The sequence below is a fragment of the Hevea brasiliensis genome, chromosome 15, assembly GCF_030052815.1.
Source record: "Hevea brasiliensis isolate MT/VB/25A 57/8 chromosome 15, ASM3005281v1, whole genome shotgun sequence".
NCBI lineage: Eukaryota > Viridiplantae > Streptophyta > Magnoliopsida > Malpighiales > Euphorbiaceae > Hevea > Hevea brasiliensis.
The window spans coordinates 49610790-49682878 of NC_079507.1; the positions used below are offsets into that span (position 1 = coordinate 49610790).

At 33.6% G+C, this 72089-nt stretch overlaps 2 protein-coding genes, 1 long non-coding RNA gene and 7 other non-coding genes across 15 annotated transcripts; 2 read left to right on the top strand and 8 right to left on the bottom strand.

Annotated features, from left to right (window-relative positions):
* The first annotated feature begins 7133 nt into the window (after positions 1–7133).
* Positions 7134–19801, top strand: LOC110669388 (type I inositol polyphosphate 5-phosphatase 2). 6 transcript variants are annotated; one of them, XM_058136207.1, is made up of 13 exons: positions 7134–7217; positions 7319–7384; positions 8055–8178; positions 8276–8378; positions 8462–8554; positions 9062–9149; positions 9240–9344; positions 16104–16956; positions 17394–17578; positions 18196–18304; positions 18750–18898; positions 19046–19260; positions 19379–19801. In XM_058136207.1, the coding sequence occupies exons 3-12, from the start codon at positions 8149–8151 to the stop codon at positions 19248–19250; spliced, it is 1920 nt and encodes a 639-aa protein (XP_057992190.1). In that variant the 5' UTR covers positions 7134–7217; positions 7319–7384; positions 8055–8148; the 3' UTR covers positions 19251–19260; positions 19379–19801. The 6 variants fall into 6 exon arrangements, with proteins under 6 accessions (XP_057992190.1, XP_021686734.2, XP_021686733.2 ...); XM_021831042.2 differs by having other exon boundaries at positions 8060–8178; XM_021831041.2 differs by having other exon boundaries at positions 7157–7384.
* Positions 19802–23093: 3292 nt separating this feature from the next.
* Positions 23094–25520, bottom strand: LOC110669389 (uncharacterized). Its single transcript, XR_002497674.2, has 2 exons — positions 23801–25520; positions 23094–23463 (listed from the first exon to the last, which is right to left on the bottom strand). It is a non-coding gene; the product is annotated as an uncharacterized LOC110669389 (long non-coding RNA).
* Positions 23535–23627, bottom strand: LOC131174332 (small nucleolar RNA Z103). Its single transcript, XR_009144580.1, has one exon. It is a non-coding gene; the product is annotated as a small nucleolar RNA Z103 (small nucleolar RNA).
* Positions 23879–23973, bottom strand: LOC131174346 (small nucleolar RNA Z101). Its single transcript, XR_009144594.1, has one exon. It is a non-coding gene; the product is annotated as a small nucleolar RNA Z101 (small nucleolar RNA).
* LOC131174354 (small nucleolar RNA snoR14) lies at positions 24153–24237 on the bottom strand. The gene has a single exon (XR_009144602.1). It is a non-coding gene; the product is annotated as a small nucleolar RNA snoR14 (small nucleolar RNA).
* LOC131174330 (small nucleolar RNA Z103) lies at positions 24432–24524 on the bottom strand. The gene has a single exon (XR_009144578.1). It is a non-coding gene; the product is annotated as a small nucleolar RNA Z103 (small nucleolar RNA).
* Positions 24771–24864, bottom strand: LOC131174345 (small nucleolar RNA Z101). The gene has a single exon (XR_009144593.1). It is a non-coding gene; the product is annotated as a small nucleolar RNA Z101 (small nucleolar RNA).
* On the bottom strand, positions 25048–25133 carry LOC131174352 (small nucleolar RNA snoR14). Its single transcript, XR_009144600.1, has one exon. It is a non-coding gene; the product is annotated as a small nucleolar RNA snoR14 (small nucleolar RNA).
* LOC131174347 (small nucleolar RNA U61) lies at positions 25213–25302 on the bottom strand. The gene has a single exon (XR_009144595.1). It is a non-coding gene; the product is annotated as a small nucleolar RNA U61 (small nucleolar RNA).
* A 20312-nt stretch (positions 25521–45832) lies between the features above and the next one.
* LOC110669391 (tobamovirus multiplication protein 2B) lies at positions 45833–51175 on the top strand. Its single transcript, XM_021831045.2, has 5 exons — positions 45833–46105; positions 49262–49327; positions 49455–49519; positions 50479–50569; positions 50787–51175. Exons 1-5 carry the CDS (start codon positions 45857–45859, stop codon positions 50823–50825), a joined length of 510 nt encoding a protein of 169 aa, XP_021686737.1. The 5' UTR covers positions 45833–45856; the 3' UTR covers positions 50826–51175.
* Positions 51176–72089: the final 20914 nt, after the last annotated feature.

The following is a 72089-nucleotide window of genomic DNA, read 5'->3' on the forward strand; positions in this document are numbered from 1 at the left end:
TTTATATGATATCTTAATCGATCAACCAAATCTTTTATTTGGCTATTCTTCATATATGAAATCAATTTTCTTTAACAGAGTTTCAGTTATTTCAATTATTATTATTATTATTATTATTATTATTATTATAAAAAATAAATTTTCTTATTATTAAAAACACCATCAACAAATTATATAATAAAATAGTTATTTCATGTCAGCATTTAATACGGAATGGCAACTCAATAATTATTAAACACACATGCAAATATCGTTAATATTTAAAAAAAAAAAAAATATATATATATATATATATATATATTATTTAATTATTGTTTCACATTAAATATAGTATATGAAATAATCGCTTACTGTATAATTATTCCCATAAATGACTAGGCAAGCAATTATTGAAGGTACATGTAAAAATCTTACCTTCCATGTGCTTTCTTATTTGATTCTTTGTACTAAACTTGTGGCTGAAATCTAAAGTGTTAGGCCAATTCAACCAAGAAATCAAGAAACCCAACCAAGAAACAGTTTTGGAAAGCAAAATCATGCTATGCTTGTATAATAAGAGAACACACAATAAGTTTTTCCTTGACTCTTTCTTCCTTGTTTTCATGATTAATAATCACACATTATAATTGTATACCATCTTTTTTTTCTCTTCTCTATCTTTTTTTTCTTTTCTTATATCTCTTCTTTAAGCGGTCACCGATAAGTAATTTCATCGGGACAATTCTTTCCTCTCTAATATGTAATTTTAATTTTTTTTTTATAATTCTCATATTTATGTACATTTAGAACAAATTTAATGTATATTTTCTCATATTTATTATTATTGATAGATTTCAAGTGAGTAAATTCTTAAATTTATTTAATAGATCATGAGTGTATGATTTTATTGTATTTTCTCTTTTAATAGAGTTTCGATATATTTTTGTTAGTGAGAACTGAAAATCTAAATTTGAAAATTATTTGATGATGCTCGTAAAATGACTATAAAGTCTAAAAGTGTAGTATACAGTTCGTTTATTGCTATATGCTCTATTAACGCTATTAAATTTTTTAAATTCTCCATATTATTCTTTTATAAATAGTTAATTTCATTTATATAAAAATATAATATGTTAATTTATATTTTATTTTTATACCATATTCCTAATTAATGAAATATCTTTTCTATTTTATAAAAAAAAATTATATACCATCATATTTATTTATTTGTGATATAAAATTCAAAATAATCTCTCTACAAGCTATGGGATTCTATTTTATATCACTTCTCCAATGGATAATTCACATGTTCATATGCATGAATTTACATATTTTAATTAAAGTTTGATTAAAATTTAATCTTTATCCTTTTTTATAAATGAAATACCAAAAAAAAAAATTTCTTTTATTATAATAAATGGTATTATAAATTATTTTTTACAAATCATATTAAATTTTTAAAATTTTATAAAAAAAAAAAAAGAAAGTATCAACAAATGAAATGTAAACTCATTTCTAATTAAGCTAACTCTTAAAATAGAAATTCTTTAATTTTTTTTTAATAAATAGTATATTTGTCTAATGCACAGTAAAAATTTCCCATTTTTAAAATTATATAATTTTTTTAAAGTTTTTTGAGAATGAGAAAAAAATAATTAATAAATTTTAATTCAGTGATATTGAAGCCGTTTACAGAACTATAAAATTATAATTAATTGTATTTGATAGAAAATTAAAATTCGTGATTTTTTATTAAGCAATTTATTTGGTCTTTATATAAAAAAAAAATTGAAGAATTGGTTTGATCTTTATCTTGAAAAAACAATGAAGAAAAATTAATTGAAAGGGACCGTGACATTGCCGTGATGCATAGTAGCGCCCATTTTATATTAAAGCAAAGTCTTACTCAAATTACATTTTGGGAAGAGGAATCGCAATCAAGCAGTTCACACGCTTGCCAGTCGAATTCTTTTAGATTCAACTTTTATATTGAATTCTTTGCTTTAAATGTGCTTTGTATCACTCTTATGCCGACCTAATCTCTTTGTTTTCTCCTTAAGATATATTTAAAAAATATATATATCTTACTCTAATTATATTTTTATCGTTTTCTTCTTAAATAAGAATCTACAAAGGGGAAAAAAATCGTTTCAATAATATTTTAAAAAAAAAATGTTTTAATTAAGTGCTCATAAAATGCCCACTAACAGAAAGAAATGATACTTTAGCTCCTACAAATATGAATGGCAGTAGGTCAGATTTTTACGGGTATTTGATCTGATCGAACCCTAACAGGACAGATTTAAGTATTATATAATCGAGTTTGGGACATATTTGGATTAAAAAATAATACTCGTGATGGGTTCAGATCGAGTTTGACTTTTACATGTTAAGTATCAATTACTCGAACCCATTTATATAAATATTTAATTACATATAAAAAATATATTTTTATAATAATATTTATAAATTTTTATTTATTTTATTTTATATAAAATGAAATTAAAATATTTTATGAAATTATAAAATTTTTAAAATATAAATTATTAATCAAAATAATTTTTTATGCAAAATATTAATTAAAATATATAAAATCGAGTTTTTTTTTAATAATAATAATCGGGTTTGGGACGGATTCGGATAGTTAAAAATAAATTTTAATCGAGTTTAGGACGAATTCAGGTTTTGATAATATTATAAAATTTTGATTCGGGTAGAGTGATTTTCGCAGGTATCCTATCCGCTGCCATTCCTATCTACAAACATTTGTAACAAATCTTGAAGGGATGTATAGCAATGGAGAGATTAGGAACAATAACAAGGCTTATAGTGAACCTAATTTTTAATAGGCTCTTTCAAAATTTTTATTAATTTCTAAGAGCTCATAATTTTTTGTTATCGGAAATATGGTCTCATTGATGAAAGCAAACGAATATGGACCAAAGTCCAACCAAAACAAGAAACTTATCTCAACACTAATGTCCAAGACCATTACAACAGAACCCTAGAACTAACGGGTGTTTGACCCGAAGCCAATGACCTGGCACAACATTTCAGAGCAAATCACCACCGCCACAAGCATGGGAGCCACCACTGGTCAAGGAGGACTACTAGTAATATTCATGAAGTACAACATAGCGGAACTCAAAGGACCATGCAAGGATAGAAACAACCAACCCACACCCAAATAGATTTCTCCTAAAACAATCACGTCCACCCTTGTAGATGGGTTTGCTAGGAATTAAGCAACTATAGAAACATAGCTAAGAACCATTTATTTATTATAATTAAAGTTGAAATATTAAAATTACTTGATTGCCGTTAAGTAAGTATAAAAGATGAACTATAAATTAATTATTTAAATTTTTGTATTTACAAATTAAAATTCAATTAGTGATTGTTATTTGAAACTTAAATATAAGTTGATAGTTCTGCAAACAGGTGAGCCCTTAGATGACTGTCACATGGCTTAGAGGATCATGAGATGAGCTCTTATCATTACTGCTAAAATGGGATGAACATTGATTGCTGGTGACGACCAGTCTGGAAGGCTGAGAGGGTCCTGAGGAAGGGTTTGATATGATCCACAGAACAAGAAGTGGCTGAAGCGTCAAGTGGGGCTTCCTTACTTGACATTCTGACGTTTAAGCTATTGGCAGGTTGTGGGAGTGGATAACTAAAAGTAAATGCTAGGAATTAATGTATACATGGCGACGCCAGTTGGACAATCAGTGCAAGTAGACAAGTTGGATATATTAGTGGATTGGAACACGTAAGGACGAGCATTTAGTTAATTAAACCAAATTTTTAACCGACTTTAAAATACTAATCAAATTGAGATTAATAGAAAATTGGACTTAGTCGAAACTGAAAATATTCAATTAGTTATCGGTTATAATCAAATTAATAAAAAAATAATTTTATAATATATTACTAATACAATTATAATTAATACATTAATTAATAGAAATTTAGTTATTTCAATTATAAAAAAAAGTAATTGAACGAATAACTGAAAAATTTTAGAATTAATAATTGAAAACTGAACTTACTTTTTCAAAATAACTAAATTTCATCAGTTTAATTTGGTTATTCGGTTGTCACTAAATAATCAACACTCCTAAGTGCATGTATTGAGCACAAGTCTTGTGTGCCACACCTACAAATGGGTAGCTGTTGCTTTTATATTTTGAGAGTGCCAGTAATGGTTACATGTTATCTTGGGATCAGTGTTTTGCTATAGTAGCTATGTTAGTGCTTTGTCTAAGCAGAAGTTTTTTGAGGTTCTTATTATTTAATATGCTCAATCGATTATTTAATTCTTCCAATTAGCTTAAGGTGAGTTGGTGTACATGGCCCTTTTGGATTAGGGTTTATAGAGTACTTCTAGAAGACCTTAGATCCCTTAAAGGAGCTTGGTAAGTTCACACGAGTGGTTGTGGAATGCATTGGGCTAGGGCTAACCCCTTTAAGGGCTTAGGTTGACCTCTATGGTTGTAAATAATCTCTACTCCTTCTACTCTTTAGGTCACGGTTGTAGGTCTGGACACATGTCACGATATGGAGAGGCGTATATTATTTTCTTATATCATAAGTCAATCTAATAATTTCCTATTAAACCAACACAAATTAAATGTGATTTCCCAACTTAGATTTTTGCTCTTCTTCTTCTCCTATAGGTACAATATAATTTTTTCCCCTTTATGTCCTCTCTCATTTAGGTCTTCTCTCTTATTTAGCTTTCTCTCCATGCCATTCATATTAAAGATGTAATGACCCAGCCAAGAAGTCATCATTAGCACTAGGTATCGAGTTAGCTTAAGGTTACTAGAATTTGTAGCAAGCCTGATATTGTTAACACAAAACTCTATGGCCCTTATCTCAAATATTTAAGAGCTATGATAGTTCAAGCATCATATTTAACCTGTGTAACAAGTAATCACATCTGTAAAATACAACTTTCTTAAACTTGTATTATTATAAACAAGTTAACATTTTGTTACACATTTGAACATTTTGTGATTATCAATACATAATCCATCTCATTAACATACAATCATAGTACTAAAGCTTAATGCCATAATCCAATATAAGTCAACAATATCCATAGGCAAAGCATAATTATGCTATATCCAATAAGTAAATGTCCACAAATAATTACACTTCATATTAAATTACATAGCAACACTAACATCCCATAACATAAAACTCTTCTAATGGCATGAGACAATAACTATGCTCATCTAGTCATCTCCAGAAAATATGTTAGAAGGAATAAGGGAGACGAGCTATAAAGATCAGTGAGTAGAGATGCAACACCCTGGCCTAAATGTATAGTATTATCTACTTTGGCCCACGTAGAGCTCACATATTTGTCCTTTAAAACTTGCCATTATCGAGCTCAAAAATGCACTATGCAATTAGGCAAGTCATGTATGAATACCCTTCACTTTTCCTCAATTTTTGATGTGGGACGGTTCACTCCACCCCCCCTTCGCCTAGAAGGTTTCTAATGAAACCCTGCTCTTATGCTCACCCCTGTTAACCCCAAGATGTTACAAGCCCATTAACTTCCACTTGGTTTGTCCCTGAACTACCATTGTAATGAGTGGGTCTAGCTCTAGGACCACTTGTAATGCCTCTCAACTACATGGTATTATCTGCTTTGACCCTCTTAAGCCTTACAAATTTATCCCTTGACCTTTGCCATTATCAGGTCCAAAAGTGTGCTATATAGTTAGGCAACCTACGTCTTTATGAATACTCTTCACTTTTTCTCTTTTTTCGATGTGGGATGGTTCATTCTTACCCCCTTTGCCTAGAGCTTGCCAATGAAGCCTTGCTCTTACGCCCACCCTAGTTGGTGTTGAGATGTTACACCAACAATGCTCTAAATCTTGATATACAATCAATTTTGAACTAACCCCATAACTTTTGCATATCCAGAATTGCATCACATAATTTGATTTCATCCAAGCCATCATCAAGCATGCATTTTTTTGACAATAGCATAATGTGAGACCATCGACAACGTTTAATGAAGGCATTGTCCCATATATGAATATTTTTTTTGGCATTGTTTCCTTTGATTATAAGAGGGTGGTTTAATGTAATGGCAAAGTTACTGCATTTGTGTTTTGAAGATCCAATTTCGAGCTTTGGAAATAGTCTCTCTTTAAAGCAGGGGCAAGGCTGTATACATCAACTTTCCCTAAAGCCAATAAATGTGAGATGCTACGTATACTAGATCACCCTTTTTTTTCTTTGATTATTGGTTTAGATAACAAATGATTGGAAAACGAAAGTTTGGTAGTGCAATGTTCTTTTTTGCCTAATGTTTAGGTACATAATTAGATGATAAGTAAAGTCAAAAAAGAGAGGAAGAGAGCCTCTTACAAAATAAAACTTTCTTTCTATTACAATCGGTCTTGTCTCGCTTTTTTTTATTCAAAAGTTACCATTAGACTTCCATATTATCAAGTAAAATGGGGAAAAAAAAAAAGCAATTATCAATCAAAGTGGCCAAACTGAGGGCTATTTATATACTCTTGAAGCACTACGAAATAGTGCTTATCACACAAAAAAAAGCAATTATCAATCAAAGCGGCCAAACTGAGGGCCAAGCGGCCACTTTAGTATTGCCGAGCTATAGCTCATTTATCTTGGATTTAATAATTTAGTGATTACGTCTCTACCTCTTAATGCAATATATAGGTCAAACATTTAAATCATGATAGTCATGCTCCTTTAAAAATTTTTCAAGTACCAAAAAAGTTAATAATTCAATAATTAATTATTTACTTAAAATACAAGAGGCGGAGGTCTAAATTTTGAACATTTTTCTCTTTTAGAAATCTTAATATAAAAAAGTTGAAGAATATATTTTTTTTTATTCATTTAGCTAGACTGGAATGCTGTTTGCTGAAGAGATTCTTCTTCAGTAATTTTGCCAGAAAAAAGGTAACCAGGGAAAACGCAAAACAGTTGGGATTTTTTGTTTTTTTAACTTTTGAAACTTGGAAGCTTTCAATGCTACATCAGTTAATCTTCTTCACTTATAGTGCACTGACACATGTTTTGTGGTCCCTTGATTGTCATTTGAAAGATCATTTTTCATATATATATTCATGAAAATAGTAGAATCTTTTATATATATAAACCACAATCTATCACCATTATAAAGAAAACAAAGTTATTCACCGTCCGTCCTACCAATGACTCACCAGCTGTTCTTTTTCGTAATCAATCTTTGATTACTCCTTGATTAGTGATTACCCAGTTGACTTCAACTTCTATATTTTTATGTCAACCCCATAATTTCTTTATTCGGTTGTTACAGGTTTCTGGCTGTCTTGCTGTGTTCTCGTAATGGTGGGGTCTGCTGCAAATTTTTTTGGCTGTGATGGTATGTTGAATTGGGTTGTTTTGTCTTTGTATCATAATTTTTTATAATTATTGCTTTTATTCATGGTTACTGAACCCTCTAAATATTGTGTTGTTTTATGGCCCACCATTTTTTGCTTGCTGGCTCAACTTGATTATGAGTTTTTGGGTGACTAAGTGCCAGTAATTTGAATAATGGTTAATGCCCAGTTGGATTTTTTTTTTGCTTTTCCCTTTCATTGCTGAGAAAAATGGCGGTAGCATGATTTGATTTTTGGGACTATATAGTAGGAATAGGACTCCAGGGTTGTCCACATGAAAGTGACAATTTGATTTTCAGGGAAAAAAGTTGAAATGAGATTTGTTGAATTTTCCATGATATCATGCTAGACTGTTATTGTATAAAAAAATTGGGAGGTGGGAAGAGGACCATTTAGTTTATTCCTTTATTGCAAGTTGAGGTTGTGGATGTGTGTTAACGATATGTCCATGCTTTTTTTTTTTTTTTCCGTGTCTTTTCTATTTGGTCTGTAACGTGAATCTTCCTTGTGTTTGGCATCAGAAAACCAGCCCACCAATGGAGCTTTTTGCCTCCTCCCTGCTTTTTATTTTCATAAACTTTTAATGACTCTAATATAATCCTCTTATTTAAATACTATTCTAAACCTCTTATTTAAATACTAATCTCCTAGGACAGTGACAATCTGTTGCCTGGACTTGTACTTTGAAAAACTGCTATATATTTGTTGATAGAACCACCATTCTGAACCTTTGATCTTAAGACAAATGAAGGCCAGAAGAGGAAAGCGTTCTGAGGTATGCTTTGATGCTCCTTGGTACTGCTTTAATTCATCAAATTCTCTTGCTTTTAAGTTTATTGATGCTTATTTTGGGAAATTGCATTTGATTCCAGGCCTTTTGGCCTTCCATTGTTATGAAGAAATGGTTGAACATAAAGCCCAAGGTTTATGATTTTAGTGAAGATGAGTATACTGAAACTGAGAGTGAAGATGATGGTATGGTTCCAGTAAGTTCGCCTTAATAAATTAATTCTTAATGTTTTCTGTGCTTGATCACGTTTTCTGCTATTTCTATGAAGCTTGCTCTCTTAAAGATGAAAGAGTTAATGCGTGCGAGGATATTGCTCATAGGGCACAAGGGAACCAATCTTCGTTCCGGAACCAAATTTCAGGCAATAATCTTTTCCATATCTATTGTTAAATCCACTTCTGTGGAGCACATTTAATTTTATTTCAAAAGTTCAAAAAAGTACATCAATGGATTATTTTCTCTCCACTGGTTCTCATTTTTGTTAAAAATTATTCTGCAATTCAACCTTGTTCTATAGCTTCTCTGCAACACATACCTCTGTTATGTTATATTTTGGCCTTTTTACTGCATTAATTTTTTATTGGGAATTGAATTTTGTAGACCTTGGAGAGAAGCTATTTTGTCCTGAATCTATTACCACATTGTGATATGGCTGGTTTATGCTCCATGTGAATCTCGAGAAAAAACTTTGCTAAAGGGAGGACAGAATTTGAATTTCTTGTTAAGCATACTCTCAAGATCTAAGTAGTAACTAATAGAGTTTTTTGACTTGGTCATCATGATAAATTTGAAAGATAATCTTCTGTTGTCATCTGATAAGTTTAATAGATCTCAAGTTATAATTATGATTGTGGGTTTTGATATCCAGATGCACCTTCAAAGGCCTACTCAGTGAGACACAGGCGAGGAAAATCTGAAACTCTGCGTGTTCAGTACATAAATACTAAGGAAGTGAGGTTTGGTTGTAATCCCCATATTCTTGAAATGATAGTCTAAAGGTACTACTATGTTGATTCTTACATTATTGGACATTTGGGTGTTTGTAGAGTGACAATAGGCACTTGGAATGTTGCTGGAAGACTTCCATATGAAGATCTTGAGATTGATGACTGGCTTTGTACAGAAGAACCAGCAGATATGTATATTATTGGGTGAGTATTTCCTTCCTTTGTTATTTTAAGTCTCATATTCAGATAATATTTTTCTAAAGAAAAAAATCATTTGCATATATCCAATCATTTCATCAGGAAATCCTTTTATGTGTCTGTCCCTGGCATTTATTTTGTCCTCTTGATGTGCTGTGTGGTTGCCTCTTGCATTTTTTTTTTCTCCATCTGATGTGTTTTTTCTAGAATCTTGAACTTTACTGATATTTCAACCAAGACCGAAAGAAGTAAGAACTTGCACCTCAACCTTAATTCATTGAAGATGATGTACAGAACATGACAAAGTGAGGTAGAAAGGTAGGATCTTCCTCAACCTTAATTCATTGAAGATGATGTACAGAACATGACAAAGTGAGGTAGAAAGGTAGGATCTTTCAGACCTAGAAAGAGATTGTTCAGACTTTCTAATGTTCTCAAGTTATCATGGATTTATTTGTAAGCTATTTATTAAGGAATCCCTGATGGGGATTTTCTCATAGAAGGTTGAACTATTTAAATTTCGACTTCATTGCCTATCAATATTCTGTTATTACCCAGCCTTCTGAATATCTGACATCTCATCTATTGATTGAGAGTAAGTTCTGAGCTGGTTAAAAATCTAAAGATTTGATAACTCTTAACCATCTCATCCAATAGCATTTGGTTATGATTTGGTTCTGGTACAAACATGAAAAACTTACTCAATAAGCTTCAATTTTAGGCTTTATTACACTTGTGATTTGCTGTTCTCCAAGACTTTTGTGCAGTTGGGATGCCAGAATGCTAGTTATTCTCATTCTCGTTCACCCAAGATTGTCCCTGATATGAAATCAATGTTTTCTGACCAAGGTTAGCTTGTGATCAGATTTCCCAGTTTCCATTCCAAGGTGTGAACACAGACAACCCAGATTAACATTCTCACATGTCTTGAAAAGTCAATGTGTCAGAATTTGTTGTCTTCTGAATTTCACGATTTCAAACAATTAGCAAATGCTTTATCATATTACAAGAAGCAGGTTGACGGCCAAATTTTGATGTATTTGGTCACTTTCTTTTTTATGCATCATTGTCACATATAGGAGGAGAAAGTTTAGAAATAGAAAAGAAGAGTAGTTGTTTTGGAGGGAAAAAACTGTTAGTTTGTTGAGAAGTTGTTATAGCTGTTGAAATTAGTCAATGATAGTTATCAAGTAATACTATAAATAGCTGTCATTCATGTAATTGAGATTCATTCTGAAATCAATAAAATCTCAGACTTCTTTCTCTCTAAATTTCTTCTCTCTCTTATTCTAATTCTCGTCCCTATCTCTCTCTCTCTCTCTTCTTCCTCCTTTCTGTCTATATTCTTCTAAACTCTCTGTAGTCAGTAGAAACCCTTAATTCTAGGTAACTACTGACAAATTGGTATCAGAGCCAGGTTCCTGTGGAGGGCTTTGATCCAGATCAGTACCAGGGGTGTCATGAGATGCCTAGAAGTCAAGTGGTGAATCAAGAAACTGTTAGAATGGAAGAGCTGGAGGAAAAGGTGTGCAATTGGCAAGAAACTGCCGAGAGGAAGCTGGATCTGAAAATGGAGAAAATGGAGCAGAAATTAGATGATATGGGAAAAAAAATAATGGATGAGATGAAAAAAATGATGTGTGGGTTCTTTAATGAAAGGAATAAGGAAGTTGAGGTGAATAGTGAACATGAAGGACAGGGAAGTAAGGGGATCCTGCCAAATCCTCCCAAGAAAACTGCTAAGGATCAATTCAGTACATCCTTTGCAGTAAACACTGATGATAATACAAGAATTTTGCTCGAGATTGAGTTGGTGACCTGTGATGGTAGTACGCCTAGGGTTTGGCTTAGAAAGTGTGAAAAGTATTTTGAGATTTACAGGGTTCCTAAGGAGCAATGTGTGGGAATTGCTAGTCTCTTCTTGATTGACAAGGGAGATTCTTGGTTTCAGAATTGGAGTAAAGGGAAAAGTGAAATACTGTGGGATGAATTTGAGAGGGCATTATGTGCTAGATTTGGGGAAGAAGGAATGGAAGATGTTGTGGAAGAATTTATGAAGACAAGGCAGATTGGGAATGTAATGGAGTATCAGGATAAATTTGAGGAGATGAGGATAAAGATGGAGAGGGTTATGCCTTATCTTGAAGAGGGATATTTTCTGTTAGCTTTCATAGGAGGATTAAGGGATGAAATCCGTCCTATGGTAAGGATTGTTAGGCCTGCATCCCTTTCTCATGCATTTGAGATTGCAAAATTTCAAGAACAGTTACTAGAAAGCAACAAGAAGTCCACTTATCCCTCAAGATCCTATGCTGGTAATTTCATATCTCAAACTTCAACTTATAACCCTTCCTTTAGAACCTCTCAATTACATCAGAATTATCCTCAATTGACAAAACCCCCAAACAATGAAGCTAAATCTAATTTCACAATCTCTAATCCAAGACAATCTCAGTCTGTCACTTCCAGCAATGCAGCCAATTCTCAAGCCTCTAAAACACCTATATCCACAAAACCTAACAACCAAACAAATGTGAGACAGCCCAAACCTTGTTATAGATGTGGAGAAAAATATTTTCCAGGGCATGTGTGCAAGTAAAAGACTGTTATGGCTTTATGTGGGAGTGATTCAAGTAGGAAGGAATGGATTGAGCAAGGAAATGAGGAGATTGAAAGGGAAGGTAACATTGAAGTTCAGTAATGGGAAGATGTGTTAGGTAGTATGGAGGAGGAGATGACACTTTCCCTTAATGCCATTGAAGGGAAGTTGGGGACTGAAACTATTAAGGTGAAAGGTCAGTATTTGAATAGAGAGCTGCTGATTTTAATTGACAGTGGTAGCACCCATAGCTTTATTGATGCTAGAGTGGCTAGGGAATTAAAGCTACCTATAGTCCAAACTTCTGCAGTACCTATTTCTGTAGCTGATGGTAGAAAATTAATTTCAAATTGCACTTATTTTGAATTTCCTTGGAAGGTGGGAAAACATAGATTTGTGTTTGATCTCAAATTGTTGGAGCTGGAGAGTTTTGATATTATATTGGGAGTAGATTGGATGAGGACTATTAATCCAGTTTTATTTGACTTTGTAAACTCTAGAGTCACTTTCAAGAAGAATGGGAAGGCGATCATATTGTATGGGATCAATGATAAAGCTGTAACTTGTAAGATGTTGCAATGTGAAGACATTAATAAGATGCGGCAGAGGAAGGGGAAGGATTTTCAAAGCCCTCAATTTTATATTGAAGTGCCACTAATGCAACCACAACCAGCAGAGCATTCAGAGTTACTTGAGCTCTTTTCTGTGACAGCTGTAATTTCAGGTAATTCTTCTACAGATTATAATGAAATTCAAGGATTACTTGATGACTATAAAGATCTGTTTGAGGAGCCTAAGACATTGCCTCCTTTTAGAAACCATAAACACTTCATACCATTGCAGCCAAATACACAACCTATTAGTGTGAGACATTATAGGTATCCACATTTTCAAAAGGCAGAAATAGAGAAGTTGGTATCTGAAATGTTGGCTAATGATGTTATTCAGCCTAGTACTAGTTCATATTCTTCACCTGTGTTGTTGGTTAAGAAAAAGGATGGTACTTGGAGGTTTTGTGTTGATTATAGGAAGTTAAATGATCTCACAATCAAGGATAAGTTTCCAATACCTATGATTGATGACTTACTTGATGAGTTACATGGGGCTGCTGTGTTTTCTAAAATAGATTTGAGAGCTGGTTACCATCAAATCAGAATGGAGCCCGCTGATATTCCCAAGACTGCCTTTAGGACACATCATGGCCTTTTTGAGTTCAATGTTATGCCATTTGGTCTTATAAATGCACCAGTAACCTTCCAAGCTCTCATGAATCATATTTTTCTTCCTTTTTTAAGGAAATTTGTTTTGGTTTTCTTTGATGATATACTTGTCTATAGCCCAGACATTTTTACTCATGTCAAGCATTTGGAGGCAGTATTTCAAGTCCTAAGGCAGCAAAGGTTGTATGCTAAGATGTCTAAGTGTGCTTTTGCTCAAAGACAAGTTGAGTATTTGGGGCATGTCATATCTGGAAATGGAGTGGCTACTGATCCTAATAAAATCAAAGCTATGGTGACTTGGCCTGTGCCACAGAATGTTAAAGAATTGAGAAGTTTTCTTGGCCTCACTGGTTATTATGGGAAATTCATCCATCACTATGGCTCTATTAGCAAACCACTGACTGAATTGTTAAAAAAAGATTCATTTCAGTGGAATTCAGCAGCTCAAGGTGCTTTTGATCACCTTAAAATTGCAATGTCTCAAGCTCCAGTCCTTGCACTTCCTGATTTTACAAAGCCATTCATTGTCGAAACAGATGCTAGCAGTTTTGGTATGGGGGCAGTGTTGCAACAGCAGGGACATCCAATTGCTTTCATTTCAAAGGCATTTGGACCAAGAAGGGTTTATTTGTCTATGAGAAGGAATTATTGGCTATTACATTTGCTGTTACTAAGTGGAGACACTATTTGGAGCAAGGGCAATTTTATATCAAAACAGATCATGAGTCTATAAAATTCCTCTTGGAACAGAGGCTACATACTAACTTGTAGCAAAAAGGCATTTCCAAATTATTAGGGTTGGATTACAAGATCTTGTATAGAAGAGGGGTGGAGAATAAAGTAGTTGATGCTCTTTCTAGGATATCATTGAAGGAAGCAGAGCAAGAATCCACTTGTACTATCATTACAGTCATCCAGCCTGCTTGGATAAATGAATTGATAGTCAGTTATGAAGGGGACACTTAAATTGGGCAATTATTGGCTCAATTAGCTATTGATAATAGCTCTCATCCTGGTTATGAATGCAAAAAAGGGATATTGTACTTTAAAGGCAGGCTGTTTGTGGGCCCTGCTACTTTACTTAGGCAGAAATTGCTGGCCATCTATCATGACTCTCCTATGGGAGGACATTATGGTATTCACTCTACTTACTTGAGGCTGAAAAGACATTTTTTTTTGCCAAGTCTTAAGCAGGATGTGATCCAATGGGTTAAGAAGTGTGATGTGTGTGCCAGGTGTAAAAGTGACCATAGCCTGCCTGGTGGTTTATTGCAGCCACTACCAGTTCCCACACAAGCCTGGCAACATATTTAAATGGATTTTATTGAGCAATTGCCTAGGTGTGAAGGCAAGGATGTTATTTTGGTAATTGTGTGTAGAATGACTAAGTATGGGCATTTCTTGGCTGTCTCTCATCCATACACTGCTGCTTCTATTGCTAAAGTGTTTCTCAGTCACATTTACAAGCTTCATGGGCTGCCTCTTTCCATTGTATCCGATAGGGACAAAGTTTTCACAAGTCTCTTTTGGAAAGAGTTATTCAAGTTGTCTGGGACTTCATTGCATTACACTACTGCCTATCATACTCAATCTGATGGGCAGACTGAGAGGTTAAATCAATGTTTAGAATGTTATTTGAGGTGTATGACACATCATTTGGCTGCTGCTTGGAACAAATGGTTACCATTAGCTGAGTGGTGGTATAACAGTACTCACCATAGCAGCCTCAAGATGAGTCCCTTTGAAGCTTTATATGGCTATCACCCTCCTGAAATTCATTGTCCCTCTCCTGATTCCACTCCTGTCCAGGCTGTTACTAATTTACTTCAGGAGAGACAGCATATGACAGAAATTATACGAGAGAATTTAACTAAGGCCCAACATAGAATGAAACAGCAAGCAGATAAGAAAAGAGCAAAAAAAGAGTTCCAGGTTGGAGATTGGGTATATTTGAGGTTGCAGCACTACAGACAAGTTTCTATTGCAGTTAGAAGGTCACTCAAGTTATCAGCAAGGTATTATGGGCCATTTCAAATAGTCGCTAAAGTGGGTGCAGTGGCTTATAAACTGCAATTACCTACTTTACTGTTCATCCAGTTTTTCATGTTTCCTTGTTGAAAAGGAAGGTAGGGGACAATATCACTCCAATCTTAGACCTTCTAGCTTTACAAGAAGATCATACTTGGGAAGTGCATCCAGAGAAGCTGTTGCATATTAGAACTATTGAAAGAAATGGGATTCCAATTTTGCAAGGCTTAGTTAAATGGCTGCATTTCAGTGAAGAAGATGCAACTTGGGAGGACCAGTCATTTTGCAAGCTCAGTTTCCATCATTTAAACCTTCTTGGGGTCAAGAAGGTTCTAAAGGGAGGGAAATTGTCATGTATAGGAGGAGAAAGTTTAGAAATAGAAAAGAAGAGTAGTTGTTTTGGAGGGAAAAAACTGTTAGTTTGTTGAGAAGTTGTTATAGCTATTGAAATTAGTCAATGACAGTTATCAAGTAATACTATAAATAGCTGTCATTCATGTAATTGAGATTCATTCTGAAATCAATAAAATCTTAGACTTCTCTCTCTAAATTTCTTGTCTCTCTTATTCTAATTCTCGTCCCTATCTCTCTCTCTCTCTCTCTCTCTCTCTCTCTCTCTCTCTCTTCTTCCTCCTTTCTGTCTATATTCTTCTAAACTCTCAGTAGTCAGTAGAAACCCTTAATTCTAGGTAACTACTGACAATCATCTAAAGGGGATACACAAATACTACAAGGTTTGTTGCCATGATTATGATATGCAATGGTTCAAATTGCTGCCTATGTGCATTACATTGTTTTAGGGTCCTCTCTCTCTCTCCAGGAATTTCTTTTTCAGTTGCAATGAAACTTCTGGCTGTTAATAAGTTTTGCTCCTTATACGACAGATTTTAATATTATATTCATATTTTTCTTTTGCAGTTTCCAAGAGGTTGTACCTCTGAATGCTGGAAACGTACTAGGAGCAGAAAGTAGCAGGCCAATTCCAAAATGGGAGTCAATCATTAGAAGAACTCTGAACAAATCTTTACAACCTGAAAGCAAACACAAATGTTACAGTGCCCCACCCTCTCCAGTACTGAGGACTTCCTCTGTTGCTGATGAACTTGCAGACGAGGTTGATGCTCTGCCATTGGAGATGGTGAATAATGAATATGCAGAAACTGCTGCTGCTTGTGACTTTGAAAGGCATGAGTTGAGTAAAGTAATTGACATTGGAAGAAGTTTACATTTCAAGAGAATATATGGAATTGACTGTGACAGTAGATTAGACTGGCCTGAATATTCATTAGATGTAACCCCACAAGTTATCTCTTCCAATTCCAAGCTGCGGAGAGTATGGAGCAGTTCTGCAAGGATGGGCTTTAGTTGGGCAGAGAATCCTTTAATGTTTAGTCCTCAAAATTTTGCAGTAAATGGCAATGGACTGAGAAGATCTCACCATAGTTCTGGGAACTTATGCTCAATGTGGGTAGAACAGCAAGAGAGGCCTGAAGTTCCCGAAGTTCATGAAGTTCTTGATTCTCTCTCTGATGCATCTGATAAGTCATCTGAAGAGGAAGATGACATTTTCTCGAAAGTACCAGGGGAAAAAAATAACAACGGATTTATCATGGATAATGGGAAGCCACGTCCCAAGTATGTACGCATTGTTAGCAAGCAAATGGTTGGGATATATATATCAGTTTGGGTGCGAAAGAGGTTGCGGAGACACATAAACAATTTGAAGGTCTCTCCTGTTGGAGTTGGTCTTATGGGTTACATGGGAAACAAGGTAGTGGCTTCTATCATGCTTCTTGCTCAGCAGCCTATTCATAAAGATATCAAATTCCTAGATATAACAAATATTAAACAGAAATGATGGTGCTCATGTATTTTGGCACTAAAATAAGTATATAAAAAGTGAATCCCCATATGGAAAAGCAAAGTGATAAAATAAAGTCACTATTGTATAACATCTGTAGAATTATTTGTAAATACAATCCTTGCAGCACTGCCAGTGAAATACATCAGGTTGCTTCATGGTATGGAGGGTTACAAAATGTCTTACAAGTTATCCTCCATATTGTGATGTGTTGCAACATGAATGGATTCAGGTTAAGATTTATAGAATGTAGAGAAAATAATACATCAGCATATGTATGCATTGATGAGTAACTGAACACACTTACATTTGCATTACATATTTCTCACTGGAGGTTGATGATGCAGGGATCTGTTTCTGTTAGCATGACTCTTTTCCAGTCAAGACTCTGCTTCGTTTGTTCTCATCTGACCTCAGGTCAGAAAGATGGGGCTGAACAAAGGCGTAATGCTGATGTCTATGAAATTATACGACGCACTCAATTCTCATCTGTCTTTGACACGAATCAACCGCAGAATATCCCATCTCATGAGTAAGCAACCTTTCAAATTAAATTTCAATGTGCATAAAATGCATTTCTTCAACTGAGCTTTACTGTGTTTGCAGCTGAGTGCTTATTCAATTTGACTATAAATTTGGGTAGAATTTGGATTGTTGCTTGTGTGTGTGTGCACGCAATAATATGTGTGTTTGTAGATTCATAATGATTCTTATAATCTTCTCATGTAGTATCTTTTCCATCTACTTGAGATATGTTCATGAGCTCCATCTGCATTCTGAAGGTTTAATATTGCTGATATTTATATGGACAGAATGGGTCCTGAAAGTACATTAGAACATGGAATTGTATATGTGTTGTTTTGAACTACCCCAATCATAGATAGTTACTCATAAATGTACTCTCATGAAGTAAATAATTGAACTGTAATTCATTCAATTCAAGGATAAAAAGTTCCGAATGCAGACATGGGACAGTTTATTTACCAAAAAGGAAAAAGTTAGATATGAGAAATTTACCTATAAAATTTCCTAGGGTTATTATGTGATAGTTAAATTCTTTGATTAATTTGTTTATGTCTGGATTCCTTGCTGGCAAAATTAACTTTCTATTTGTACATGATTTGGTGACTGGATGCTTTGTGCTTGCAGTCAGATATTCTGGTTTGGGGATTTGAATTATCGTCTCAATATGTCAGACACAGAGATAAGGAAACTTGTTGGTCTGAAGCAATGGGATGAACTTATCAACAGTGATCAGGTGAGATTCATAACACTCTTAATGTTTAATCTGTGATTGAAGTTTCTTTTGATAATGTATATTCTAGGACATTTTATCTAGGAATATAGATCCTGGTGGGGAGCATATTGATAATGTACTATGTGTGAGTAGAAAATCCAAATCTAATCCTAACTTTGATTTAATATTTTCAAGTAACTTCATACACTAAGAAGCAATTCAGTTGACTACTAGGGGAGAAAACAGTTTGAAAATTATTTCGCCTTTAAGGTAAGATTTTTAACACGATACATTATAGCTTCTTGAGAAATGGAGGGTGGGGTGGACTTAAAGCATGTATGATGGCGGTGCAATGGTTTGTCTTTTTCTGTAATTGATGCTGCCTCTTTTGGATCTTTCTTAGCAACATCATACATGCTTATCTTGCAATAAAAATAACAGTTAATGGAATCATCTTATATGGCAGCTAAGCAAAGAACTCCGCAGTGGGCATGTATTTGATGGATGGAAAGAGGGAGTGGTAAACTTTCCTCCCACTTACAAATATGAGATAAACTCTGACAGATATGTTGGAGAGAACCCAAAAGAAGGGGAGAAGAGAAGATCTCCAGCATGGTGATTACATCTAACTTGGAAATAACAGGGTTGTAAAATCTGGTTTATATGTGGTCTTGGGAGGAAACTTAGAATTCTTGTCTGCTTTTTGAGAATGCTAAAGAAATTTAACACATTTTGAATGTATGTTGGTGACCTGTTGTTTAGGTGTGATAGAATACTTTGGCTAGGAAAAGGTATAAAACAACTTTCTTACAAGAGGGCAGAATTAAGCCTCTCAGATCATCGACCAGTCAGTTCAATGTTTTTGGTTGAGGTTGAAGTTCTAGATCATCGAAAGCTTCAAAAGGCACTCAATGTCAACAGTGCAGCAGTACATCCTGTGATTTTCCTAGTTGAAGATGAGGTTTAACAGATACAAGGTAAGCAACTTTCCTCAATTTGTAGAATATGAGGTTAAGATGGCTTAATTTGATTCTTAATAATATGTTGACCTTGCTGTTGCTTGCATCTAGTAACATGTATTTGTCTTTCAAGCAGGGCATTGCAGATCACTTAAAAAGTACTGTTAATCTTATTTGACCAATAAGCCTTGACATGCTCTCCTGGAACACCAATAATAGGAGGCCAGTGTTTAAGACACATTTTAGATAAAAGCAGGAATAGAAAATCATTTGTAAAATCTTGAGCAATGGTACATTTTCTTTTTTTCTAATTTTACTGCAATTGTAGCTGATAGAGCAGTGTGTGGGTTTTTCTTTTTTTTTTTTTTTTTTTCCTGTTACCAGTGGATGTACAGTGCTTAAATGGTGGATTTTCTTTTTCTAGAGAACCTCAAAACAATTATGTTCTCAGTTTGGCTCATTGGTCTTGCATATTAGACTGTTACTGCTTAGGTTATTTTGAAATCAGTAGACATAAAAACTTGTTTAATTGATCAACAAATGATACATGTTATCTGCATATTTTTAGCCTGCCTTCTCTCCCTTTCCTCTATCATTGCGTTCACAATCTGTGACTGTCAATGACCATTAACATATATGGGATGATAAGTGAAATGTTTTTCTTCAAGGGTGTGGGAAAGCCTTCTTGCCTTCTGAGAGCGAAACTCAGATTTGCCAAGAAAGAATGATTGAAGTTAGGTAGAGTTAGTTGTAACAACTTTGATTAAGATAGAGGAATTTTCTACAGAACAAGTTTGGTTTGAAAGCAACTAAAGGGACATCAAAAACTGAACAAGAAAACGTGACTTTCTCAAATTGATGATGTTCTTAGACCTATAAAGGAGAGAATTAACGTCGGTACGAACTATCTTCTTCTTTGCTAACGTTATTTATGAAATGGTTTCATTTGATCTTAATTGCTTTGGTTCTGCATCAAGGCACCACTGCAACTTCTGGGGATGATAATGGTGATCATAATGAAATATATATGCAGTCATTCAAAAGAATGATATTGAACAACTAAGAGTACTCTATTCATCTCTATCTCAAACATTTAACAGTCTGAATCTCAAACGCTTACAACCTGTTAGGAACCTAGAAATTTGCAAAAATTCAATTCAACCTTTTTCTTGCGCAATTTTCATGTTTGAAAATATTGAAAAATTAATTAATTTAAAAAAGAATTTATTGTAAAATAATAATAAAACTTAGGCCAGAAGTTATATAATTGTATGAGAATCCAATTCAATTCCTCACAATCATAATCTCGATCACAATATCTATGATCTTCCTCAATTTTTCATGACTTCTCCAAACACAACCTTTGAGATCTCCATTTCTCCCTAGCTTCTCCTCTTCAACCATAGGTAGCAACAATGTTAAATAAACTATGTTAAAGAGTTTGAACATCCACCAATCCAATAGATAAAAGAAAAAGTAAGTTAGGTTCACTCCATGTTGGACGATGGTTTCTCATGGTTTCATAATGTATGGTATGTTAATGCTACTTGTTTGTAAAGATTGTTCCTATCTTGGATTATAAAGATATGGTTCCTTAACTATAATTTTACCATATATTTTTAAATCACCAAATCAGTGATTTTAAATGATTTAAAATTATTGCATTCCAATTTTATAGTTACACAATTTATGAAATTCCAATTATATAGTATTTATAAACGTTTCTTATCCCTCATTTTTAGTCTCTTTCTTCAACAAAAAATCTTTAACCTCTTGTATACACCAATTCTCCATCGTCTCTCACATCACAGGCTCTCTACAGTCATTTCTCAAGCTTTAGTTAATCTGTAATTACGCTCCAATATCCCTCTTTACTCTTGTTCTAGCCATCAATTTTGGGTATGGATATAGTCCAAACTCATCACGAGTGTGGGTGTGAGTATAGTCCAAACTCATCACAAGTGAATTTTTCTTGGTAATTATCCTTTTTTTGTTTCCGTTTGATTGTTGGTTTTGATTTTCTTATTCTTTTATTACTTGATTCTAGAATCTATTTTCTTGTTTATTAATGAGTAATTTCATTTTACATATCCAGAATATTTCACCTATTTTATCAATTGGTAATCAACACTGAACTCTTTGACAATTCATTATTTTTCAAACAATGCAAGTAAAGTTTAAAACAACTCTTTATATATTTAAAACAACATAAGAGTATTTTAATAATTTTTATATTTATTATATTATATCATACAGTCTAATCAAATAAGAAAATATTATTTAACCATAATATACCATCTTTCCAAGTAGATTGACAATGAAAATCATACAATACAATATTCAATCCAAACACAGTGAAAAAAGAGTGGACATTCAATAACCTTGAATTGGACAGTAAAATGATGGTAGACCTTACTGAAGTTTAAGAGTGGTTGAGTACCACCGTAGGGAAAAAACTCTCCCGCTTCTTTTTCTGTGGTCTTAATCCATTTTTCTTGTTAAGATGTCCCTTTTGCCCAAAAACTAACTCTCTCTCTCCCTCTCTCCAAGACTATACTATAGATAGATTTTTTGTATGTGCTTCTTTTGCATGCAAACTGAGCTTAATAGAGAAGGACGATTTTAATTTGCTGTGGGTGCTGTGGGTAAGCTTTTTAGCGCTTGTAGTTGCTGCTTGTTTCTTAAGTCTGGTTACTAGGTTAACTCTACGAGAAGGAGCTCTCCTTTTATGTTCCTACTCTACTAGTCTACTTTGATTGCTCGACCCAAGTGGCAGTGAAATTGTCTGGACCCAAATGGCTACAAGAGATTGAGATTGTCACATAGCTATGCCGTTCGTATATCACTATTTGCTTTGCATTGGAAAGAACCCAGGCCATCTTTGCTATTTTTAGATCGAGTTTTCTTATTGCTTTTCTTGGTTTTCTTTGCTCATTTAAGAAAACCCATTGCATTCACATTCCAAATGATTGTGCTTTGGTGGTGGTGTGACCACAACCGCTATCTTCTTCCAATCACCAGAAGAGATAGAGCTGCTAGCGTTTCTTTTCTTGCTTAGGGTTTGTTTAGTTTAATATTTAGACACAATTGTTAAGTATTTATATTAAGTATTTAGTAAAATTATATTTAATTATTATTGTTGATGTATAAATTGAATAATAAAAACATATATCATATAATTTATTTTATTATTAAAATAAATATTAAATTATAAATTTATTATATTATTTATTTTATTATTAAAATAAAAAAATAATTAATTTTTTAAAAAAATAATTAAATAACTTTTAAAATTTAGTTATAAAATAATTATTATTATTGATAAAAAAAATTTATAGTTAATTTTAAATTTTTAAATGTAAAAAATGTATTATTTCATAATAAGTATTTTATATTTTATATTATTAATTAAAAAATATTTTAACAAAATTATAATACAAAGTTAAAGATTATAAATTAAAATAAAAATTAATAATATTAATTTTTAAATTACATAAAAAAATATTAATATAATCTTAAAAAAATAAAATTAAATCAGTTAAAGAAATAATTTTAATTATTTTTAAAGCTGATACAAATTATAACCAATAAATATTAATTAATTATTTATTAATAATTAATTTTATTTTTTTAAATTTATCAAATATTTAAATTTATCTATTTAATATCTAAAAAATAACTAAAAACCCTATTAATAGGTTAGCAGGTGTCTTTTCATATCTAGTAGAGATGCTAGGATTTATTTGTTATTGGGCTCGTGGGCCCTTAGTTATCCAAAGTAGGTATGCAAATCTAATTTAATCCTTCAAACCATGCTATTTTAGTCAGTTTTATTAGACACTGAAATGATATACGCATAAAAAAGGGAAATGATATAATTTTTTCGTTATATACATTGAAAAGGAAATGCCCTTTTTTTCCTCTATATTTCTCTCCAAAATGTAAATTTAATTTCACTTCGCCAGCTCTTCTTTTTCCTTCGCTGTATCCAAATTAGAGGGTAAGCTAAACAAATCTTTCTCAAGACATTTTGATTTCTGAAGGAGTACAAATGTAGAAACATGCAAACAATGTGAGAAGTTCCAGTGCCAGCCCTGGACGAAATTGACCATTTAAAAAACATATCAGAATGATCATTCCAGCACCTAATTGCAGAGAAAAAATCCTTTACTTTCAGCTCTAACAATCCTTCACCAATCACCACCTCCAAACCATTCAAACCTGAAAATTGACAAAATCATAATAATATTTGCTAATCGAAACATTGAACAGTGTAAAATTCATGTCAAAAGATGGATCAGAATTCTGGCTTGGTTCTCAATAGAGAGAAAGATCGCTCAGTTTGTTCAGCTTCGATCATTTGGGGAAATATTCATCAACTCCATCTCTTCAATAACCAAACATCCAAACATCACACACGCACTGACGCACAATCTTATCACAAGCAAGAATGCACTAATTTGGCAGCGCAAGCAAACTTTTGCAGAAATTATATGCAATGACTGAACTGGTAAAGATTGCAAAACAATAAAGAAGCCAGCAATAAATACAGTACTACCTATGATAGGTTTGAGCTGGTAAAGAAAACACATCACAATGGTACTGAAGGATCTGGTATGTTATAGAAGCAGATGAATACAGGCATCAGGTCTCAAAGGTTGCATAGCATCAATGAAATAATTCAGACGCAAATTACCCATTAACAATACAAGATTTCATCACCTGCCCAATTACACAAAATCCTTCCTTAACTCAATAAACAAAGATTGGCAGGCAAAAACTATAAAATTCCCATTTTGAACTCCCAAAAAATAAATACCCATCTCAAATCAACTTGCCAAAAAGAAATAGAAATCCACTTCCCCAAAAAAAATAGTGGCGAGCTTGAGGATTAAAAAAGCTCTGATCTTGAGAACCTGTCAGGATACTTGGTAACATCAAACAATTGTTTAGTCAGTGGATTTACAGACTAATGAATTTCTATCATCACCTCCCTATTTTACCCTCGAAAATCCCCCGTAACAAATAAAAGAAAAAGACATTATAAAACTGAAGCAAAATAATCCTTTCAGCTATAAGGATCCTCACTAATCACCACCTCTAAAACAAAGAAGCCTGAAAATTGACAGAATCATAACAATATTTGCAAAACAAAACGTCAAACATAAGTATGTCATTCATGTCAAAGGATGGATCAGAATTCTGGCTTGGTTCTCAATAGAGAGAAAGATCGCTCAGTTTGTTCAGCGTCGATCATTTGGGGAAATATTCATCAATTCCATCTCTTCAAAAGACACACACACACACACACACACACACACACACACACACACACAAATGCAATAATTTGATACAAGCACGAATGCAATTACTTTGAAGAAGTTTTATGCAATTTACCGAAGTATCAATTAACCCAACTATAACACAAGCAAGAATGCAATTACTAAGATAAGTTTGAACTGCTAAAGAAAACACATCACATTGGTACTGAAGTATCTGGCCTGTTATGGAAGCAGATAAATGAGCTGCAAGGGCATCAGGTCTCCAAGGTTATAAAGCATCAATGAAATGTTTCAGACGCAAATTACCCATTAAAAATATGAGATTCATCACCTGCCCAATTACACAAAACCCTTCCTTTTAACTCGATAAACAAAGATTAGTAGCCACAATTATAAAATTCCCGATTTGAACTCCCAAAAAAAAAAGACCCATCAAAAATCAAATTGCCGAAAACGAAATAGAAATCCATCCAAAGCAGAAAAATAAAAAATAAATAAAAGCAGTGAGCTTGAGGATTAGGAAGCGATCAGAACCTGTCGGGATTCATGATAACATCACACAAATAGTCAGTGGATTGACAGACAAATGAATTTCTATCGTCAACTCGCTTTTTGATCCTCAGAAAATCAACCATAAATTAATAAATAAAAGAAAAACATACAGTAAAACTGAAGAAAAGTTAAGCTTCAGCTCAGAACTTCTTAGAGGGTTGTGTTACCATCAAAGACGAGCTCAAAAGACTCATCTCTGGAACACAAAAAGATTTCATCACGGCATAACTAATCTACAGATCCTGCAAAGGACGATTAACTTTGCAATGAAATTTCATACTGAATCAGAACTCACATTAAATAATTTGCTATAAAATTTCAAAACATTATCTGAAGAGAGCTGAACAGCCAGATTCAGAAGCCAGAGACGTCGGTGATGGATGCTAACGAAGGAGAATGAGGCAATTTATAGAAGACCAAACACAGTTCACGCAAAACCCTAATTGCGCTTTCTCACGTGATAGCACGTGACTGTAAATTTTTCCAAATACATTATTATTTAGCCTTATATTCTAATAAAATTATTATTTAATTTTTTTTTATTTTAAAAATTATAATAGTTTATGTGTTTTATTTTTATTAAATTATTTAATTTATTCATCAATTTTTTCATTAGTTAATATTAATTAGATTACTATTTAATTTTTTTATTTTAATAAAATTAATTAATTAATTTTTATATTTTAAAAAACATATTAATTAGCCTCTAAATTTGACTTTATTAATTATTTAATCTCACAATTATTTTTTATATCTAAACTATTCTAATTTTCTTCCCCTTATTTATCTCTTATCCTCTCTTATTTCTCTCTCAATATATTTTTTTTCTCTATATTCACACCTTTCTCTTCATCATTCTCTATTTATTTTTTTATCTGTTAATAAAAATGATATAAATTGTCTATAAAAAAAATTAATTAATTTTTTTAAATTTCTAAATAATCGAAAAAAATTATTTTTCAATAAATAAAATACAAAAACGATATTTAAGAAATTAAAAATATTTAAAAATACAAATAAATTCTAATTTAGTCTCCACATAATAAAATTTTTATTTTTATCTAAAAATATATTTTTTAAAATATAATATTTTTCAAAATATATAGACTAACTAATTAGTTTCATTAGAATAAATAAATTAAATAGTAGTATTTTTTAAAATATAAAAATCAAATAATTAGTTTTTTAAAATAAAATGAGTAAATAATAATTTAAATAATATAAATAATAAAAAATTTAATAAATAAATTAAATAATTTAACAAAAATAAAGCACAAAGACTGTCACACCTTACACCTCCGTAAGGCATAACATGATCCCGTAGAATACCTAATGAACTACCGAACTTCACCTACCGATAACTCATTAAGTACCTTACAAGGGATTTTAAAACAATTTTCTTATTTTTGATAAGTGGCGAGCATTTCTAATAAGTATTTTAAACATGTAATTAAGTTGAAAGCTAGTTGGAAATTTTAGCCCATTTTATTTTTTCGCAAATTTTATAAAAATTTTGACAGAGTTCCCTCTGTATTTTGAGAAAACAGTTCTTCAAATACCTGTAAAAAGCACTTCTAAAAATTTTCTCAATAACTGCTTCAATTTCAAACTCAATCTCAAACAATTTCTCAACACATTTATCAACTTTCAATTTCAAATCACAAGTAAAATACATATTTCGTTCACTTTGTCAATGAATTTTAAAGCATGAAGATATTGTGCACAAACCTCAAATGAGTCGCCTTTTGGCCTTAACTCGACTCCTCGGGTTCTGTCCCGGTATTCTTTTCCACTGAAACACACAATTTTATAGTGTTTCAGTACCATAATTTAACATAAATCCAAAAATAAATTTTACTTCACTTATACCTAGTTCTAACGTGCTAATTTCGATGTTCTTGAAATTTTGTGTTTCGGGTTACTATTCACTGCACTATTCAAGTCAAATAGCTGACTTTCTATGGCTTAATAGGTATGGGAACTCCAACTTCACCCACATACCACATTTTGGTCATTAAACTTGTTGGTTTTGGTCGTTTTTTCAAAGCTTAGGTCATTTTGGCAAAATTGCCAATTTTCGGTTTTGGAGTTCTAAGTTGCACTATTCCATTGGTCAATCTACTGTTGGAATTTGACAAAACTTCCTTCATAGAAAATGTTTCTTATTGTCTTAAGTGTATTCTCATTTTTGGATCACCTCAATTAGAGTTTTGTAGCTCAAGTTATGGCCAAAATAAAATTACTGTTCATGTGCACTGTTCATGCTGAGATTTTGGGTTCTGACAGATTTTGATCCAAATTTGGTCAGTAATTTGATTAAGTTAAGTTCATAATTTGGTCTAAATTTCTTCATATGAAATATTCTACTATGTCTTAGGTTTCCATCGGTTCAAGAATCGCCTAAATCGGAGTTTTGTAGAGGGAGTTATAACCCTTCAAACATTACTGCTCAATAGAAATTCTGCAGAGTTGCAGGTTTGGTAACTCAACTTTGCTCAATAATTTGAATGGGTTAATGGCATAATTTGGGGTGGTGTTCTTCATAACAGTTTTAGATCTATACCTTATCTAATTGCTGGTAAAATTTCAGGTCAATTTGACCTTCCTAGCTCGAGTTATGACCAAATGAACAGTTACAGTTTGGTGCAGTGGCAGCCTGCTCTCATTTCACTTTGGTCAATTGTTTCACTAAGTTTTGGTCAGTTTTTGGGCATGGTTCCTTAATGAAAATTGTGCTATTTTATGTCTATTTTCATCCCCAATTTGTGGCATATCAATTAGACTTGTAAAATTTGAGTTTTGGTCCTTCAAAGTGGGTTTGGTCATGCTGCCAGCAGCATGACCATTGGACCTACGAATTTGGTTTTCATTCCAACAATTCCCACACACCTCTTTTGGTTATTATTGACCATTTTTCATCTCACAATAGACCAAAGTCATCATTTATGCATTTCTCCAAAAGTTGGTTCCAAACCCTAGCATTCAAAACCCTAACTCATCAATTTCATGCATTTAACCAATTCAATGCCTATATACATGCTTCTTTAACTCTATCAAACTCATACACACCTTTAAGTCTATCAAATTCATGCACACACATCAAAACCCTAGCTGGATGAATTTTGCTTTAATCCTCCCACAATTAATTTCTTTTCATTTTAAACATATTACAAGTAATTCAAGCTATAAACACAACTACTAAATTTCAAACTTACAAATTGATGTGCTTACCTCACTTGAATTTAAATTCTCTAGTTTCTCTCCTGTTTCCTTCTTTCTTTGATGATCAATCTCCTTGTCAAGTGACTAAAACAAGTTTTTATGGGTGAATTTGGGGTAAGGTAAGATCAAATGGATGTTTAAAAGCTTGAAGCAAGCTTTAATAGTGGACTTCCATAGAGATGAGACGGAGAAGGTGGGCGGCAAGATGGAAGGAAGAAGAAGAAAATTCTATTTTTTTTTTCTTTTGTTTTCTTTTTATCCTTATCCCTTTTTGAAGACCAAAAATCCATTTTAAAGAAATAATTTAATTAATTTGTTTATGACATCATTCATGATGCCATCACCTTTAACTTTTCCCATCTTCTTTTTCTTTTTTTTTTATTTTTTATTTTTTTCTATTAGTTCTTTAATTTAATTCTCGATTCCGAAATTTTCTTTTCTCCGATTTTATTTGACAGTTAGGTCAGGAGTCAGCTCTCGGGGTCAATTGACCAAATTGCCCCTCGCCGGTTCATCCCGGTTTGTAAATAATTCCATATTTCTTCCGGCTCTCTGACCTAATTATTTGACTGGCTTAACAGTTCTTTTTCGTGATTTTCTCTTTTCCACTATGTTCATAAGGGTCCTAAGGACCGCGGCGTCACTTTTTACGGTTCGAAATTTGAGTTTAAAATGACTTCGCAGTCGTTCCCGAGCAGGTCACCCATCGCTGTGGCTCTCGGCTCGTTTAACCTCTTATGTTTTGTTTTTCTTATTTATAGTTAACTAATTAAACATTACTAATTATTTGTGTTTATAGCTTCTCTAGTTGTCTTAAGTGTGGTTCTAATCCCCTTAATTGTCCGGACCGACACCGGTCACCGGAACAGTGAAATCTACCAGGCTATGCAAACGGGGGTGTTACAATTCTCCCCCCCTTAAAATAAATTTCGTCTCGAAATTTTACCTGGTACTAATCTCTGAACAGCTATGGGTGTTGTCTCCTCATGTCTTCCTCTCGTTCCCAAGTAGCTTCTTGGCCCGAATGATGGTTCCACAACACTTTTACCAATGGTATCTGCTTATTCCGTAGCTGCTTCACCTCATAAGCCAGAATCTCTATGGGTTCTTCTTCATATGTGAGGTCTGGATTCACTTCAATTTCCTCTACTGGTAATACATGAGATGGGTCTGATCGGTACCTCCTCAACATAGACACATGGAAGACATTATGTATCTTTTCTAACTCTGGAGGTAGTGCCAACCGATATGCCAAAGGACCCACTCTTTCTAGAACCTCATATGGCCCAATGAAACAAGGACTCAGTTTCCCCTTTCTACCGAATCTCATAATTCTCTTCCAAGGAGAAACCTTGAGGAAAACTTTCTCACCCACTGCATACTGAATATCCCTTCTTTTCAAATCAATGTAGGACTTCTGACGGTCTGATGCAGTCTTAAGTCGACCTCTAATCACCCTGATTTTCTCTTCAGTTTGTTGAACGATTTCGGGTCCAATCATCTTTCTTTCACCCACGTCATCCCAACACAACGGGGTTCTACATTTTCTGCCATACAAAGCTTCATATGGAGACATTCCAATGCTTGATTGGTAGCTGTTGTTGTAAGCAAACTCAATCAAAGGCAAGTGTGTATCCCAACTGCCCTCAAACTCAATCACACAAGCCCGTAGCATGTCCTCCAAGATCTGAATTACCCTCTCGCATCGCCATCCGTCGTGGGTGGAATGCGATCTTGAAGTTCAATCTAGTTCCTAGGGCTCTCTGAAGACTACCCCAAAATCTAGAAGTGAACCTAGGATCTCTGTCTGACACGATGGATACTGGCACTCCATGCAGTCTCACAATCTCATCGATGTATACCTTGGCCAATCTTTCCAAACTATAATCCATCCGAACTGGCAGAAAATGAGCAGACTTAGTTAGTCTGTCGACAATGACCCATACTGCATCATGACTCTTCTGTGTCCTCGGAAGTCCCATCACAAAATCCATCGTTATTCTTTCCCATTTCCATTCGGGCACTGGTAGTGGATGTAACAACCCAGTGGGTACTTGATGTTCTGCCTTTACTTGTTGACAAGTTAGGCATTTGGATACAAACTCTGCCACATCTCGTTTCATACCCATCTACCAGTAATGCTCCTTTAGCCCTCTATACATTTTTGTACCACCAGGGTGCATGGCAAAAGAAGACTCATGTGCTTCCTTCAAAATGATCTTCCTCAATTCAACATCATTAGGAACACATATTCTGCCCTGGTGTAGCAGTAGACCATCATCTCTGATTGAGAATTCGGGTTTCTTGCTCTGCCTGACTTCTTCCAACAGCTTCTGATACTTCTAATCATTCTGAGCAGCCATTCTAATCTGATCAATCAACACTGGCTGTACATGCCATGCAATTGCTGTCTGCCCATCATCATTAATCTCTAAGCTGGCATGCAATGATCTTAACTCATGTACCAAAGACAAAGGAGTAACTCGTAGACTTGCCATAGTCTTGCGACTTAAGGCATCAGCCACAACATTAGCTTTCCCTGGCTGATAGTCTATTAGACAATCATAGTCTTTTATTAACTCTAACCATCTCCTCTGTCTCAAATTCAACTCTTTCTGGGTGCCCAAATACTTCAAACTCTTATGATCTGTATAGATGTAACACTTTTCCCCATACAAATAGTGTCTCCAGATCTTAAGAGCAAACACAATAGCTGCAAGCTCCAAATCATGTGTTGGATAGTTCCTCTCATGTGGTTTTAGCTGGCGTGATGCATAGGCAATGACATTTCGATCTTGCATCAATACACAGCCTAACCCATTGTGAGAAGCATCACTATATACTGTGTATTCTTTACCCGGAGTAGGTAAAGTCAAGACTGGAGCTTCAGTTAAACATCTCTTCAATTCATCAAAACTCTGCTGGCATTTGTCCGTCCACTGAAATTTTACATCTTTTCTAAGCAGCTTAGTCAATGGAGATGCCAACATGGAGAATCCCTTCATAAATCTACGGTAGTATCCAGCTAAACCCAGAAAACTACGAATTTTTGTGACATTTCTGGGTGGCCTCCAATTAAGGACAGCTTCAATCTTACTTGGATCTACCTTAATACCCTCTGCTGATACTATGTGCCCCAAAAAGGATATCTCCTTCAGCCAAAATTCACATTTCGACAATTTGGCATATAGCTGTTTCTCTCTCAAAGTCTGCAGTACAATCCGCAGATGTCTATCATGCTCTTCTGCATTCTTCGAATAGACCAATATATCATCTATAAATACCACAACAAACTGGTCGAGGTATAGTCTAAAGATAGTGTTCATCAGATCCATAAAAGCAGCCAGAGCATTAGTTAACCCGAATGCCATGACTAGGAATTCATAATGGCCATATCGGGTTCTGAAGGTAGTTTTAGGAATACTCTGCTCTTGTACTTTCAGCTGATAATAACCTGATCTCAGGTCAATTTTGGAGAACATACCGCACCTCAACTGATCAAACAAATCATCAATGCGGGGCAATGGATATCTATTCTTTATTGTCACCTTATTCAACTGCCGATAATCAATGCATAACCGGAGAGTGCCATCCTTCTTCTTTACAAACAATACTGGTGCTCCCCAAGGTGACACACTAGGGCGGATAAAGCCCTTGTCAAGCAGTTCTTGCAACTGCACTTTCAACTCTTTCAATTCTGCAGGTGCCATTCTATATGGCGTTATGGAGATTGGGTCCACACCAGGCATAACATCAATCTCAAACTGCACCTCTCTTTCTGGAGGTAATCCTGGCAATTCATCAGGAAATACATCCGGAAAGTCACATACAGTAGGGATGTCTTTCAGTGTTGGACTCCCCACTTGGGTGTCTATTACATGTGCCAAGTACGCTTCACACCCCTTTCTGATCATCCTTCTTGCTAATGCAGCTGAAATGATGTTTGATGGCAGTAAATGCCTCTCCCCATGTATTACCACATCACCGTACAAAGGGAGACCAAAAGTGACTGTCTTCTGATACCAATCATAGCATGATGCCTGGCTAACCAATCCATGCCCAAGATGATATCATACTCTCTAAAGGGCATTTCAATCAAGTCTGACGGGAAAACATGTCCTTGGATCACCAAAGGACAGTCTCTATAAATTCTGTTGACCCGGACCTCTTGTCCTAACGGACTAGTTACTAGCACTTCAAAATCCATTTGTACACATGGAACAGCAAGTGAACTAACTATACTAGCACTAACATATGAATGAGTTGAACCCGAATCAAACAATACAAATACTTCTTGATCAGAGATAGAGAATATACCAGCTACCACGTCAGAAGTCTCAGCCTCTTCTCGCTGTCTCATTGTATAAATTCTGGCTGAAGCACTTCCTTGTCCCGATCGACCAATCGTGCCTTCTCGATCATCAAGTAGTGCCTCTACCTCTACCTCTTCCTCTGCCAACTGACTGTGAACCTCTGAGAGCAGGACTTTGAATAGATCCCTCGGCAGTAGTAGGAGCTGGACTATATCTCGGAGCACTAGTACAGTCTTTAGCTATATGGCCCTTGCCTCCGCAGTTAAAGCAGGCTCCAGTGGCCCAGTAGCACTCCCCCCCAGGAATCTTGCCACAAGTCTCACAGGGGCGGGCAGAATGTGAACCCCTGCTCAATCACGACTGGACCTAGGGGTCTCTGTCTGGAAAATCTGCCCCTACCAAATCTTCCACCTCGACCCCTGCTGGGTCCACTAAATTTCTTCTTTTTCCCAGAAGTCCCACCAGAACTCGGCTCTACTAACTTTTCCCCCTTGTTTTTCTCTGATTTCTCAGCTTTCTCTGATTTTTCTTTCACTAGGGTTGCTTCTGATTCTATTCTTTCCAACTCAAGTGCTTGAGACATGAGCTCTGAAAAGTTGTTGTGTCGGAATCCCACAACTTGCATCCTTATGCTGGGCTTCAAACCCGTCTCAAATCTCTTGCATCTTGCCTTGCTGGTAGTAAGGAGACTCCCCGCATAGTGACTCAGGCAGGAGAACTCCCTCTCATACTCTGCCACCGATCGGTTCCCTTGTTTCAGACTCAAAAATTCTTGCAATTTCTGGTCAACATATGCATCTGGGATGTATTTCTGTCTGAATTCTCTGATGAAGTCATCCTAGGTCAACACTGGTGGTTCAACCAAGCTGTGGGGGATGGTCTTCCACCAATCATACGCATCCCCTTGCAGTAGCGACACAGAGTACTCAAACTTCAGTTCATCTTGGCAATGTAGCTTCTTAAATACTCTGTCCATTCTTTCAAGCCATTGCTCTGCCTCTAAAGGGTCCACTATACCCTTAAATTCTGCAGCCCCATACTTCAATAACTTGTCATAATGTCTGGCTGGAGGCAATGGTTGTGCCACAGGTGGTTGGGGTGGAGCTTGAGCAGGCATACCCCCAGCCATTTGTTGAAACATCGCAGCCATCTGCTGTGCAAACTGTGCATGGAACTGCGGCATTTGTGGGGCTGGTGCTGCTGACCCACTAACATTCGGTAAAGCTGGGGCTTCCTCTTGTGCCTCAGCTTCCACAGACTGCTCAACTGAGCGATCCCCTTCTTCCATTTCAGGCTGAAGTTAGGGTATCTCCTGAATAAGTAACACATGGATATTTCCCTCCGTTAGTTCATATTCATAATGTAATGCACTGTATGTAACAATTATAGACATTGAGCAGTTGTACTTAACAAAGAAAAACACAAATTCACAAGTTAAAACATACTTCAAAAATTTGCTCTGATACCACTAAAACATGTCACACCTTACCCCTCTGTAAGGCATAACATGATCCCGTAGAATATCTAATGAACTACCGAACTTCACCTACCGATAACTCATTAAGTACCCTACAAGGGATTTTAAAACAATTTTCTTATTTTTGATAAGTGGTGAGCATTTCTAATAAGTATTTTAAACATGTAATTAAGTTGAAAGCTAGTTGGAAATTTTAGCCCATTTTATTTTTCCTCAAATTTTATAAAAATTTTGACAGAGTTCCCTCTGTATTTTGAGAAAACAGTTCTTCAAATACCTGTAAAAGCACTTCTAAAAATTTTCTCAACAACTGATTCAATTTCAAACTCAATCTCAAAAAATTTCTCAACACATTTATCAACTTTCAATTTCAAATCACAAGTAAAATACATATTTCGTTCACTTTATCAATGAATTTTAAAGCATGAAGATGTTGTGCACAAACCTCAAATGAGTCGCCTTTTGGCCTTAACTCGACTCCTCGGGTTCTGTCCCGGTATTCTTTTCCACTGAAACACACAATTTTATAGTGTTTCAGTACCATAATTTAACATAAATCCAAAAATAAATTTAACTTCACTTATACCTAGTTCTAACGTGCTAATTTCGATGTTCTTAAAATTTTGTGTTTCGAGTTACTATTCACTGCACTATTCAAGTCAAATAGTTGACTTTCTAAGGCTTAATAGGTATGGGAACTCCAACTTCACCCACATACCACATTTTGGTCATTAAACTTATTGGTTTTGGTCGTTTTTTCAAAGCTTAGGTCATTTTGGCAAAATTGCCAATTTTCGGTTTTGGAGTTCTAAGTTGCACTATTCCATTGGTCAATCTACTGTTGGAATTTGACAAAACTTCCTTCATAGAAAATGTTCCTTATTGTCTTAAGTGTATTCTCATTTTTGGATCACCTCAATCAGAGTTTTGTAGCTCAAGTTATGGCCAAAATAAAATTATCACATTTGCAATCGCTCATGCTTTGAGATTTTGGGTTCTGGCAGATTTTGATCCAAATTTGGTTAGTAATTTGATTAAGTTAAGTTCATAATTTGGTCTAAATTTCTTCATATGAAATGTTCTACTATGTCTTAGTTTTCCATCGGTTCAAGAATCGCCTAAATCGGAGTTTTGTAGAGGGAGTTATAACCCTTCAAACATTACTGCTCAATAGAAATTCTGCAGAGTTGCAGGTTTGGTAACTCAACTTTGCTCAATAATTTGAATGTGTTAATGGCATAATTTGGGGTGGTGTTCTTCATAACAGTTTTAGATCTATACCTTATCTAATTGCTGGTAAAATTTCAGGTCAATTTGACCTTCCTAGCTCGAGTTATGACCAAATGAACAGTTACAGTTTAGTGCAGTGGCAGCCTGCTCTCATTTCACTTTGGTCAATTGTTTCACTAAGTTTTGGTCAGTTTTTGGGCATGGTTCCTTAATGAAAATTGTGCTATTTTATGTCTATTTTCATCCCAATTTGTGGCATATCAATTGGACTTGTAAAATTTGAGTTTTGGTCCTTCAAAGTGGGTTTGGTCATGCTGCCAGCAGCATGACCATTGGACCTACGAATTTGGTTTTCATTCCAACAATTCCCACACACCTCTTTTGGTCATTATTGACCATTTTTCATCTCACAATAGACCAAAGTCATCATTTATGCATTTCTCCAAAAGTTGGTTCCAAACCCTAGCATTCAAAACCCTAACTCATCAATTTCATGCATTTAACCAATTCAATGCCTATATACATGCTTCTTTAACTCTATCAAACTCATACACACCTTTAAGTCCATCAAATTCATGCACACACATCAAAACCCTAGCTGGATGAATTTTGCTTTAATCCTCCCACAATTAATTTCTTTTCATTTTAAACATATTACAAGTAATTCAAGCTATAAACACAACTACTAAATTTCAAACTTACAAATTGATGTGCTTACCTCACTTGAATTTAAATTCTCTAGTTTCTCTCCTCTTTCCTTCTTTCTTTGATGATCAATCTCCTTTTCAAGTGACTAAAACAAGTTTTTATGGGTGAATTTGGGGTAAGGTAAGATCAAATGGATGTTTAAAAGCTTGAAGCAAGCTTTAATAGTGGACTTCCATAGAGATGAGACGGAGAAGGTGGGCAGCAAGATGGAAGGAAGAAGAAGAAAATTCTATTTTTTTTTCTTTTGTTTTCTTTTTATCCTTATCCCTTTTTGAAGACCAAAAATCCATTTTAAAGAAATAATTTAATTAATTTGTTTATGACATCATTCATGATGTCATCACCTTTAACTTTTCCCATCTTCTTTTTCTTTTTTTTTTTATTTTTTTATTTTTTTTATTAGTTCTTTAATTTAATTCTCGATTCCGAAATTTTCTTTTCTCCGATTTTATTTGTGATTAGGTCGAGTCACTCCTGGGTCAATTGACCAAATTGACCTTCGCCGGTTCATCCCGGTTTGCAAATAATTTCATATTTCTTTCGGCTCCCTGACCTAATTATTTGACTGGCTTAACAGTTCTTTTTCATGATTTTCTCTTTTCCACTATGTTCATAAGGGTCCTAAGGACCGCGGCGTCACTTTTTACGGTTCGAAATTTGAGTTTAAAACGACTTCGCAGTCGTTCCCGAGCAGGTCACCCATCGCTGTGACTCTCGGCTCGTTTAACCTCTTATGTTATGTTTTTCTTATTTATAGTTAACTAATTAAACATTACTAATTATTTGTGTTTATAGCTTCTCTATTTGTCTTAAGTGTGGTTCTAATCCCCTTAATTGTCCGGACTGACACCGGTTACCAGAACAGTGAAATCTACCAGGCTATGCAAACGGGAGTGTTACAAAGACTACTACTCAACTCAACTCAACTAAGCCTTTATCCCAAAAATTTGGGGTCGGCTATATGGATTCGCTTTTTCCACTCTGAACGATTTTGGGTTAAATCCTCAGAAATGTGTAATGCTTCTAAGTCATGCTGTACTACTCTCCTCCAAGTCAATTTAGGTCTACCCCTTTTTTTCTTTCTATCCTCTAGCCTAATGTGCTCTACTTGTCTAACTGGAGCCTCCGTATGTCTACGCTTCACATGACCAAACCACCTCAATCTCCCTTCTCTCAACTTATCTTCAATTAGCACCACTCCTACCTTTTCTCTAATACTTTCATTACGGACTTTATCTAGTCTAGTATGGCCACTCATCCACCTTAACATTCTCATCTCTGCAACTCTTATCTTAGATGCGTAGGACTCTTTCGAGGCCCAACACTCACTACCATATAGCATAGCCGGTCGTATGGTCATGCGGTAAAATTTTCCTTTTAATTTATTAGGAATCTTACGATCACATAAAACTCCCGTGGCACGTCTCCACTTCAACCATCTGGCATTAATCCTATGACTAACATCCTCCTCACATCCCCCATCTACTTGAAGGACTGAGCCTAGATATTTAAAGTGATTACGTTGGGACGTGCCACTCCATTCAAACTAACTCCTTCCCTATCACCGCTTTGGCCTTCACCGAACTTGCAATGCATGTATTCATCTTCGTTCTACTTAACTTAAAACCCTTTGACTCTAGAGTACTTCTCCAAAGTTCTAGCTTCCTATTGACTCCTTCTCGTATCTCATCTATCAGAACAATATCATCCGCAAACATCATGCACCAAGGAATACTCTCTTGTATATGTTTCAGTTCATCTAAAACTAATGTAAAAAGGTAAGGGCTTATGGTGATCCTTGGTGTAATCCAATTGAGATCGGAAAATCTCTTGTGTCCCCTCCCACTGCGCACAATAGTAGTTGCTCCTTCATACATATCTTTCAATACTTGTATATACCTAATAGATACCCTCTTTTGTTCTAACGCATTCCATAAGACCTCTCTTGGAACACTATCATAAGCCTTCTCCAAATCAATAAAAACCATGTGTAGATCTTTCTTCCCATCTCTATATTTCTCCATCAAGCTTCTAATGAGAAAGATCGCTTCCATAGTTGAACGACCAGGCATGAAACCAAATTGATTGAGAGAGATAGAAGTATCATGACGTAGTCGATGCTCCACAACTCTCTCCCACAACTTCATAGTATGGCTCATGAGTTTAATTCCCCTATAGTTTGAGCAACTCAGTATGTCCACCTTATTTTTAAAAATAGGTACTAAAATACTCTTCCTCCATTCATCAGGCATTTTCTTTGAGTTTAGAATCTTATTAAATAATTTAGTTAACCATGCCACTCCCATATCTCCCAAATACTTCCACACTTCAATTGGTATTTCATCGGGTCCACAGGCTTTACCTACTTTCATTCTCTTAAGTGCTTCCTTTACTTCTAAAGATCTAATCCTTCTAGTATAATTTACATTCTTTTCTATTGTTCTATAATCTATATTCACGCTATTTCCATTTTGACTATTATTAAAGAGATCATTAAAATAATTTCTCCATCTTTCTTTAATGTCCTCATCTTTCACCAACACTTTTCCTTCTTTATCCTTAATGCACCTAACTTGATTGAGATCTTGACATTTCCTTTCTCTACTCCTTGCTAATCTATAAATATCTTTCTCCCCTTCTTTAGTTCCAAGTTTCTCATATAACTTTTCAAATGCCTGTGCTCTTGCTTGGCTAACTGCCTTTTTTGCCTCTTTCTTTGCTATCTTGTACTGTTCATATGCCTCATTATTATCACATTTAGGTAATTTCTTATACCATTCCCTTTTTCTTTTCACCGCCTTTTGTACTTCCTCATTCCACCACCATCTCTCTTTTGAGGGTGGTCCATGTCCTTTAGACTCCCAAGTACTTTTCTAGCTACTTCTCTAATCTTTGATGCCATCTGTATCCACATATCATTGGCCTCCATATCTAGCTTCCATACTTGGACTCAAGAAGCTCATTTTTGAACTTCACTTGCTTTACTCCTTTGAACTCCCACCACTTTGTTCGAGCTACACTATTTCTTCTGACCTTACTTGAATTGTTCCTAAACTTGACATCCAAGACCACCAACCTATGTTGACTTGTTAAAGCTTCTCTGGAATGACCTTGCAATCCTTGCATAGAGCTCTATTTGTCTTCTGGTTAAGAGGAAGTCGATTTGGCTTCTATGTTGCCCACTTTTGAAAGTCACTAAATGTGACTCTCTTTTTATAAAGTAGGTATTTGCTAGTATTAGGTCGTATGCCATAGCAAAATCCATGATGCTTTTTCCTCCTCATTTCATTGCCAAAACCAAAACCTCCATGAACATTCTCATAACCTTGCCTATCACTTCCTACATGTCCATTCAAATCTCCACCAATGAAAACATTCTCTTCATTCGGTATGCTTTGCATTAAATCATCCATATCTTCCCAAAACCTTTGTTTACTCTCACTGCCTAGTCCTATTTGTGGGGCATAAGCACTAACTATACTTATTGTTTCTCCTTCTAGTACTAGCTTTACTAGTATAATTCTATCTCCTACTCTTTTCACATTACTGCGTCTTTCAATGTCCTGTCTATGATTATACCAACTTCGTTCTTGTTTCTCTCCTTTCCGGTAAACCACAATTTGTACCCTGAATTACCCACTTCCTTACTTTTCTCTCCTACCCATTTAGTCTCCTGAATGCAAGCAATATTCACCCTTCTCCTTTCCAAGGTATCCACAAGCTCCATTAATTTTCCTGTAAGTGATCCAACATTCCAAGTACCAACCCTGATCCTCCTCCTATCCTGCTCCTTCCTAATTGGTCTCCTTCTATGATATCTTCTATTATTTTCTATGTCTATCTTGTGTTCTGTTCCACTATTTGTTCTATTATCTGTCTTATGGACTAACTTCTTTACCCACACCCGTCCATGATGTGGGAACCCTTGCTCACTTAACACCACACCCGGGCGCCGGCATGGCGCGTCGCTTTCGGTGAACGCCCTACACCCTTGCATATTTAACACTACAGGACGCCCCAACGTTTATATCATTTAAATCCATATCATAGGGTGTGACGAAATTTTTACGCTGGTTGTCACCTACCGCAACCCTCCTCCTTTATCCGGGCTTGGGACCGGCTAAGCGCAAACTACTTAGGCGGAGTTACAAAGACTAAATAATTAATTTTATTAAAGTATATATTTTTTTTTCAACACATGTACGTAAGGTAAGATTTAAAAATAATAATAAAAAAAAATGTCTAACTCCAATTTGATACTACATAAAACTTTTCTAACCAAATTCCATTAAAAGTTTCGGACAACAGTTAAAGTGGAAATGTCATATTAGCAATTTTTTTTTATCCTCTTATTGTTTTATAATTCATAAAAAATTAATTTTTTTAGAGTTTGTGTTACTCCTCCTTCTAAAAATATCTTTTTCAAAAATTGAATTTAAGTTTTTCCTTAAAAAAAATGGTAAATCTTATCATTATACTTAACATTTTGGTAGTTACCATGTTAGCACTTCAATAATAAAAAGAATATTCTCTCATAATTGGCAAGACAACAGGAGAGAAAAAAACTGTATTAATATCAAATGTTAGAAAAAAAAAATTCAAAATATTCACAACAATTATCTATTAGCAACCATTAGGAATGACAACGGGTCTATTAGCAAATTAAATTTTTGCGGATACATGATCCGATCGAATCTTAACAGGACGAATTTGAATAGTATATAATTTGATTTATGATAGGTTCGAGTTTGAAATCTAATACCAGTGATAGGTTCAGATTTTACGTGTTGGGTATTCGTTATCCAAAATTGTTTATGTGAATATTTAATTAAACATAAAATATATATTTTTTATAATAATATTTATAAAATTGAAATATTTTATGGAATTATTAAAATTTTAAAATATAAATTATTAATAAAATTATTTTTTATGCATATTATTAATTTAAATATATAAAATTAAATGGGTTTGGGTATTTACCGGATAATAATAATTGAGTTTGGAATTTGTTCGGCTAAATAAAAATAAATTTTAATCAAGTTTGAGACGGATTTGAATTTTGAAAACATTAATCGAGTTTGAGTTTAAATAGAGTGATTTTCACAGACATTCTACCCATTATCATCCCTAGTAACCATCACAACGAATTTACGCAAGAAGCTTTAAAGTATGTTAATGGTTGAGATCACTCCAGTGAGTTTTGAGATTACTATTAGTTGAATTTGATGCTTTAAAATATTATGATATAAATTTTAATATTTAATTTAGATTTTAATAGTATTTTTGTAAAAAAAAAGTAATGTTGGTCTTAATTTGCCTTTTGTTTGTTAAAATAAGTTTATACTTTCAAAAACTATAAAAACAAATTTAATTTAATGTGTGATTTATATTAAGGGCGTACAATTCTAGTTTGGTTCAGGGTATGTTTAGGAATTAGGATCTAACTAAAATTTGGGCACGGTTTCAGTTTGATTCTTCATTATTTCAATTCTAGTTCAATATGGTTCTTAGTTATTCAACTCCACTACAATTCCAGTTCAATTCTTAATTTTTAAAATATTTTTCTGTAATTATTTTTTTTAAAATTTATATTTAATTATCATTTAAGTTTTGAATTGGGTTATTAATACATAATATATCATATAATATATTTTTTAAATGTTTTAAAATTATATAATCTTTAACTATAAGATGCTTATATAATTTATGATTAAGTATAATATATAATATAATAATATAAGTATATCATATAATATATATTTTAACTATTTATTAATTATATAATATTTAACTATAAAATACAAATATAATTATGAATTAACATATATATAGTATAATAATACATTTATAATTAAGAATTATAAGGTAGTTTAATGTATTTATAACTAAAATTATGAAGAAAATATAGAAAAATAAAATATAATATTAGATTGTATTTAATTCATAACTATATATACATTTTGGGGTGGTTACCATCCAGTTTTGAATCGGAACCGGTTCAATCAAAACCGGACCGAAATCAGTCAAAACTGAAACCGACTTCGAACCGGACTGAAACTATCCTTCTACGGTTTGGTTCAAGTTCATATTTTTTAGAAATCGTGAACCGGCCGTTCTGAACCGGAGATTTTGAACCGGACCAAACTGGCGATTTAAATACAAAAAAATTCAATAAATACCTCACTCCATTCCTAATTCATTTATATATATATATATAGATCATTAATTCTCTACACAATTATTCTATACACTCTCTTTAGTTCTTAATATTCTTTCAATTTCTCTCAAATTTTATAAATAATTATTTCTATATTCCTTTTAATTATCAGTACTTTCACAATTTCCCTATTTTATTATTTTATATGCTCACTGAAATTTTTAATGCTATTTTAATTACTCTATTATTATTTTATATTTTTAATAAAATTTTCAATACCTTCTATTTTGATTTTTTTTATATTTTTTTAATTATCAATTATCATATAATTTTTTAAAAAATGGCAAGTAATACTCAATTCATCTCAACTCAACTAATCTTTTATCTTAAAAACTTATTGGGGTCGGTTATACGGATTCTCTTTCTACACTCTAAACGATTTTGGGTAAAATCCTCGAAAATGTGTAATGCTTATAAGTCATGTTGTACTATTCTCCTCCAAGTCAGTTTAGGTCTACCTATTCTTTTCTTTATATCCTCTAACCCAATGTGCTCTACTTGTCTAACTGGAACTTTCCTATATCTCTACTTCACATGACCAAACCAGTTCAATCTCTCTTCTCTTAACTTATGTCAGAAAATTATGATTCCTCTGAATCCTAAAGGGATACATAGGCAAAATTAAGTTCATGCACATTTTTCTAATTTTTTTAAAAAAAAATTAATTTCATCTCTAGTTTTTGAATAAGTTCAAGTCTTTGCTCATTAATTTTTTCTTAAAAATAAGTTATTTTTATTCTTTTTTTTTTCTTATTTTATTTTGATTGAAAGATTTCTAAGAAAAATTAAAATATTTTTACAAATATAACTTAAATTTTAAATCAATAAAACTTGCCTCTAATTTTTTCCTTTAAGTCCTCTTATACCTCCCCTAAACCGCTTCTAAACCGTCCTCCAAACCTTCTTGAACTGTCATTTTTTGAACCGTCCTTTAAACCGTTTTAAACCGGGGCTCGAACCGGAACCGGCGGTTCAAGAACCGTCTTCTAAACCGTCCCATGACGGTTTGGTTCAGGTTCATAATTTCATCGAACCTGAACTGGTGCTTTAGGAACCGTAACTGACAGTTCCTGAACCGTGGCCACCCCTATATACATATATAAATATATAATTATATTGAAAGTATATAATACGTCTTAAAAAATCATAAAAAAATATATGTATAAATTTAATTCTTAATTTGGTTTCAGTTCAGTACAGTTTTGGGTTAGTTTCGGTTTGGTTCCAGCTCAGTTCTTAGCGAAGAATTGAAATCAAACTAAAGTATCAAAATAACTTTGATTCAATACGATTCTTATCAATTTGGTATGGTTCAGAAATCAAGAACCGTGCACAACCTAATTTGTATGAAAATGATTTAATATTGGCTCATTATGTGTTGACTGCGATCCTTATGCATTCCATGAAAACAACTTTATTGCTAGTCTCAATGTGCAAAGATGTGAGCAATTTGTGTCACCAACTCATTTGGGGGTTGAAGGATGGGCAGAGAAAGTTGGCGTTAGTTTTATGGTACAATATTCAGAGATTGAAGTGTGCTTAGGGCCTTAGTTCAGGTATACGGGCTTGTTAAACAAAGCTTATTTATGAAGCTAGGGTTTAGGGTCCTTACTAATGCTAATGCCCTTTGGGTTCAGGTTCTTTATGTCAAATATTAGATAAAAATAAATGACATTCCCAAAGATGTATCTCGCCTTAGTTATTTTACTGTTTGGTGAGGAATTGTTGGCTGCTTGGATGTCATGTTGCTTAGGGTTTGGTAGTATATTGGAGATGGGACTCAAATTTAAGTTTTGGGTGAATTGTTGGCTTTCAAAGGGATGGGTCAAGGAGGTTCCTAGGGCATGTCTTAATCTTAGCATTAATGATTATGTGAGTAATTCTAGGGACTAGGGGTGGAATTTTTTTGCTGAATTTTTGCCTAAGGAGACACTAATGCTAATTGTAGCAACAAATGCCACCTTCATCCACTCATTAGAAGGATAAGATGCACTGGAATGGGTCTTGAAATGGTAAATTTTTTTTTGGCAGTGCCTTTAAGTTATTTGAGAATAATATTGAGTCATCTAATTAGAGGAGGTGGAAGTTTAGTTGGAAGTTAGGTCCTCAACAAATTATAGTTTTTTTATTATTAACAAGGACTATGGTTTTACCTTTCATGTTTGGGAAAAGTTAAGGCTTATTGATTTAGCTTAAGAGGGCATTTGGTATGAGATTAATTTTAATCTTCATTAAGGTTGTTTGGATACTTAAAAGAGAATAGATTAACTTTTCACTTCATTAATATTTATACCTTTTTGGGAGGTTAAATATTAACCTTGGAGGACTAGGTTAAAAATTATCCTCATTAGAGATTAAAACATACAATATAATATTTAACTCTTGATTTTTTAACTTTCTACCAAGCACACCCCAAGTTGGAGGGATGGTAGAGGTGTAGTGGAGAAGTGGATTATGCAGAATCTTAAATCCCTTAATACTCATTAAAATGGAGTGGATTGGCTTGTTGTTTTTGGGGTTATATGCTGGATGATTTGGAAAAGGAGGAATAAGGCAGTTTCATGGTGGAGGATGTGCGGAAGGGTTAGTGCAATGATTATTTCTTTTGCTAAATTGGTGGACATAGCTATGGAGAGGGTGATGGTTAATCCCTCGAAGAAAAGGAATAAATGACCCGTGCAAATTGAATATGAATGGTGCTTTTTAATATTGGTAAAGGTCTTGTCATGAGTGTAAAAGCTTGGGCTATCTTTACAGGTTTAAAGCTTGCATGGGAGACTTGGGGGTTGTAGAGGATTCTTGTTGAATGCAACAATAATAACATGGTCCAAATGATATTGTCTTCTCAAGAAGGTTTCTGGGAGTTTTAGATCATTGTTCCATGTCAGTAGGAAGCTTCTCAATCAGAGATGGGAGGTTCAGATTATGCATGATTTTAGAGAAGCTAGTGTTTGCACGGATAAGTTAGCCAGCTTAGCTGCTTCATTTTCCGATTGGAGCTCATGCTTTGGAGCATCCTTGCTTATTCTGGAGTTGTCCATCTAGTTTGCTGGGAACTCACTTTCCCTTTAAAAAAAAAAATTATTTCAAGTTACATTTCAAGATTTCATAAAAAAAAATTTTAAAATAAATTTTAATTATAATTATTTATAAATTCATATTGAATCCTAGCTTCCAAAAATTAAGTCTAATAATTCTTTTTCTTTTTCTTAAGATCATCTTAAATTTTAAAATATTTCAAAATTCATTGCCTTTTGCATTATATTTTTTAGAAATTTTAAAATATATTTAAAAATAAAATATGGAAACCAGAAAATTTTGTTGGATAAATTATTAAAAAAATCCTAACATTTATTAAATTTCTCACTTCTATCCTATATTTTAAAATTACATATTTAAAATAAAAATTTAACTTTACAAAATTCAAATGAAATAATATTTTAAAAATTAGTAACAAAATTTTAAAATGAAATATATAGTATACAATAAAATACTATAAAATTAAAAATAAAAAATAATTAGTTTATTTTTTAAAACAATATTATATAAATATGGTTTTGTCAAATATAAGAGGATTTTATTAATTTATAAATTTTTAGTAATATTGAAAATGAAAAGCTCAAAACGCCTCGTTTGGGGTCTTCTTTGTCTCGGCAATGCATCTCTTTGGAAAAAGCAAATGGAGAGGAAAATGGCTACCTCAACACCATCGGGTGGAAGTGGAAGTACGAAGGGGACATCAAGAAGCAGCAGCACCAGAGAAGACACTGCTAAAGCAATGGTCGCTGAACAGATTTCTCAGGCCGTACAATCTACCTCCAATCTCCTCCACCTCATGCAACAATCCTCTGCTTCTCAGGCACACCTCTCTCTCTTTCTCTCTCTATATCTCTCTCTCTATGCATATACTTACCCTCATTTCTTGAACTTTGTAGATTTTTATTGTTGACGATTGCTTTATGGTATCGATTTCTCTAACAGCTTCTTCAGTGTGTTTTGCAATTCATGGGGTTTGATTCTCTGGAGAGTTTGTGAAATTCAGTGATACTGATATTAAATTATGAACATTGGCAAAATGGGTTCTTCAGTTTCTTATTTGCAAATTCTCAATTTCACATTAAGGGGTTTTGGAATTGAGGTTTAAGATGTGGGGATGAATCTTGTTGCTCAATAGTCCAATTTGTACCTTGTTAAAAATTTTATGGTTGCAATTCTAAGGAATATTAGAGAGGTTCTACTGATGTAGATATCAGTGAACTCCTTTTTTCCGCCTCTCTATATTATAGTGATAAGCCAGATATTGCTTTCAGGCACTGCATGTTCTGGAGGAGTTGGCTGGAAAAGGAAAGGATAGGAGGGATGAAAAATTCCATGAATTTACTTGGATGGAAGAAAAATTGCTTTAAAATTTCATTGCAGTTATTTAAATTGTATCAGTGTTCAGTATTTTCTATGTCTCTTACCATAGTCGTAGTCATAAAACACTATAACCTTAAACAAAACCATAAAACAATTGTGAAACAAAAGGAATTTGTAGAATGACCGAAAGGAACTATAAAAATGTGGCTTTCAAAGTGAATATGATGTAAAACCGTTGCAAACTACATAGTGGAGTGTTTGGTTGTCTTAAGGTTTGTGTTTAATTTCTCTCCCTTCTCTTGCTTTTGTTTTGCTGCTAAAGTACTTGCTTAAGAATACTTTCTTCAGTTCAGATGTTGTAATCTTAACTTGATTTTGAGATATCAGTTGGTGTAAGGTGAAGTGCTTCATCTTTCTCTTTTTCTTTGGTTAATTGTAGCTTCTTTGGATCCTCAGTTAACGAAAATATGTTGCATATCAGCATTCTACTGAAGGTATAGTAATTGATTGACTTTGAGTATTTTGAAGTATTTTGTGTCCACATGTTTAGCTGTTACACCCTCCTGCACTGTACCATAGAACAGTAGCAAATTTTTCTGACATCCAGGATAGAAAGTTTAAGGAAAGGAAGGAGTGCCTACAGTTATCTATGCTGTCATTGCATCAATGTTTTATCCTCTGCCGTTTTACTTGATTGATTGCGGGTTTGTTTTTCAATAGAGTTGCCAGAAACTTGGTTATACTTAATTCATAGTGTCTCTTCATAGCAGTCCTGAAGTCTAGTCAACTGGAGTTGCTATATGGCTTTTAGCCAAAAAAAATTTTCTTCTTAAGAAGCAGCAAAAAACCAAGGGTATTGAGGGTTATGAAATTTATTTTAAGGGACTTGGATTAACTTGTTATTTATACCATCTGTTAGTTTGACTTTGTAATTGCATGAAATATGCTGCCTGCTCTCTTCCTTCCAATGTATATGAGAGATATCTTGTTACTTGGTGTATATATATCCTTTGTACAATGAACAAAGCCTCTATACAATTGCAAACACTGCACTGCAGGGAGATGGTAGATTATAATTTGATATGTAAAAAATGATTCTGGGTCACCCATCATGTGTCAACCTCAACCATGTTATTTTATTTAAATAAATAAATAAATAAAGGGGATTTAATTGCAAGCATTTACCTCCACCATTTACCATTAACTACCCTTGGGAAGTGATGTAAAAAGCAATAGGTATTAAGGGATTTAGCTGAGAACAAATTCTCTAACTAGAGAGAAACTAATTCTCAATTTTGTTTGCTCAAATCAATTGTCAATAATCATAATAAAATATGTAAATAAGTAGAGATTCTAAGCCCTATTCATAGAGTTTTGCGGCCCTAATTATATGAGGATTAATAATTCCAACCTAACTAGGAATTACATATCAAATAAAACTATTTATTAAAAATAAACTACTACTTGTAACTTTTCCTAAATTAGTTAGTCCTAATATCTCTAGGATTTCCTACATCATTTCCCCTTGGTTGAAAAAAAACTCAATTCTGAAGAGTTGAACTGCAAGTAAGAATCCAAAAGAGAAGGACCTAAAGTGCTAAACTCATCTTCAATAATCCAAGTAGCATAGGAATCGTATTGACTGTGCAACTTGACAAGAAATCTTTGAAAACCACCATGAGAGGAGGGAACAAACTCATCATCTATCACAATGTCAATTGAATCTCCCTGTTGAGGAAGGGATGGCGACTTTGGCACATATTGACCTGCGGAAACACTAGATGGCAAAGTAGGAAGCTTAAAAGTGCCTCGATAAGGTGACAAATCCTTCACATTGAAAATAGGACTTATGTTCATATGATTAGGCAAGTCAAGTATATATATGCATTAGATCCAAGTTTTTGCAAAATAGAGAATGGACCAATGGCTCGAGCATGTAGTTTCTTTAAGGAATTCTTAGGGTATCTTTCAAGACGAACACAAACCAAACACAAACCATGACATAATCACTGACATTAAATTCTTTATTTGTATGATGCATATTAGCAGCAAGTTTGTAATTTTCATGACTTAAAGCAATCTTTCGCCTGATCTTAGGATGCAAATCATAAATATGTTAGGCAAAACATTAAGCAGGTTGTGACATACAAAAAATTGATGTAAAACCAATAGGTATTTTGGGGACTTGGGGTGAGAACAAATTCTCAAACTAGAGAGAAACTAATTCTCAATTTTATTTGCTCAAATTAATAGTCAATAATCATATTAAGCCATTAGTGACATATGTAAGTATAGAACCGAAGCAAGACACAAAAAATAAAAAAAGCCTACAAAAGGTGCTATTGTGTGTGCATGGTGAATGTGCATAGTGGACAAACATTGCTTGTTGATTGCATTGGTCCTCTCCTCTTTCTCTCATGGTTTATACCCTTGGAGCAATAATTAATTATTTCTTCATTACTAGGTACACTTGGACCATGAATTAATGTATATGGTTTGTTTATATAATGCGATCATATGCTAGACTAGTAATACAAGGCTTGGGGCATGCGTTATGCAAGAAAATGGATTGTGGTCTATGATTTAAATTTCCGACATGATATATGCATCACTTTGAATCATGATGCATAACCTGTATCATGTTTGCCATCTGCAGGCCCAGCTAATGAAGCTCCCAAAGAACCTCCTAGCAAAAGCGTCTGAAATGAAGAACACTGAGCAAGTATGTAATTCTGTCCACAAAGGTTAACTTGTTTAGGGAATGTTTCTTAGAGAACTCTATAGATATTTTATAATTGTTCCCTGTTTAATTTTTATCCCTTTTTCTTGTTCTGGTTCTTGTTTTGCAGGTGTTAGAGCAGATGCCTCGGGTAATTTCATCCTTGGATGCACATATGGAAAGTGGATTGGAAAGGTTGTACTCATATATTCCAGTAATTTCTTACTGAATCTGCATGTGTATTATAAGGGTTGAACATGCAATCCATTGCTCTTAATAGCTAATATTTTATACATTACATCAATTGAGATTTCATAGAGTTATGTGCACCACTTATATTTAATGATAGATGAATTCATAGGTAGATTCGGTTTAAAGGATCCTCAGTAGACTAATCCAATAGTAAATGCACAACATTTTATTGAAAAAAATCTTGATGATTATAAATTATGAAATTTTCATTCCAATAATAATAATAATAATAAACCAATGATCACACCATATTAACATGATTTATACTTGACCATGTTACAGATGTGATTTAGCCATGGTTATGCATGATTTTGCTGATATGGTTTACTCTATAGCCGTGTGGTAGATAGAGTCTATTTGATAATTTCTCCTGAGACACACCAAAAAAAAAAAAAAAAAAAAACAAAACTCAACAAAGCCTTAATGCCTACTTAGGACTCCATGATCTATTTCCTACCATTGAGCTTTTGCAAGTAGCTACTGGCAATTGTTATTAAATGAGAAACAGTAGATAAAATGTTAGATGTGTGGAAATGAAGACATGATTGAAAAATTAATTGAAATGTGTGATTATATGAACTAAGACAAGTGAGGGAAAGGTATACTTGCCAATTCTAACCAATTTTGTTCTGAAGCTTCATTGAGTTTGTTATATGCACGATAACAATATGGCTACTCTTAGGATATTTTTAACCAATGGCTATAAGTTTATAACAGCTTTTGGCAATGATATAATATTACATAACTTGTCTAGATTACATTATAGTTTTCTTATCCTTGAAGGAAAAAGAAAAAGAAAAGAAAAGGAAAACACTGCATCCATCCAACGTGATTAACTTAAGTATTCCTATTAACCCCTCCCCTTTTTTACCTGCTTTTTTATTAAGTCGCAATTTTTTCAGTGTGCCTCATTTGAGAACTGTAATCCAGTTGCTTGCTAACATGGAAAGCTGCCAGCTTAACTTTCCTTCTCAAGCTCAACTTCCTCAGGAGGTATCTATCTCTCTCTTGTTCTCTCCATATCCATCTATGGGTTGCTCGTTCGCATGCAATAATAAATTATGTAATAGCAAGTTCAGTTCTCATATTTCAAGCTGTGTCAACTAATACTCCATTGACGATGGCTTAATTAATGACTGTTAGTGAAGTCCAGAACACTCATATTGACGTCTTTCATCTTAATTTCCTATCTTTTATCTCTTGCTCTCAGGAAACTGAGCTCCCAAATCAAACTCCGGAGGTGGGTTAATTGACTGGCCTTTCCAACCATTTTGAAGGCTCAGTCGAATAGAAGCATTATGAACCATAACCGGGGATCCTTCAGAATCTAGCTAAATGATGTTATGAGGTTGCACTGTATATCGTGCATAACAAGTAAATATTTCTGATCTAGGAGTGTTCCTGTGCTTTCATATATATGCTCCTTTTTGAGTCTCATGATAGACTTTTTCAAGGATTAGAAAATATGTTCTTAAACTTGATCATGGCCTGCATAACTCAAGGGGGAACAACTAGCAGGCCATGTCTTGATCTTACCAATTATTGTTCCATGGCTTGCTGACCAAATGGAATGGAAGTAACTCTTCCTGTTTTTTATCATCAGTAGTGTTTCTCTCTGAAGTTTGAAGCACTAACAAGCATGTACAATTCCTGTATGTTAGGAGAAATTATGATGTTCAATGTTTACAAGTCTAAAGATGACTAATAACTACTAAGTATCAGTAACTAAATGGACATGATGAATGCCATTGGTTGGAGCTAGCTTAAGGCCTTCAAAAACCACCCATGGTTCTACACCCATTATCTAACAGCTAACAGTATGCTGGACATAACCACCATACCATTCAATTTGTACCATCCAACCTGAGGAGGGCAACACCAAACCCAAGTTTCAACCTGGTTTTCAAATCCCAGCATGGTCATTGAAATGGTTAACGTTAGTCAAACAGAAGTTTGATTAGTATATTATTAAATAAATATTATAAAATTATTAATAATAATCCTTTATTATGATTAATATTTCTATATATTTTATAGATAATTATTAAAATAAATTTAGTTAAATTTTAATATGTGAATATTTAAAAAAATTAAAATATTAAATAATAATATATAATTATTATTGTGCACAGTAAAAGCATATAAATTATAAAGAAATAAAATAAATATGGTTCACTCTCTTCATATAAGGTTGTCATCTTTCACTATAATTAAATAATAATTATCAATTACAAACTCAAAGTTATTTTACTCATTGCACCCTTGAGACTTTGCGTCAAACTGTTTATAGTAATTATATTAGTTAGTCTTTTCAGTTTTCTTTAGACATAACTTAATATATTTATTACTACAACTGCTATACCATAAAAGATTTCTTTAATTACAATGGATAATAATATTTTCCTCTTGCATTATGTCATTTCTCAATCTCAGATCGAAATCTTTCTCCTTTTATAAGACTGCAATGGGTAAAAACTCTCATCTATGGATAAAGCTAAATCTTCAGTAATTGACAAAATCTTTCTTTGCAATAGGCTAGAGCTTCACTTCATAGCTGAATGTCACTCTCTTTAATGGGCAAAGTTATTCTCCATAGGCAAACCAAATAATCTTTTCACCACTCTCTTATTTATAGTGTTAATTCTCTTAGTCTCAATCTAATTAATTTAAAAATAACACTAAAATAAGAATTCTATTCTATATAAGAAATATTTTTTTCATTCTATTAAAGAATATTTCTCCCACCTAAATTAGGAAAAGAGTTTTCCAAATCAACTAGGATTTTGAGTCATAAATTTAACAACATCCACCTTGACACAAAATCCATCAACCATTGCATACTTCAAATTCTTGGGTATCCTCAATAATCAAATCTCCATTCTTCAATCTTCATTTTGAGTGTAGCTTACTTCTTTCTTCAAAAATTTTTCGCGTCATCAACATTGTTGATTTCACATTAAGAGCTACACCTCAAGCTTAACAGGTATATGAGTCATTTGATTATGAATAAAGTTTTTTAAGAATGTCAAGGTTTTTGGGGCCCTTAAAAGATGGGGTAATTATCACATGCAGCTCCTCAACTTTATGAGTGTTTTTATAAAGGTCATTGAACTTTAATTTCTTTCGTAAAACTCATTAAAATTTAATTTAATTTCATAAAAATCACTATAAGCGGAAATTAAAAGTTTTCGGGTTAACTTGTTGATCTGTCAACTATTTTACAAATAAAATTACATAACTAGTTGTTGCTAATAGAGAAGAAACAAAAGAAGGGAAGGGGTTTGACTATGAAGGAGGTAGTTAGATGCATTTTGTACATCCTTTTTTTTTTTTTTTTTTTAAGAAACTAATAAAATAAGTTAATTTTATTTATAAAATAGTTGATAGACCAGTATGTTAACTTGAAAAACCTTTTATTTTTTATTACAGTGACTTTTATAAAATTAAATTGAAATTCAATAGATTTTATGAAAGAAATTAAAATTTAATGACTTTTATAAAAACACTTATAAAGTTGAGTAATCTCACATTTATCCTAAAAAATGATGTTTTCTCAACATTCCAAATCAATAGATTTTGAAGTTTTTGATAATTAATACATTTTTTAATTACCCTTATTATCCTCAATACATTTTAAAATTTTTATTTGTGTATAAATATTTAGGTAATATTTTACTTACCTTCTCATTCCTTCAACCTAAACAATATAAGGAGACATTATTTACCTTATCCTCCTCCAAACAAAATAAGAGCAAAACACTATATTTTATTTTCATTATTTTATCTTATCTTTCTTTAAAAAATTTTACACTACCTTTTTACACTCCTCCCAAACATAGTATAAACAACCAATAGACTCATTTGAAACATCAAATGCTCTCCATTGGTTAAATGAAACTGATCACCTCCAAACTTAAGCAACAAAGTGGCAACCCTTCAGCACATGCAATGCAGTTTCATGCACACCCATGCAGAGTTCACAAGTAAAGGATACTCTCCAATATGGCGTCTTACCTAATCCCAACTAGTCAAAAACCTTCCATTGTTGGCAATCCAGAAAAGACCATATCCTTTATGAACCATTCCATCACCATAAAAGCTTCCACATTAGATGAGTAGCAAACCAAGATCCCTCCATGAGTAAACTTATGCCTACTTAATAATAAAGCCACCCGATGGAAAGAGCCTCCAAAAAACATCATTACCCTTATGTTGCAAAGAAGGAGGAGGCAACATTGCAATAAAAAAAAAAAAAAAGCATGTTGAGGTAGATAATCCTAGAACCAAGACCATTCCCATTGACATGGCTCAATGACATAAGCATTGTGAGGGTAGAAGTTTAACAATAATGTGCTTTAACCCTAGGAACCTAAAAATCAAGCCATATGAAAAGATAGCCACACACCACAAATTCTCCTTCATAAAACAGAACATGTGCATGGGTTAAAATAATTAGGAACAAGGTCATTACCCACTTTGCATTTGGAACGCAACACTTGAACCCAAAGAACATTATGATCCTTGGTCATTCGCCAACACAACTTCATAAAAAAAGCATGATTCATAGCCCTCATATCCTGAAATCCCAATCTTTCATGCTCTTTCAACTGTAGGATATGGAACCAAGGAATTAAAGAAAATTTCTTTTTATCTCATGTGCCTCTCCAAATAAAACGACAACATAGTTTCTCAATATTAGAACATATATGCATAGGAAGCATAGTCATTTGCACAACGCAGTCAAACGTTGCTAGGCATTGCTTAAGATATAACAATGAGTGTTGTGCAATATGCGAGTGTGAAGCAATAACTCTCCCCAAAATTTTCCTAATCCATAATAACAGTATATCAATGATTATGGCTTAATGTATGACTTGGTTGCAATCCAACATTCATGATCATCAATCCATACACTCATAACAAACTTCGACATCTCAATTCTATTATGCTTATGTAGTTTGATAGTCTTCAAGTGAAAATAAGTAGTATTTTTATCTCTTTTAAATCTATTAACTCCTACACCAATTATCACACGAGTGTAAAAATGCCAAAAAGCAACAAAGGAATCAAGGAACTATGTTGTCATAATAAGATTGGCTGATGATCAAAATTCATTTTTGGAAGATGAAAGAGAGAGTCCTCCATAAATTTAACTCGCCATGCAAAATTATAAATAGCCTAGTCTAACATTTCAAGCTAATCACCAAGTAAAATTTTGGACCCTTGTGTTATCTAAGGGTCTATTTTGGATAGAGTGAGGAAAGGTAAGAAAGAGTAAAGAGGGAGAATAATAACGAGGGTTACAATAAAAAAAAATTATATTTGAGAATTGGTGAATAAATGAAGAGGTAAACAGATGTGATGTATATTTTTTATGATCGAAAAGAAGCGAAGGAAGGATAAATTTAAGAGATATAAAAATAAAAATAGTCATAACTCCCACTTCCTTTTACTTATCCTTTCTATGTAAGAAAAATTGAGATTTGAATAGTAACATTTATCATTGCTTACCTTAACATTTCATTAATTTATTCATTTTCAAATAGAAAGACATAATTCACTTATTCCTCTTTACTTTTATTTATTTATCCTTTACCCTCATCCAAACATTCTCTAAAGAGGTTGAATTTGACGATAATCAATTTTTTTCCCTTGCTTTTACTTAATTTGTATTTTTAAAAATGGGGTTGCTAAGCACTCTAATGTATACGCCTTAAAAGTATACAAGTGAAGAAAAGTAACACAAATAAATATTCTAAGAGTATTATTATTTAGCACGAAGATTCATGCACAAATTTAATACCCAAAAAAAATGTGCATCGTTCAATGAATGAGTCCCATTCATCATTCATTGAAATTGGGACTCATTCATTGAACGATGCACATTTTTTTGGGTATTAAATTCATGCATGAATCTTCGTGCTAAATGACACGGGTCAAAGGAATAAATAAATAAATATATATATATATATTACCAAGGAATAAATGTATGCATATATAAGTCAAGTCAAAATAAATATTAATACTCCTTTCATCTTATAAAGATAAACTTAATTTCTTTTATTTGTCACAAATTATAAGAACCTTTTCTTTTAAATTATAATTTATTTAATATATATTGAAAAATTAAATTTTATTAATTTTAATAATAATTTAGTAATATGAATTATTTAATTGTTAATGTAGTAATATAAGTGAAGGATTAAATTCAAAATGAATGAATAATTTTTTAGATTGAAATTGAATGAGTGACTAGCTAATTCATACTTAGTTATGAATAATAATAATTGAGGACAAATTATAAAGTGGATTGGAAATAAATTTTTTTTATTTATTTAATGCTAAAATTTATAATTTATAAAAACATTCACATATATATAAATATAAAAAGTTTTAAAATTTAATAATTTTTTTTTGGTTTGAAGATAGAATATACGCACACAATGCTTAGGGATAGAACTTGGAATCTTAGTAAAACCATGACAATTTTACCAAGACCCCTCATCCCATATAAGCACTACGCACACACACTCCACACCCGATGTGGGATCCCAAGGGATTGGGCACGCCCATGTAAACATGGATCTCAACCATGGCGTCGCACACTGGCGACTCAATTGCTCACCCCTCACAAAGTTTGCATTTTTTTGTTTGAAGATAGAACACACGCACACAGTGTTCAAGGATAGGACTTGGCATCTTGGTAAAACCATGACAATTTTACTAAGACTTCTTATTCCATATAAGCACTATGCACATACACTCTATCACGACCCAAATTCTGGGATAGACCAGCACTAGGACCTGAGCCGGCATAAAGCCTCCGAGGTGTAACACCCCTATATTCAGTAGTGCATTCTACTGTTCCGGTGATCAGTGTCTGTCCGGACAACTAGAATGCCTGGAACTACACTTAAATATTAGTGAGGAGACATAAAATAATAAAATACAATAGAGAAAAATATAAGAAAAATAAAGAAAAAATAATAGTAATGAAATGTAACTAAGTTAAACGAGCCAAAAACTGTGGTGATGGGTGATCGCACCGGGAAGTTGCGGCGAGGATCGTTGACTAGCCCTGGACCACGGGGAACCCTGGGAAATATTTTTAAGACTGAAATAAATATCTATTGAGATATAAATGGAATTAGAAATGTCAAAGAAAATTTAATTAATTAGTACAAAGAAAAAAGAAAAATCGAGAAACCGACAAAAATTGGTGTTATCGAAAAATCAAGAATACAAACCGAATATGGGCATTTTAGTCAATTGACACATCGAGTTGGCTTTTGACCTAAATGTCCATGAAAAATAAATGAAATTAAAGTTTGAAAATGCCATGAAAAAATGAAATTTCATGAATTGTATAAATAAGTAAAATTATGGGGTATAATGTTGAATAAATAAAAGTTTAACATTAACTTAATTTTTTAATGACTTAGTGGACCGCTATGGAGTATATAAAGCATTAGAAATTAGAAACCTTCCACTAATATTCTGCCCAAGTTGACCTAAATGTGATGTGTTGAGTGGTTATGGTTTAGTACCGATTCAGAATTTGGTAGAGAAGTGGACTTATGTTAATGTGTATTTGGATTGGTGTTTGAGAGACATGTAAAAGGGCAGTATGTGTTTTAGGCTATAAATGGACATGTGTGACTCCAATTGGTATGAAGCCAATTGGAGGTGAAACTAGGCACAAAATGTGCCAACTTTCATGTTGAAAGCCTATCTAAATTCTATCCGGAAAGTGACATGAAGATTGAACAAATCCGGATTGGTGACTTTGCAAACCTGAAAATTGACCATTCGAACAGCCGTCAGTATTTTGGCCATAACTCACTCAAAACAGGTCCAAATGACCTGACATTTATACCATGGAAGGCTTAGACATAGAGCTACAACTCTTATGAAGACACCAAAACTCAGAAATGACCATAATCAAGTCAAAATGCTTGCACAAGTTCGGGTATAAAAATTGCCAGAATCGGAAATGACCTAAAAATGACCTAAGTTTGCCATTTTAGTGCAATCTGTCCAGCAATAGTAATATGACCATAACTTGGTCTAGTAAACTCCAAATGACCTAAAATTTGTGGCAAAAGTTCACTAAGACATAGACCTACAAGTTTATAATTCTGAGCAGAACCCAAAAACTGAGGGAACTAGGTCATCCGGCTAGGTTAAAACAACATACCAAAATATGATAAATTACAATAAAATACAATACACTTAGAAATGAAATTGGTAACATATACCAACACTTGAGGACTATAAAATGTGACATATTGGTAACATTAAAATTAATTCACCTAGTGTGCATTATGTTAGTAGTATGCCCTAGAGCATATCATTTAGTATGTATCTTGTATATATTTTTATTAATAAAAGGCATTTCCACTTTTCCGTTTACATAATATATTTATGTGTAATAGAAAAGGTCCATTGATATTTTGTTAGAAATATTATTCTTAAGTTGTTAAGAATATGAGTGACAATATTTCTAGCACAAAGTATCATAAATAGATTCACAATCGAGGATACTTCATAATAAGGATATGACTTATCTAGAAAGATTGTATTCATATTTGTTCCCAAGTTATTTATATGAGATATAAATAAGATGGAATGGTGAGTCTCATGCCATATAACAAATATGATAGGCACTTATAAATGATAAGTAGGCCGAACCAGTGACACTTATGACAAGCACATGGAGTTTACTCTTGTCAATGTTTTGTCATAAATCATATCAGTGCATATAATCTTTAGACCTGAGATAGCACAGTTATCTTGTATATAGGTAGTTTGAGTTTGATACTGCTTTCATACTTGTACTATGTATGGGTATATGGGCATGTGTTGGCTCCTACTAGTTATATATGGAGGTAGGTGTTGATCAAGATGGAATCTGTTCCTCTAAGTAAATAGAGATAAAATCCTATGTTCATTTAATTGTTCTTGATGTTTCAAGTTTCTGGCCAGGACAGATAGATTTATTCAGAAAAGAGTTTCTGATGAGAAAATCTTTTTAATCAAGAACTGGAATTAAAAGAGAACAAAATATTCATAGCAAATGGAGTTTGACATAAACCATTACTCCAGCTTGAGTTGGGATTTTTGTAGAGAGATTCTAGTGCATGGTAACATATGATTATAGGTTCATTTAAGGTAAACCTTATTACTAATTGGGTGGCCATGGCATGCTATGCTAGGTGTTAACCATGGTCTATGAGGTTCATAAAATGATTTAGAGAAATCATTTATGGTAAGAAAGAGTTCTGATGATATTAAGAGTTGATATCATGTCTCATTGCCAATTAGTAATGAGCCTAGTAAGTCACACACATACACAAGTTATCACCTATTTAAATATGATTTAATTAATTAATTAAAGAGTTTAATTGATTAATTAAATAGGTTTGGTTTGCAATTAAATTGCAAAGTCCCTAGCATGACTTGAAACCAAATCTAGATTATTGGATGTGTAGTATAAATTAAATTTATATTTAAAGTGTTTAAATATGAATTTAATTAATGAAAAATTAATTAATAGAGATTAATTAATTAATTTATATTTGATATAAATTAATTAGAAGAAGAAAAATAATTATTTTGGGTTAAGAACTCAAAATTAAGACAGAGGGGCATTTTGATCATTTCACAGTGTGACACGTGGCACCATGAGATGGTGACACATGGGATTACACATAAACTTGCCAAATATTTTTTTAATCATGTAAGATGATTAAAATCAAGATTAAATATAGGTTTGACACTTGGCACAATGTGATTGGGTCACTTAAACCTAGAGCTAATCAAAGGGTGACATGTGGCAAGGGTTTAATGTGTTAACCTAGCTATTTAAGTGTGGTTATGAAAAGAAAAAATAACCAGCAGCCACTCCTCTCCTTTGTCACGCCACCTTGAGGCTTTTCATCTATTCTTCTTCATCTCTCATCAATTCAAAGAGATTAGCCATCAATCTCTTGAATTAAGAACACTAGAAATTGTTTCTAGTGTCCTGTTTACATCTCTAATATCTTAAAAGGCAGAACTTGAATTTCTAATTAATAGAAAAAGCTTTGGAAGCTGTTCAAGGGCTGCCATAGGTGTTATTGGTGTGGACAAGTTAGAGGGACAACATCTAGTGTCCTGAAGACGAATCTCAAAGGCGCAGACATGCTGCAGTGCATCAAGAGGTTAGTGTAATCATTCTTGATTTATTCTAGGGTTCTAAAATTAATCTGATTAATTTTAAAATCCTAAATGGCAAATACAAATCCAAAAAACATATTAAAAGAGTTTTAATATGTTGTTTATCATTGAAATCAAATAGATAAAAATAAATCTTGCATGATGCATGTGACCCTAGGTGAAAATTTTTGAATTCAATGGTATAAACTTGTGTTTTTCACGCTTCCGTTTCTTCAATTGGTATCAGAGCCACTATATTTGCCATTTAGATTGTTGATTATATGATTTAATTGTGTGTTTGATCATGAGATCAAAAGATCATTGCTGGTTGCAAAGCAAGGTGGCGGCATATTTAAAAAAACACCATCAATGGTGGATATGGTTTGGCTACCATGGGTGGTTCAAGGTTTGGCTTTTAATTCTGCAATTGTTGTATGATCTAAGGCCTATTCTTTGACTAATTAAAGTGTTTAATTAGTAATTTTAATCACACAATTAAATTATGATTCAAATCAAAATTTTAAAAATTGTTTGAATGTGATTTAAATCTGAATTTTAAAAGTTGTTTGAATGTGATTCAAATCTGAATTTTTAAAGTTGTTTGAATCATATTTAAATCTGATTTTTTAAAATTGATTGAATAAAATTCAGATCTGATTTTTTAAAAAATGTTTGAATGTGATTCAAATCTGATTTTTTAAAAAATGTTTGAATGTGATTCAAATCTGATTTTTTAAAGTTGTTTGAATGTGATTCAAATCTGAATTTTTAAATTTGTTTGAATGAGATTCAAATCTGAATTTTTAAATTTATTTGAATCATATTCAAATCTGGATTTTTAAGTTGAATATGAGATATTCAATTTAATTTAAGTATGTATGTTTTATTTAATTGTTAAATAGTGATATGCATGATGGATGATCATGGACTATAAAAGACCAATGTGATTGGATTTATTTCTTTTATGTTTCTTTGGGATTGTAAATTAATTAATTTATTTTGGGCATGTATTATTAAGTTTGTAATAATTTTTGGGTTGTAATTTCATTTATTTAAGTTCTTGTAAATTCGCCTTGGTATGCCAAGGATTACCATGTAATATTGGATTGCAAGAAGTTCAAGGAGGTCAAGAGCATTGGTGGGACCAGTGGGAGGAATTCAAGATCAGGTGTTGATTATGTTCTCCTTCAGCAACTCTTGTAAAATAAATGAATGAATGAAATGCACCTAGGAATGCCCTGATTCAATTCTTAGTGGCTCAGAATTGAATCTCTTAGAAAGTCCATGATCATACCATATTTATTGCTTATCCATGAATGCATGAGATGTATGGGAATGTATGCTATTATATGATATATGCATGCTAATTAGATAATGTGCAAAGTGAGACCTTAATAGTAATTAGAATGACCATAAAATCTTCCAAACAAATGATTAAGTTAGAAATGCTATAATTAAAGTAATTATAACATAGGCCCTCCATTGGGGCAATTATTTTAAGAAATTTTAAATAGTTGCATAAGATGCAATTAATTTAAGAGATTTTCTTAAGAATAATTGTTAAGTATGAGATGTTGTAAATATGTAAATGGTTTAGTGGCCAATATTGGATGTACCTGAGGACATTAAAATTATTTGCATAATTACTGGCTCAATGGGATCAACTTAACTAATGCAAGATAAGTCAATAATGGATGTACCTGAGATTTTGAGCATTAGGGGCTAGGTAAAGGATTGAACCTCACATGAGATGTGATGGGCAAGGAGTTGCTCACTTATAGTTTATTGTAATTCCAATAATGAATGTACCTGAGGATGATCAATAGAATTATAAGAATTCAATCACCCACTAGAAATCCATCCAACTAGGATTTCCGTTTTCTACTTTGGAAGTGTAGGATTCGCTAAGTTAGTGGGAGGACCAATTTGATTAAAAGACCATAATCATTTTGGTTAATTATATGATACATTTACTAATTAATCTGGTTATTTTTTGCAGTTAATTTTCTGATAAAAATGAGCACAAAACAACCACCACCATCCAATATCCTTGCAAGCATACTTGATCACAATAGGTTGACAGGACCTAATCTGTCTAATTGGCTAAGAAATTTGAAACTTGTCCTGAACCTTGAACATATAGGATATATTCTAGATTCAAATGTTCCTGGTCCCTTACCTCCAGAGGCCACACAAGAGGAACATGAAACTTTGGACAAGTGAAAGGAGCATGATATGAGAGCTAAGTGTTACATGCTTGCTTCCATGAGTAATGAGTTATAGAAGCAACATGAGAACATGCAGAGTGCGAGTGAGATCCTCCTTCACCTACAAGAGTTGTATGGTGAGCACAGCAGGAATGCTAGGTATGAGATATCTAGACAGCTATTCCGTATGAGGATGTTTGAGGGACAAAATGTTGGGGATCATGTCCACAAGATAATTCGGCTGATTGAGCAGTTGGAACATCTTGACTTCAACATGGATTTCCAACTACAGACAGATTTGATCCTTCAGTCCCTTCCTGAGTCTTTTGGGAATTTTGTGACAAATTTCCATATGACTAAACAGAAATGCACCTTAGCTGGTTTACTCAACATGCTGGTTATTGCCCAAAAGAATATGCCAGGCAATAAAGGAAAAGAGGTAGCTTTGGTTGCATCTTCTTTTGCTGGAAAGTCCAACAAGAAGAAGGGCAATAAGAAAAAGAAACCTCAGATTCCTGGTCCTTCCAAGAAAATAGCTAAACAGAAAAGGAAGACTAAAGCTGATGGAGGCAAAGGAAAGTGTTTCCACTGCCAAAAGGATGGGCACTGGAAAAGGAATTACCCAGAGTATCTTGCTTCTCTGAAGGACAAGAAGGATACACCTTCGGAAGGTATGTCCATATCTTGTTATTTAGATTCTGATGATACTCATAGTTCATCTACAGCTTGGGTTTTAGATACTGGTGCTAGTTCTCACATTTCTAATGATATGCAGGAACTAGCAAATAGTAGCAACTTGGGTTCTCAAGATATTAGAGTCCGGATTGGCAATGGCTCAACTGTTGAAGCTTTAGCCATAGGATCTAAATCTTTTTACATGTTTGGACATGTTTTGTGTTTAGATAATATTTTATATGTACCTGATGCTTTTAAGAACATCATTTCTATATCTAGTTTGACTAAAAATAACTATGAATTTCAGTTCAAAGATGATGTTTGCAATATTTATTTTAGAAATAAATATGCTGGTTCGGGTTATATGAATGATGGTCTTTACTATTTGGATAATAATGACAAACACAAATTGAATGCAAGTGATCTAAAAGAATGCAATGCCATGGTGAAAACCAACTCAAGTTCAAAATATATTTGGCACTTAAGGTTATGTCATGTTGCAGAAGATAGGATTGCAAAACTGGAGAAAATGGGGATTCTATCCTCATTGGGCTCTGAGCCTACTCCAACTTGTGAATCTTGCCTTCAGGGCAAAATGACTAGATCACCCTTTGTTGGACAAGGGCTAAGAGCTGAAAATATTTTGGAGCTAATACAGAGTGATGTATGTGGTCCATTTAAAGAAATGGCTAGAGGGGGTTTTCATTATTTTATTACCTTTACTGATGATAAATCAAGGTTTGGGTATTTGTATTTGATGAAATACAAACATGAATCTTTTGAAAAGTTCAAAGAATTTAAATCAAGTAGAAAATCAAGCAGAAAGAGTATTAAAGCTCTTCGATTAGATCGTGGAGGTGAATATTTGAGTACTGAATTTGATGAATACTTGAGAGAGCATGGCATTGTTTCTCAGCTGACTCCTCCAGGAACGCCACAACTGAATGGTGTATCTGAAAGGAGAAATCGTGCCCTATTGGATATGGTACGTAGTATGATGAGCTATACTGATATGCCAATCTTCTTTTGGGAATTTGCATTAGAATCAGCTTTGTATATTCTGAATAGGATTCCATCAAAATCAGTTTCTTCCACACCTTATGAGATATGGCATGGAAGAAAACAAAGTCTTAAGCATGTTAAGATTTGGGGTTGTCCAGCTTATATCAAAAAGCTGAACACTGATAAATTGGAGACCAGATCAGAAAAAAGGTCGATTTGTTGAATATCCAAAAGATAGTTTTGGATATTATTTTTATTTGTCTACTTCACAAAAGGTTGTGATAAGTAGAGATGCCACATTTCTTGAACAACAGTTTGTTCAAGAAGGAGGCAAAGGAAGGCAAATAGAGTTAGAATTGGAGAATTCTGACCAACCAACAGATCAGATGGATATAGATCCATCTAGTCAACCTATATCCATTGATGAAACATCTACAGCTGTTCCTCGTAGAACAACCAGGGTATCTCACCCACCAGTGAGATATGATTTTCTTCATGAAGAAGAACAAGAGTTGTCTACTCATGAAGAAGTAGATAATGGAGATGATCCACTTATTTATGAAGAAGCTATATCAAATATAGACTCTTCAAAATGGATTGATGCTATGAAATCCGAGATTGATTCTATGTATAAGAATCAAGTTTGGGATCTTATTGACCCACCTGAAGGTATTGTACCTATAGGGAACAAATGGGTTTTCAAAAAGAAAATTGGTTCTGATGGAAAGGTAGAGACCTATAAGGCAAGGCTATTAGCGAAAGGGTTTCGCCAAAGGCAAGGAATCGACTATGAGGAGACTTTCTCGCCTGTTGCCATGCTTAAATCAATTAGGATTTTATTAGCAATAGCTGCATACTATGATTATGAGATTTGGCAGATGGATGTCAAAACAACTTTTCTCAATGGATACATTGAAGAAAACATTTTCATGAAACAACCTAGGGGTTTTGAATCCCAAGATGGTTCCAAGGTATGCAAGCTAAAGCGATCCATTTATGGGTTGAAACAAGCTTTGAGGAGTTGGAACATCCGTTTTGATGAAGCCATTAAATCATTTGGTTTTATCAAAAATGAGGATGAGCCATGTGTATATAAGAAGGTTAGTGACAGTGCTATCACTTTCCTTGTCTTATATGTGGATGACATACTGTTGATGGGTAATGACACAGGTATGTTAACAACTATAAAGGTATGGTTGTCAAATACATTCTCCATGAAAGACTTAGGGGAGGTAACCTATATTCTTGGGATTCGCATCTATAGAGATAGAGCGAAAAGAATAATTGGTTTATCCCAAAGTCTATACTTGGAAAAGGTGTTAAAGAGGTTTAACATGCTTGATTCCAAGAGAGGATTGTTACCAGTGAGACATGGTATCCACCTTTCTAAAGAGATGTCTCCAAAGACACCTGAAGAAAGAGATAAGATGGCGTGATTCCATATGCTTCGTTATTGGAAGTTTAATGTATGCAATGTTGTGTACTAGGCCGGATATCGCATATGTCGTTAGTTTGACTAGCGGTATCAATCCAATCCAGTTTGGAACATCGAATAGTCACAAGAATATCCTTAAGTACTTGAGAAGAACTAAGGATTTATTCTTGATTTATGGAGATGGAGACTTACAATTGGATGGTTATACTGATTCTGATTTCCAATCAGATATCAATGATAGAAAGTCTACCTCTGGATATGTGTTCATTTGTAATGGAGGTGCGATCGGTTGGAAGAGTTCCAAGCAGAGCACATTGCAGATTCCACTACGATTCCACTACAGAGGTCGAGTATATTCTGCATTAGATCTTTGCAAAGGAAGCTGTTTGGATAAAGAAGTTCGTGATAGAACTTACAGTAGTTCCTTCCATTGAGTCAGCAGTTCCACTACACTGTTATAATAATGGAGCAGTCATACAGGCTAAGGAACTAAGGTCTCACCAGAAATCCAAACACATAGAAAGGCGCTACCACATTATCAGAGAAATAGTTGGGCGAGGCGATGTAGCCATGCAGAAAATAGCATCAGCTGAAAATCCAGCTGATCCATTCACTAAGCCTATGTCACAGACTCAGTTAGACCGACATCTTGAGAAGATAGGTCTAAGGTATTGTAATGAATGGCTCTAGTGCTAGTGTGCATTATGTTAGTGATGCATACATTTTGCATAGTCATTTAGGTCTAATTTCATAGCTATTTTATTCTATTATTAGTTATTTTTAGCTAATTTCATTAGTTAATTAGTTAGTTTTCCATAATTGTCGATTTTGGATTAATTTGTATCTTTTACTTTGTTTTGTAGGAAAAATGGTGTTTTTGAAGGACTGAAGAGAAATTTTGCCATTGAGGAGTGACTTCTACAGCCAAAGATGTCAAAAACAAGTTTTCAAGCTAAAATATGCATTGATCAAATTGTGCATAACTTGCCGCATAAGCTATGCAGATCTGCATAAGGAGAAAAATCACTGTTCCAGAACTAACCGAAATGTGCATAAGGAGACTGCATAGCTTATGCACATTCTCGCCTCCCTTATGCACCTTCACGGAATTGTGCATAGCCTATGCACCAAGTCATGCAGTTTCGCATAAGTGAACTAGAATCAGTAAAATCGCATAAGGGATCGCATAACTTATGCGATCCACTTATGATCCCATAAAGAGTTCATTAATGAGCTGGCAGAAGATTCCCTCAGATAATTCCTCCTAGAACACACCATTTTAGGGCTCCATGTCAGAAAAATGCTATAAATAGTCTCATTTTCCCATTTTAAAGAAGATGAAGAAAGAAAGGAAGGAGAGACAAGGAGCAGAAAAGGAAAGGAGGGGCTGAGCAGAATTTGAAGAGTCACCTTCACCTTCCACACCATTTTTAACCAAGATTTGCAGATTTCTTTCTTTTCTTACACTTTTCTACATTTCTAGTGTTTAATTTCTTACTTCTTAGTTTAGATTAAAGCTTTATCTCCTTAAAAACTCATAATATCTTGTAAGAATTATGGATAGTGAGTAGTTTACTTTTGATTCTGGAGTAAGGGTTGTAATATTTGAGATATTTTGTGAATCTTGATTGGGTAATCCGTATTTTGTGGTCTTAATGAGTTTTATTCATTTCTTGTATGCTTAATGATATGCTTAGTGTAGGATCCCATTAAGTGATGTTCTTAATCCATGGTTGAAGCACCGAAAGGAGAAGGCCTTGTGATAGATAATCAAGAAATTGGACTTAATTAACTTAGACCTAGAAATAGGCTAAGGATTAAGAGGATTCACAGATTAATTAAAGAACTTAATGGGTCTTAATTAATTCTAACTCCACGAAAGTAGGATTAGTTTGATTAAGGCACTCTTTGTCTCACTCGAAAGGGAATTCAAAGGATTTAAGAATTAATCTCCTTAAAACCCCTAAGTTTCATAAAATTGGATAACCAATTTAAATCCCAAAATAGCTCGAATATGAAATCCCGAACTCCGGAATCGCCTTTTTACCATTGTTAATTTTAAATTGAATTTAATTGATTGCCATTTTCAATATTGCCATATTTGAACTTGCTTATTTCAATTTGATGCAATTTTAGTTTAATGCAATACATTGTTAAATAGAATATTGATTTTGCACATATAGATTTTACGCTCCATTACTCATCAATTCACTTCTTTAATTTCATAGATACTTCGATTTAGTCAACTTTTATATCAAAAATTCAATCATTAACACGACTCCTCGTGGGATCGATATTTTTCTATACTACTTGTACGACCCGTGCACTTGCGGTAGGGACGCATCAGTTAGTAGTATGCCCTAGAGCATATCATTTAGTATGTATCTTGTACATATTTTTATTAATAAAAGGCATTTCCACTTTTCCGTTTACATAATATATTTATTTGTAATAGAAAAGGTCCATTGATATTTTGTTAGAAATATTATTCTTAAGTTGTTAAGAATATAAGTGACAATATTTCTAGCACAAAGTATCATAAATAGGTTCACAATCGAGGATACTTCATAATAAGGATATGACTTATCTAGAAAGATTGTATTCATATTTGTTCCCAAGTTATTTATATGAGATATAAATAAGATGGAATGGTGAGTCTCATGCCATATAACAAACATGATAGGCACTTATAAATGATAAGTAGGCCGAACCAGTGACACTTATGACAAGCACATGGAGTTTACTCTTGTCAATGTTTTGTCATAAATCATATCAGTGCATATAATCTTTAGACCTGAGATAGCACAGTTATCTTGTATATAGGTAGTTTGAGTTTGATACTGCTTTCATACTTGTACTATGTATGGGTATATGGGCATGTGTTGGCTCCTACTAGTTATATATGGAGGTAGGTATTGATCAAGATGGAATCTGTTCCTCTAAGTAAATAGAGATAAAATCATATGTTCATTTAATTGTTCTTGATGTTTCAAGTTCCTGGCCAGGACAGATAGATTTATTCAGAAAAGAGTTTCTGATGAGAAAATCTTTTTAATCAAGAATTGGAATTAAAAGAGAACAAAATATTCATAGCAAATGGAGTTTGACATAAACCATGACTCCAGCTTGAGTTGGGATTTTGTAACAGAGAGATTCTAGTGCATGGTAACATATGATTATAGGTTCATTTAAGGTAAACCTTATTACTAATTGGGTGGCCATGGCATGCTATGCTAGGTGTTAACCATGGTCTATGAGGTTCATAAAATGATTTAGAGAAATCATTTATGGTAAGAAAGAGTTCTGATGATATTAAGAGTTGATATCATGTCTCATTGCCAATTAGTGATGAGCCTAGTAAGTCACACACATACACAAGTTATCACCTATTTAAATATGATTTAATTAATTAATTAAAGAGTTTAATTGATTAATTAAATAGGTTTGGTTTGCAATTAAATTGCAAAGTCCCTAGCATGACTTGAAACCAAATCTAGATTATTGGATGTATAGTATAAATTAAATTTATATTTAAAGTATTTAAATATGAATTTAATTAATGAGAAATTAATTAATAGAGATTAATTAATTAATTTATATTTGATATAAATTAATTAGAAGAAGAAAAATAATTATTTTGGGTTAAGAACTCAAAATTAAGACACATGGGCATTTTGGTCATTTCATAGTGTGACACGTGGCACCATGAGATGGTGAGACATGGGATTACACATAAACTTGCCAAATGTTTTTTAATCATGTAAGATGATTAAAATCAAGATTAAATATATGTTTGACACTTGGCACAATGTGATTGGGTCACTTAAACCTAGAGCTAATCAAAGGGTGACATGTGACAAGGGTTTAATGTGTTAACCTAGCTATTTAAGTGTGGTTATGAAAAGAAAAAATAACCAGCAGCCACTCCTCTCCTTTGTCACGCCACCTTGAGGCTTTTCATCTATTCTTCTTCATCTCTCATCAATTCAAAGAGATTAGCCATCAATCTCTTGAATTAAGAATACTAGAAATTGTTTCTAGTGTCCTATTTACATCTCTAATCTCTTAAAAGGCAGAACTTAAATTTCTAATTAATAGAAAAAGCTTTAGAAGCTGTTCAAGGGCTGCCATAGGTGTTCTTGGTGTGGACAAGCTAGAGGGACAACATCTGGTGTCCTGAAGACGAATCTCAAAGGCACAGACATGCTGCAGTGCATCAAGAGGTTAGTGAAATCGTTCTTGATTTAATCTAGGGTTCTAAAATTAATCTGATTAATTTTAAAATCTTAAATGGCAAATACAGATCCAAAAAACATATTAAAAGAGTTTTAATATGTTATTTATCATTGAAATCAAATAGATAAAAATAAATCTTGCATGATGCATGTGACCCTAGGTGAAAATTTTTGAATTTAATGGTATAAACTTGTGTTTTTCACGCTTCCGTTCCTTCACATTAAAGGCCAACATTATAGGTTGACTAATGAAAAGAATAGTATCAATAAAATTTAATTATGGAACCTTATGATTAGAAACAATTTAAATGAGTACTGAAACACTTTAAATTGTGTGTTTCAGTTGAAAAGGATATTGAAAAGCATAAGGAACATTGAGCGAAGGCCTAGAGGCGACTCAAATCATGTCTGTACACAATACATTTTATATTCTCTACTTTTACTAGAAAATTTATTTGGAGAAATAAGTTATGAATAATTTTTAATTGTTTTGGCTTTGGGAATATTATTTGGAAATTATTGTGTTGCCTACTTTGCAAATGGAAATTTTGAGATAAAATGTAATTTGTGATTTGTATGAAATATTTAAAATATTGTGATTTGGAATTGTTTTTGATTCACACTTGGCATGGCAATATCACTATGTTCCTCCTCCATTTATGGGGTGAGTATGACTATATTCCTCCCTCTTTGACTTGTCAGTCTGAGGTGAGTATGGATGTTCATTATTTAGCTAGCTACCTCCCTCATTGATTTTGATTAGTGTGGTGAGTATGTCTTGTCGTGGTGTACAACATAGCATGTTCGGAAAAATTTGTGTCATGACCTAAGTTGTGTTATTGATTGGCAACACTATGTTATTAAATTGTTTGATTAAATTTGTGTTATATGAGCTTTGAAAATTGTGACATGAAATTGTGAATTATTTAAGTTATAAATTGTCAATAAAAGTTTTATATACCGCATTTTAAATTGTTATTGTGCACCACTGAGTAAATTTTACTCAGTGATAGCTTTTTCATTGCTGTCGCAGGTAGACAGACAGACAGAGCAGCTGAGTAAGCTGCTTGTGCTATACTTTTGGGATTTTGCCAGGTATATTGAGTATACCATCTTTTTTATAATTTTTGTTGTAATGTATGTGCACTGTATGTATATATTATACTTAGTCTTGAGCAGTTGTAAACTAAAGCTGTAATATATTTATTTCTTATCTCAGCTTTTGAACTACTCAATCATTTTGTAGTATATCTTTGGAAATACTGAAAATTGATGTTGAATTGAGTTTGACAAATGTTGAGAAATTTATTTGTGTTGAACTATTATTGTAGTTTGGGATTGAACAAATATATTGGAAGTATTTTTTTTACAGGTTTTTGAAGAACTGTTTTATTCAAAATACAGACAGTACTCTGCTGAAATTTTTATAAAATTTGTGGCTATTTTAGACTTAATATGTGATTTAACTTCGATAAAAAAATTTTAACACCTGTCAAAAGTGCTCACCACTATAAAAAAGAAATAAGAAAATGTTTAAAATCCCTTGTAGTATATCTAATGGGTTATCAGTAGACGAAGTTTGGTAATTCATTAGGTATACTACGAGATCATGTTATGCCTTACGGAGGGGTAAGGTGTGACATGTTTTAGTGGTATCAGAGCTAGGTTTTTAAATTCTATTTTGACCTGTAATTTGAATATTTTTCCTTCACAACACAACTGCTCAATGTCATGGTTTGATACATACAGTACATTACATTATAAATATGCACTAACGGGAGGAAATCTCCTTATGTTATTTGTTCAGGAGGAATAATATTCTCTAATTGACTATGGAAGAAGGGGACCGTTCAGTTGATTAATCAGTAGAGGCTGAGGTGCAAGGGGAAGCCCCAGCCCTTCAAAATGTGAGTAGATCAGCTGCACTAACACCCTCAATACCGTAGTTCCCTGCTCAATTTGCTCAGCAGATGGGTGCGATGTTCCAACAGATGGCTGGTAACATGCCCACTCAATCCCCACTGCAGACACCAGTAGTACAACCACAGCCTTTAGTTAGGCAGTACGACAAGCTGATTAAGTATGGGGCTACTGAGTTCAAGGAGACAGTGAATCTGCTAGAGGCAGAACATTGGTTAGAAAGGATGAAAAGAGTTTTTAGGAAGTTGCACTGCACCGATGAGCTGAAGTTTGAATATTCAGTCTCACTTCTACAGGGGATGCATATGACTAGTGGAAAACCATTCCCCATAATTTGGTGGAACCCCCAGTGCTGACATGGGATGACTTTCTCAGAGAGTTCAGACAAAAATATGTCCTAGATGCCTATGTGGACCAAAAGCTACAGGAGTTCTTAAGCCTGAAGAAAAGGAACAGAACAGTGGCAGAATATGAGAGAAACTTCTCTCGATTGAGTCATTACGTAGGAAGCCTGCTTACCACTCCTAGAGACAGATGTAAACGTTTTGAGGCCAAATTAAAGCCTAGTCTAAGAATGCAAGTTGTGGGGTTCCGACACCAAAATTTCTCAGAGCTAATATCGCAAGCCCTGGAACTGGAAAGAATTGAGAATGAAGAAACAGTTGAAAATGGTACAGAAGAAAAAGAGAAAATTAGAAAGACTACTAATCAAGTTCCTTATAGTGGGTCAGGAAAGAAAAAGCACTTTGGAGGATCTAGCTCACGCGAATCTGGTAGAGATAGATCTTCTGGACAGAAACCACCCTAATCCAATCAGCAAACTCAGCAAAGACCCAAAAATA

Bases quoted from the DNA above. Each gene is read 5' to 3' on its own strand.
- LOC110669388 (XM_058136207.1), top strand. From the start codon at position 8,149: ATGAAGGCCAGAAGAGGAAAGCGTTCTGAG. The intron at 9,150-9,239 runs GTTTGGTTGTAA...GGGTGTTTGTAG, and splicing joins ATAAATACTAAGGAAGTGAG to AGTGACAATAGGCACTTGGA. The intron at 16,957-17,393 runs GTAGTGGCTTCT...TTGATGATGCAG, and splicing joins TGGGTTACATGGGAAACAAG to GGATCTGTTTCTGTTAGCAT.
- LOC110669391 (XM_021831045.2), top strand. From the start codon at position 45,857: ATGAAAAGCTCAAAACGCCTCGTTTGGGGTCTTCTTTGTCTCGGCAAT. The intron at 46,106-49,261 runs GCACACCTCTCT...TGCCATCTGCAG, and splicing joins AACAATCCTCTGCTTCTCAG to GCCCAGCTAATGAAGCTCCC. The intron at 49,520-50,478 runs GTTGTACTCATA...CAATTTTTTCAG, and splicing joins ATGGAAAGTGGATTGGAAAG to TGTGCCTCATTTGAGAACTG.